Source organism: Camelus bactrianus, chromosome 5 (assembly GCF_048773025.1).
Source record: "Camelus bactrianus isolate YW-2024 breed Bactrian camel chromosome 5, ASM4877302v1, whole genome shotgun sequence".
In the NCBI taxonomy this organism is placed as follows: Eukaryota; Metazoa; Chordata; class Mammalia; order Artiodactyla; family Camelidae; genus Camelus; species Camelus bactrianus.
Window position 1 is genome coordinate 96,194,812 of NC_133543.1, and position 60,948 is coordinate 96,255,759.

At 37.9% G+C, this 60,948-nt stretch overlaps 1 long non-coding RNA gene across 1 annotated transcript; it reads right to left on the minus strand.

The window, feature by feature from the left end:
- Positions 1 to 13,624: 13,624 nt before the first annotated feature.
- Positions 13,625 to 49,334, minus strand: LOC141577664 (uncharacterized). The gene is made up of 3 exons (XR_012506895.1): positions 49,087 to 49,334; positions 48,500 to 48,622; positions 13,625 to 15,953 (listed from the first exon to the last, which is right to left on the minus strand). It is a non-coding gene; the product is annotated as an uncharacterized LOC141577664 (long non-coding RNA).
- Positions 49,335 to 60,948: the final 11,614 nt, after the last annotated feature.

The window sequence follows — 60,948 nt, forward strand, 5'->3', positions numbered from 1 at the left end:
TTCAGGTAATAACACTTTTGTGACCTTGAGCAAGTCTCATATGCTTATCAGTAAAACAAAAAACTTGGGTTAAGAGAACTCTGATATTTATTCTTGCTTTTGTTTTGTTTTGTCCTGTAATTAGTAAGGATAATAGTAAGTAACACTTGTTTGAACATTCTATGAGCATGGCCTTCTTCTATCAGTGCCCTGGGACACAAAGATGCTGAAACCATTGCCCCATGCAGCTTTCCTAGGCTCCAAGGAAAAGACTAGCATTATTCATCACTCTCCTCAATACGTGTTCCATTGAAGAGAGTAGAATGCTACTATTGCTCTGATTCTGACTGTCAACTGTAACTCCAAAAGATCTGTCTACATGTGTAAGAGTCTCTGCAGAACTAAAGAGACTTTATTTACATAACATTATTTATTCCTTTCAACAACTGTGCAATGTTCCTAATTGTGTACCCTCAAAGAACACCAAAAGATAAGACTCTGAATAGTGTCATGTCATTGCTTGAAATTTCTCATCTGTACACACATACCTACTCCCTCATAGTGTATAAACATGTCTTTGTGTGATATATTTTTGAAAAAAACAGTCTACACCCATTCATAATAATGCTACCTAATATTTTATGTACTAGAAACTTTGTTAAGCAATTTACATGTATTATCAGTTCTTCGAATCCTCCTAAACTATGAGGTAGGAATATTAACTTCTTTTTAAGCAAGAGAAACCAATGCTTAAATGGAACAATTCAGAATTCAGCTAGCAAAAGGCAGAATAAGGACCTGAACTGGAAGAATTTACTTCCAAAAGATACATGTTTAATACATTATGCAATTCTGCTTCTCCAGAAGACTTCTAATTTCTGGGCTGCACTGTTTTCAGTTAATATGTAGAAACAAACATTCAACAACAATAAAACTCAATAAATTCCATTCCAAACATCTCTTCTTCCAAAAGAATATTTAAGCAAAAGATTTTCCCAGCTTTGACAATTATCATTTAAGGATCTAAAATAAGTTCACAGACAGTTCTTTCCATATCCTCTACATACAAAGCCAAGTTCTCCCTGCTCTGATTCGCAACAAAACCTCAAGCTGACAGTTGCATTTAGCGCTTAATCTCCATCTAAATCATGTAGATCCTGCTGGAACTGCCAGTTCAACCAGGTCCAGAATTTGCCATGGAAAGCAGAAATCACCCTTCTCTACTCTGTAACTGTGAATAGCCAGTCAAAATTATGCTCCAGGTAAAACTGACATGACCTTTTACCCCCGAGAGCTGTCTGCTCTGGGCATGGCTTCACCGAAAGAAACTAATGCCCTTTAAATGCAATGTGTCCGAAGGTCATAATGTGGCCCACTCGAGGATACTATGTCTCCTCCAGGTCTGAGAATGACAAGCTTGAGCAAATATAGCAGTGCAACCAACCAGAATGCTCCATTTCTTTCCAAAGAGCCATAAAATTATTTTATGGATGTTTTCACCTGCACAATAAAAACTTCTAACTCGCCTGAAAAAGGATACTCCCTTAACACTGTTGTCCTGGATTTCTTTTTAAATTAGAATATTTACACATTTAAAAAAACATTTTTTAAACTAAATGGTATTACTAGGCTTATAAGATGAATAGTATCTTGTCATCGGATGCCAGTCTACTCTCATTTTGCACTCCATTAAGGAAATCATACACAGCCTCTAGCTCTCTGGTTCAAATAACATATTCATATTCCTAATATTCCTTTTATTTTTTAGTTTTAGACATTACACGGCATTTTCTGTTGTCCACTCACACTACCATTGTCTTCTAAGGTCAAGAACTATGTTCTCCAAAGTCACCTATCCTGTGTGGTCCAGGTTTGAGCTTGAGATTTGGAAATCAGAAATGTACCAGAATCGATTCTTCTGGGAAGGTGGGATAGACTGTGTGTGTGAGGACATGAGCTTTACAGTGGCTTCCTGACATGTTTATGAAAGGTGTCAGGTGTCACTCTACTGCTCCAGATAGAGCCTAACTGCCACATTCCCCAGCCTTCTGCAACTGCTCCCTGAATTTTAGTGGCCGTTTTACTAAGGATTGCTCTCTCCCACCCCATCCATCTCTTCCCTCAGTACCACAACCTGATTCTATGGAAACATTTAATGTCCAGATTTCAAAAATAGGATTCTGTTTCCTTGACCAAACCCTGACTGATACGGTTGTTGCTAATAGAGTTGACTCCAGAGAAACAGAGCCTTAAGGATGAGAATCTGAGTGTGGTTTTCTGATACGATTAGATTCAATAATAAAAGTATCAGTGACCTACGTCCTGTAGCAAATGGGAAATCCTATGACCCACAGAGGCAAAATGACTGTTAAACCATCACCTCTAGTCACCAAAATGAAAATCCTATTAGAAGATACATCTTTGAAAGATAAAATAACTAACTTAATAGAATACTCTAGTAGTAATTAGATGTGAGGTTGATTGATGGAATCCGAGTGAGCCGGTGAATGGAGAGTAAGAGAAAGGATGAGCTCGGGACTGAAAATTTCCAGGCTGTGGTTTAGGGAAAGAACCAGAGTTCTTCTATAAGTTTCCTGAACATGTTATCTTCTGTATCCATAGGGCCACGATTCCAAAAAAAAAAAAAAAAATGTGATTCTACTGGTGGGCAAATTAAATTCAGAATCTCCTGGAGCGTTTCATGTTGAGATTAGGGCTTTGGTTAGAAAGGAATGAGATTCTGAAAATTAAAGTGAGCTATACAAAAAGTAAGATGAGATAGATGAAGCTATGCCTTGAATGCCCAAATGCACCACGCCTTCCTTGATGGGAGGAGCAGCCCTTCCTTTCTTATCTGAGACCATTAGCTCCCCCTTCCCCCTCTGCCCCTCTAACTGTCTTAAAAACTTGTATTAAACTGTCCTGATGTAGCTGACATGGAAGGAGAACAACAAACCTCCTCAAGACTCGCCCTCACCACCACTCGTTGCTTCAAGGCGTAAACCAGGCTCAAACCCCAGCAAGCTCCAACAAGACAGGAATCATGTATGAGCTCCCTGGGGGTCTCATAAATATGAAAACAATGTAAAAATTTTTATAATTTATTTTGGATGAAAGCTGAATAATGCATATGAGAATGGATCCTAAAGCTCATACACTGTGTTGGAAAAAAATGAAAATATTGGATTGGACTGAATTTGTTGATATGGTACACAATCCAGACAGTCTAGATTCAGTAAGATAGTTCGAGTGGCAGGAAGTGGCTCTAACAGTTTTCTTGGAGATAGTCATTACCTATGCTAAATGAAGTTGCAATGCCAGAAATTCCTTGGTATATTCAGTTTAGAAGAAAGCATCTAAGGCTTTGGGAAGCTATCTGAAAGCTCAGGGAAATGAGAATGTTGGAGTAATAATATTATTATTGCCTACTTATTTAAACTTTAACTGTGGACCCAGGATATTCCAGAAGTTACCCCCTTCGCCAGAGTTTTGAGAAATATCTTTGTGAGGAGAGCAGCAGAATCCATAAAAAGTTTTTTAGCTAAAAATAAGAGTGTGAGATTTTGCTATAAAAATGAAGTTTCGGAATCTCATGGGATTCCAGAATGGCAGGAGCCAGGTGGCAGGGGAGGGGGGCTGAGGGGTTAACCTGTAGAGATGGGCATGGTTCCACTAATGGGTAGCAGGACTTAAGCAGTAATCAGAATGGTCTGACCTGCAAATTATTAGTGGTGTCCCTCAGACAGAATTACATGGGCAATCTACTAAAGTCTTATTTGACAGCTACAAATGATGAACTCTAAGTCTTGTGAACAGAAATCTGACTTGAATCACCACAAAAGAATCAGGATGCCTTGGCCAATTTCTAGATGTGATCCAGTTCACTGACTCAGAGTCTGCTGAATGGAAGCCTGGCCTCCCTTAAAGAAATCTCCTGATATAAGGCCAAAGCTTTGCAACGTATATTTTCTTCTTAGCCTTCTCCAGTGGGACCCGGAATAACTTACTAGGACAGTAAATTGAATAAAGGAAAATACCCAGAAATGGGGGGGATTACTAGACACTGACTTAACTGACTAGACTACACTTAATTACTAGGTTTAACTGATGCTAATTCCTAGGGACTCAGATAAGATTAAAGTCCAATAAGATCATGGTCCATTAGGGTCCAGAGGAAGGGCTTATGAAATCCAGGTGACTAATGAAGTTTACCTTTGATCCAGCTCACAATGGGTCTCTTGGGTTTCTAAACTCACTGTATGGTTATTTTTCTTTCAAGTCCTGGAATGCATTGTTGGAAGAGACATACTCAGCAACTGGCAGAATCCCCATATTGCTTTCCTGACGTACAAAGTGAGGGTTATTGTCATAGGAAAAGCCAAGTGGAGGCCTCTAGAACTGCCTCTGCCTGTCAAAATAGTAAATCAAAATCCATACTGCCTTTCTGGAAGAGTGCAGTGAACCCAACCACATCCCCGTTCAATCATCCCGGTTAGCCTACGTGTAAGGGAGATGGCTCTTGAGGAATGAAATGGATTATTGCAAATTCAACCAGATGGCAACTTAAACTGAATATGATGCTCTGGATGTCGTTTCTTCTCTGGATCAAATCAACCCTGTCTCTGTTACCAAGCATGCAGCTAGTAGTCTAATGAGTGCTTTTCTCCTTTACTCTATATAAATACACACTACTAGAAGTGGTGTGCCTTCACCTGACAAAGACAGTAATACCCCTTCACTGTACTGCTCCGGGGATACATCAAATCTATAATCTTATGTTATAATCCAGTCCAGAGACAACCTTATCATCTTGCATTGCACAAGAGATTATGCTAATTCCTCATATTGATGATAGCATGCTGATTGAATGTGCCAAAGAAGAAGTAAAAATATCTTGGCATATTTGCAGCAATATGGATGGACCAAGAGATTATCAAACTAAGTGAAGTAGGTCAGAGAAAGACAAATATATAAGATCACTTATACGTGGAATCTAAAGAAAGGATACAAATGAATTTATTTACAAAACAGAAAGAGACTCACAGACATAGAAAACAAACTCATGGTGACCAAAGGGGAAAATGGGGCGGGGATACATTGGGAGTTTGGGATTAGCAGATACTAACCACTGTATATAAAATAGATAAACAACAAGGTCCTACTGTATAGCACATGGGACTATATTCAATACCTTGTAATAACCTACAATGAAAAAGAATATGAAAAAGAATATATATGTATAACTGAATCACTATGCTGTACACCAGAAACTAATTGTAAATCAACTATACTTTAATTTAAAAAGAAAAAAAATGTCCTGGCAAAACATATGCATACCAGAGAGTAGATAACAAATCCAACAGAATTTAAGCAGCCTGCCACCTCAGTGAAATTTCTCAGGCTTGACAGGTCTGAGGCAAGTTGAGATCTATCCTAAAGTTAGATACCAGATGCCAAGTTTTTGCATCTAGCATCTTCTTCCACTAAGAATGAGGTACAGTGTCTGCAGGACTGTTTGAATTCTGGAAGCAACATACACTCTTATATACTGAGTATGAAGCAAATCACTTACCAAGGACTCCATGAGGCTAGAATGTTTGAGTGGGGCCCAGAGGAAGCTAAGGCGGATGACAGGTCCACAGTTTTGTGCAAGCTGCCGGCCACTGGCACCGTATGACCCAGCAGATGTAATAGAACTTGCAAAGCAAATGGCAGATCTGGATATTGCCCCAGTCTTTTCAACCAATGGGGTTAATACCTTTGGTTCTTTTTTTCTCATTGTAGTGGACTTTTCAGGGGGAAAGAGGGGTATGTATTCAATCTGTCCAATATAAGTATAACTCCCTATCGTAGCATTTTACAAGATAATTGATCTTATGGGAATTCAGGATTGAGTTAAGTAACAAAATACCCTTATTTATATTTGTTTCTATAATTCTTACAACCCTTTAAAATACAATAACAAAGTCAGTCAATGGATTGACTGCTGCTATTTCTTCTACCCGCACTGTGCTTGCAGCAAGTACATGACTTATAGCTTTCTTAAATGGAACCTGACTGGCTCAACTCCAGTGTTGCTAACACGATAACTGGGGAGCTAGCCTCAGCTTTGGTGTATAAGGTCGGCTATTTCCTTTTTATAGGACCCTGGACAAATCACTTGACCTCTCTGTGGACCTCAAGATTCCCTTATTGAAAGATTAAATGAAGTTCTTGTCTCTATAATGCTGGTGTGAAAATTAATATAAGATAATGCACACTAGCTCCTCAAGTTGGTAGAATTTATGGGGTCTTTGGAATAAATAGGAAAAGACCAACATGGTCATTGAGATGGCATCAAAGAGAACAAAAGCTCCTTTGTTAGTCAACTACACCTCCTGGAAAATACCTGGTAAAGAACCAGAGTGTGGAAAGCACTCTGTCATTACTATTAGTCCTTTGAATAAGAACATCAGGGGCAACAAGAGATCCACCAGTAATCCCCGGATGACGCACGATGTGAATCCAAACAAAGGGGCCCAACCGTTCTTGGCTTACAAATGACTTTACAGCTAACAGTGCTGAATGCTGAAAGGGGAGACACATTAGAAGCCAAAAGGTCAGTACGCTGCCAGCAAATGGAAATTTTACTTTTTTTAAATAAAAAATTAACTATTGACCAAAAATTCTCTTAGCTCTGATACTGTACTTAAGGAGACTAAAATAAGATCACTGCCAAATTTGATATTACAGAATAAGTGGTGGGAAAAGCTCATGAATATTTTTTTGGCAAACAAAAAATTTGAAAAATAAAAGTTGACTGATCCATTAAAATCTATTGTTAGGGGAAAAAAAAAACAGCTGCTGACAATTTGATAAATTATTCATCCAAGAGTTTCAATAATCTAAAGCAGCTTCTCCCACATATGTTGACAGGGGAAGAGCTATCTAGCAAAAATGATGAAACACAATAACGTCAGGGTATTTCTAAAGTGATTAGAAAATCTGTTCGTCTTTTAAGCTTTGTTTGTTCTTAATGTTAAACTAAAATTATAGAACACCTCTGACAAGGACTTGATGCAGCTTTAAAAAAAAATTTGTTGTACACCAAAATACTATTTTAGCAGCATAGCAGAATTTAACATATATTACAGTGATCCTTTGTAACAGAAATAGAAAATCTGGAAGACTTAGCAAAATGTGATTATGACATTGCCTTAACTAAGGTTTTGGTAAAAAGAAATCACAGAAACTCAATGAACACAGAGTTGCACAGCTCAGGTGCCCTGCAAGGAAGGACATCCTGCTCAGGCCACACCCTTCACATGCTGGCCCAGGTCCAGTGACTGACTAACGAAAAGGGATGAAAAAGGCTGGACCATTTCTGCCTAATGTGGGACAACTCTGACTGGCCATTTTAGCTTCAGAGCTCCCTGCAGGATCGACTGAGGTTACTGTAGGGTATTCACCACAGCTCAGCTCTCCCTGGGCCCAAACTGACTTCCTCCTCCTCCCTTTCAAGGATACTCCCTAATAAACATCCTGTGCACTAAATCCTATCTCCGAATCTGCTTCCCAAGGAAACAATCTGCAACAGGGATCAAACAGCAGAAGTGAAAAGTCAACTTTCCTATCATTAATTCAACAAGCACCAATAGAATGCCAATGACATAACAAATTAAATTGTGATCGTTTGCCAGGAATGAAATAGAGTCCTTGCCCCAACGACTTCACAGTCCAAAGAGGAAGACTGAATTGCCATGGAAACTGTGAAGCATAATAAAATAAGTTTTATGAGGTCTATACAGAAAGACCTTTAAAGAATCTCAAGTATACATGAAAAGACCTCTGAAGACCTCTAGAGAATGAATGAACCTCGAAAACATTATGCTAAGTGAAAGAAACCTGGCACAAAAGACTGCATAGTGTATGATTTAGTTGTACAGAATATCTATAAAAGGCAAATCCATAGAGAAAGAGTTAGATTAGTTATAGGTTAGTGATTGCCTGGGGTCGGGGGTAGGGGTGGGGATTGACTACAAATGGGATTTGGGGTCTTTCTGGGATGACAGATCTGTTTGCAAGTTGATTGTAGTAATGGTTGCACAACTCTATAAAGTCAATAAAATTTATTGACTTCTACACTTAAAAGGGGTGAATTTTATGGTATACAAATTATACTCCAATTAAAGTGTTAGAAAATAAAAGATATTTGACATCGTTTTTCTTCAATACAATGCAATGTCAGATGACTTACAAATAATTTCTCAGTTTCTTCATCCAATCCTCAAAACCACCAGAAGAAAAATTTACTTATTCCAAAGAATAAATCTGACATAGTCATGGTCTGGGACATCTAAGAAGAAAAATAGTAAGAATTAAAAATTAAATGTGGAAAGTCCCTTTGCCTCAAAATTGAACATGTAATTTACAGACAGCTAATTCTCAATTAGCAGAAAAGATGACTTTAACATGGTCCAGACATAAAAACAGTCATGTTGTCCTCTCAGATTAGTTCTTGAAAAAAGACTATTATTTATTCATTAATCTCAGCTGCCATCTCTTCCAGCATATCATTTAAGACCAAGCTGTACAAAGAACCTGTCTTTTCTATGAGGAAGTTGTAAATGAAAAAAATTAAACCTGAAATATTAATTCATCTCACTAGTAATTACTCAGGATTGCCTGTGTGCCCGTGATTTAAACTGAATTTAAATCCAACAATGGCTCAAAGAACAAAGAACATTCCTATATATTTAGTTGTCAGCTGTTTTGTTACTAGACTTAGAAATAACTTCAGGGACATGAGGATATATTCCATCAGATCAGAAAATACGTGTTAATACTACCTATAATGTGGCTTTATCTGATAAATTGTCTCTCTTATTCCTTCTCTGCTTCTCTTCCACCCACCCCCTCTCTCATAAGTAGTATGTTCCAGACCAGCATTGCTATATTAATTTACTCCAAAATAGTTACTGCACTCTTACTATATGTAAGATGCTGTCATTTCATACTGAAAACTTAACAAGATATCTCCGACTTCAAGGACTTTTCAATGTAATGATTTAGATTTTTAACCCAAACATTGCTAGAAAACATTCCTAGCGAATGCATGTATAATAGATCCATTTTAAAATGCATGTTCCTTGGAAAGTGATAAATGATGTTGTATGTCATTGTATTATTAAGAAAAATCCAAGCTATACATATTTGTGGCTATTTTTTACCACGAAAGTATTTTGATTTTGTTTTGTATGGGTTTAATTATTAATAATATTTGACATCTATATTATATGTTTCATTTTGCAAGAGAATTTAATAACACTTATTTTGCACCAGGCATTATTATTTAACTGAATTTTTCAGATGAAGAAACTGAGGCTCTAGGAATTAAAGCCTAAAGCCCTGCCCTCCTCCAAGGACTCTGTCATTCTCTTCATTGTTAGATATGTTCTCTGCCATCTTCACTCTAGGTTGATGACATGAAAAATTTAAGCAATCATATAGGCAATTATAAAGGAATCTCAACAGATTCCACCACCACATCTGCAGGATTTTCAGCATCTGTCCTCATGAACTCACCATCCCTTTTGTTATTAGAGATGAACCACCAATGCTCCTCCTTGATTCCATCCCAAGAGTGTTGTTTCAAGGATTAGCTCCTTCCTCTTCTGTGATATCTAGGTTTACCTCTCCACTGGATCATTCCATTAGTATACAAACATGCTACCGATTCTTTCATTGCCAAAAAGGAAATCCTTCTACTAGACTTCTCTTTCTAAATATTGCCCCTTTTCTCTGCTTCTTTTTGCAGCCACCCCAATACGTTGTCTATACTTAAATATCTAACTTTGCTACTCCAATTCCTTCTTCTTTGTCCTTATAACTTCACTAAAACACCTTTGGTCAGGGGCACCAATAACTTTATATTGTTAAATCAACAAATTCTTAGTTCACAGCTACTCGACCTTTTACATTGTACACAGTTGATAAGCAGCTCTCCTTTGAAGCACTTTTTGTGCTGGGATATCGAGGATGTGCATATGTTTAGTTTCCCTCCTCCCTCCCTGGTTGTTCCTTCTGTGTTTCCTTTGCCTCCATGCCCCCAACCTCTCACATGGAGTGTCCCAGGGCATGGGTGCTCTCTACGCTTACTCTTTCGTGACCGTGCTGATTACTTAGTGCCTGGGTCTCACCTTCAAGCTATTCTTTCATACCAGGCTTTGTGATACTGAGCTTGGGTTTCTGGAAACCACAGTTCCCCTTTGCCAGTTGATCCCATTTAGGTTCTACCAATGGAAAACGCAAGAGGTGAGCTGGAAGATGAGAAAAGGGAGAAGAAATTTGAATGTCAGTGGCTTATCACCCTTAAAGAGACAAATGATTCCAGCGGCAGTGATTTTTCCCAGTTTGTAGGGTTTCCCCTCATATTACCAGGATCAGTCCTCTCTGAAACACCAGGCAAATGATGCCCCCTCCTCAGAGGTCTGCGCTCCATGGGCCCCTCTTCAAAGCCTTTATGTTCTATAAGTCCAGCCTCTCCCCTCTGTCTCCCCAGCCAAGGAACGGTAACTCCTCCTGGAGTCGTGTCTTCTTGCTGCCTTTTCAATTTTCTAATACCTGACTAACATCTCTTTATATTTCATCCTCCAGTTAAAATAATTGATGTGGTTTCTGGTTCCTGACTGAACCGTGACCAATACAATGATCTAATCTAGCCACATAGCTTGAAATACTGTCTTTATGCTGATGATTTCCAGACCTTGCTTCTAAACTCCAGACTTGTTTCAGGTCGAATGATACAAAATTGCCATTTTTACAAGAATGCAAGGTTGAATGTCAACAATTACATACGGTTCAAACTAATATAAAACTAAATAGGCATACAATTTTAACAACTTCATAACAGAATTCCTCCCCTATCAACTTTTTCTGACTCCCCCACCTCAGTTTGGTGGTGCATTCACACCTTTGGTTACTCGGGCCAAGACCCTTGAAGTACCCTTGCCTCTTCTCTTTGCCTATACCCTGACTTCAATTTGTAAGCAAATACCATTGGTCTTGCTCTCAAAATATATGCAAAATCTTGTCATTTGTCTCTACCTCCATCACTAGTCCAGGCTGAGTTATGATCAACTCCCAGCCAGTCTTCCTGTGTCAACCTTTACAGCTATTCTCATCAAAGCAGCCAGAATGATCCTTTGAAATCAGTCTCATTCCTTTGCTCATCACCCTACAATGGCTTTGATTTTACTTAAAATAAAAAACAGAAGCACCAGTGGTCTCCTGGGCATGACTTGAACACGCCAGGCACACTCCTGCTTTGGAGCCATTATGCTGGAATTAGTGGAATGATCTTTCTTGAGATAGCTACCTGAGTAATTCCCTTACCTTTTTTAAAACTGAAAGATTACCTTCTCCAACCTACTCCAACCACTCTAATTAAAACCTGCAACCACCCTGCACCTTGGCATCCGATGTCCATTTAGCTTGCTCTGTTTTTCAGTTGGTTGGCTTTTTTTTTTTTTTCTCTCTTTGTAGCTAATACTTTCAAACATGCTATATACTTATTTTACTCAGGACATGCTGGACTGCTGTACAAATAAAGCCAAAAGTATCTAAGAGCCAAACACAATAAATTTTATGTGTCATGCAAGAAATAGACCAAAGCAGTATTCCTGATCAGAGGGCAGTTCTTTTTTAAAAATGTAATTCCGTGATTGGTTCATTCCACCCTGTGTCTCCATCATCCCCCCGGGACCTGTGATTTTTATGTAGCCAGTCAATAGAAAACAAGATATAGAAGGATTTGGAGGGTCATATCAGCCTTGGCCAGGAAATGGCATATATCACTTCCTATCACATGGGCGAGAACTTAGCCACGTGAGCACACTTAATTGCAAGGGCATTTGGGGAATATAGTCTAGCTGTGTGCACAGGAAAGATGGAAAATAGAATTCTGGGAATCAGCTAGCAGTCTCTACCACAATAGCTAGCTAATTTCTTAGGTTTCTTGTTCAATATTTGTTCTGCTTACTAAAATACAATCTCCATGAAGACAGGAGATGTTGTAGATTTTGTTGATTGATTTATCCTATGAACCTGGACCAGTGCCTGACGCAGAGTAGTCACTCAAAAATATTTGTGTAAGAAATGAATGAATATCAGATGTTCTGTCAGATAGAAAAGGAGAAAGGGTTAGCCATAAAATTGGAGAATCTGTTTTGTTTTGGGGAGGACAAAACATTCCTATAAATATACAAATAAAAGATGAAAAACATAAGTTGACAAGTGGCAATGGGGCACACTGTGTAGATAAGTGTTGAGAAAATTCATAGTCAAGGGAAAGGTCTAGTTTGGTTTAGGTCATAAAAGAGGTGTTGGATTTGGTTTAGGTTAGCTGAAAAATATAAATGCCATCCTGTGGTTTTCAAATTGCTCCAAGGAATTCCAGGGCTCTTAGAAACTATTTTATAAGTTCTTAAAATACACAACATTTCTATAAAATGTATTTGAAAGCTTCTGAGTAATTATTTTGCAAGGAACAGTGTTAATTGATTCTTACACATTACCTCATTTAATTCTTAAAACAATCCTATAAAATTAGTGTATTTATTTCCTTTTTGCCTAAGAAGTTGAGAAAATAGAAATTTTAATTTCAATGATAAATTTCTATAATTTCCTCCATGAAGACTTGTAAGGATTAATTGCTAGATAACTCACTGCTTTTGTTGCTATTGTAAATTAGATCTCTTTGTCTGTTAGTTACATTTTTAATTTAGCAATGCAACTAAAGGGTACATAGGTGTCCTACATATATGTAATGCTATTGTATCCAGAAACCCTTTAAGCCAATTTACGTATTATACTAATTTGGCAATATATTCTCTAACTTTTTCATGCAGGTGATCATGTATCGCCAAAAAAATTAACATTTTTGTCTCTTCCTAGCCAATCCTTCCATTTCATTTCAGGTACTGGCTGAGAATACCCATTAAAATATTTAATACAAGTGAGAAGAGCTGGCTGGCATCCTTGATTAGCTCCTAGATGTGAAGAAATACATTTTAAGATATTTAGCGTTTTGGTGAATTGACTTTATCATGTTAATTTCCTTTCCCTTTTTCACTTTTTAAAGTGTTTTTCATTCTTGTTCCTTTTACTTAGAACTTAATGTTGAATTTCATTCACTGTTTTTGCTATAACTGCTAAACTGATTTCATATTCTCCTCTTTATCTATCAATGCTGCAGGCTGCACCGAAGCCATTATTCTGGGTCTACCTTCCTAAGAGAAAATTGATTTTGTTCAAGTATCGGGAGGTTATGTAGTTCATGGGCTGGATGGCTCCCCAACTCCTATGGTGAATTTTGATTAGTCTACAGAAAGTATCATAATTCTATTATCTCTCTCAGTGCCCGTTTAAACGTGAACGAGTGACATGACCGCAGCCAATGACACATAAAGAATATTCTGCTTGGGAGACTGGCAAAAAGGCTTGGCAAGGACCCATCCTTTTGGAATATTTTCAGTATGTCCACTACCATCTTGCAGCCCTGCAGGAATCATTCACACACTGAACACTGCAGAGAGAAAACGTGACTGGAAACTGGTTTCTTGAACATGATGTTGCTCCAGAATTAACCCTGAAACCGCCCCACAAGCTCTGGGCTTCTTGTTTTATGAAATAATACATGCTACTTTTTTGTTGGCTTCTTCCTTACTTGAAGTCAAAGGCATCTTGATATGTGTTGATTTACTTTTGTAAGTTTCCTAATGTTAAGTCAATTTTGCATCTCAGAACACACCCTACCTGATCATGACGTGTTTTATTTATCTCACGTCACCCAAAATTCAGGGTGGTCAAGATTTATGTAGGTGTTTGAATCTACATTCTGCAGTCAGATTGCCCTATAATTTCTCTTTTTATACTGTCAATGTTCAAAGACAAAATAGCATTATAAAAAGAGATGGAAAAATTTCCCACTCTTTTTATTTTTTGAAAAGTTTGTATCAAACTTGAATTGCTTATTCCTTGAACATCTACTGTAACTTGGCTTACGGTCTGGAACTGGTGTTTCTTTTGTTTGTTATGTTAGTTAACGTGTGTATTTTTGTGTCCTCAATTTGCCAGAGGAGGGAGGGGTGCTACTTTGAATATTAACTTGATTTTTTTAAAGAATTATGAGACAATTAGATTTTCTGTGTTCTCCTGAGTCACTTGTGGTAATATATGTTTTAATATTTTTTAAGAAAATTATTGACTTCTTCTAAATTCCAAGTGAACTGGCATAGAATGTTTTAGTATACACTCATGATATTAAAACATTTCGATAATACCTCTTGTAACATCCAATATATTCCTCACATTCTTATTTTCCTTTTTGCAGCTCAACTTTATCATTCAGTTGTGTATTTTATCCATATTTTAATGCACTCGCTTTGGGTTTTGTTGATTCTCTCTATTGTTTCTTTGTTTCAATTTCAGTAATTTTTGTTCTTATTTTTATCAGTTTTTTTTCCTTTTCCCAGAGTTTTGCTGTTATTTTTTTTTTGACTTGGATTCTTAAATCATTACTTTTTTTTAATTAATTTATTTATTTTTATTGCAGTACAATTACAATGTGTCAACTTCTGAAATCATTACCTTTTAATCATAGTTTATATTATGTAGATTAAAGACTGTAAATTCAGCTGGCTTAGCACTTGGGTTGAATCCAGCTCAATTTGATATGTGGTGTGTACATTTGCATTCATTTCTGAGTATAGTGTGTTCCAACATCCATCATGGTGTCTACTTTGACCAATAAATCTTTGAGAAGTTTGATTTGTGGTTGCTGTTATATTGAAGTGAGCCAGCCAATGGAAATCCAGGATTTGGGCAAATTTTCTGGCCCAAAATCTGCGTCCCTACCCATCAGGCATACCTCCTCTCTGTCATCCTGACTTTGCTTTCTCTCTTAATCTGTGGAATATTGGGCTGGCCACTTCTTTCCCTGAGGTGAGATTTGCATGTATGTTTTGTTAACACCTGCCTAGCATTTCTGTACGTGTGTAGCGGGAGATAAGCTCCTGCTAACTCATTCACTCTGTGACAGAAACCAGAACTTTCTCCGCACTTATATTTTACATACTAATTGCTCTATGGCCAGTAGAAATTATTACAGTTCTAGACCATCAAATACTTTAATCCTCTATGGTGCTTTTGTCTTGAGAAAAATTAGATGGACTCAGTGGAAACCTAGAGGAAAGCGTGAAGATACTGATTCTCCTGTTCCCTTCTTACTTGGTTTCCCTGGCATCTAGGTGAGTCTGTAAGCCAACGTTCTCGTCTGCTCCGCCGAGTGTGGCTGAGAGTCAGGAAAGAAGGAGGGCCCAGGTGAGTGTGCACAGGCCCAAGGCCAACTTTGCAGGTCAAATAGGATGTACTCGATCCACGAGCTTTTAAGACGCGTTCATAAAATCGATTTCAGATGAACATTCTTTTCTTCCAGGAAATTAAAAACACATCCACAGACCGTCTCATTTCCCTCCAGAATTCCTCTGTAAGCAGGCACGGTAAGGGCTTTACTTTTCCCACTTGATTTCTCTGGAGTCTGAAGCTTAGTATCTGAGGCCCATTCCCTAATGAAGAATCTAGGGTGTTATTTAAAATACAGCTTCACGTACAGGAAGTATCACTCCAATATTGGTTTTTTTTCTTATGAAACAAGACATTCTTCAGAAATATATATGTAAAGAGGCAGCATATTTGGGAGCAAAGTTTGAGCCTCCTTTGTGTTTTGTTCCTTCTTCAAATAAGATACAGATTTACAACAAGGCTAGGAAAATGTCCTCACATCTTTTCATCCCAGTCTGTACCATATCTTTACCTAAGCAGTTTCAAATGACATTGTTGGTAGCCACACAGTCAGCATTTAGAATCATGGGTATATTTTTTTCTCTTAAATTTTTTCTCTTCCATTTTCACTGTGTGGACCGTATCTTCTTCAGCTGCAATGAGAAACAATCACATAGTCTTAGAGAGAGTAGAATAATGGCTTAAAGTCATTTTCAATCGAGTAAAACCTCATTTATTTGGTCTATAAATAATTAGAGAGTTTGATGAACAGACAGTGTTTAGCCTGGTGTTTCTTTTTCCCTAGAGATCAGGAATAATTTTAATAAGTAACTTTAAGATGCAAGCCTTATGTGGAAATAACATTTAAAATCTGTAAGAAAGCACATTGCTTTCAAATGCTTAATATATAAATAATTGATACTTTAATGGTTAATAAGTCCATCTACTCAAAATATACTCCTTTAGAACTATGGTAGTCTGGATTTGATTTAGTGGCTAGACCTAGAAGCAAATAATTGGGAATGCATATATCATCCTTCAGATGTCTTTTGAATTTCAACTGACGGTAAGTTTGTAAGCCTGTATCGTATTGTTTGATATTTTCCTTTAAGAAGTGGCTATTCACTAATTTTTCATTGTAACTCATGAACTCATTGTGGGGAGGCTGAAGAAAGCCTGGGCTCTCACGCGTGATCTTCCTTCAGCTTCTCCCATTGTCTGCTGGCTACACAGAGTTCAGAATCAATACCTAATTAGATCTAGTCAAGTCAGCAAAACAGCAAACACATCATTTCTGCCTTCCTGAATCAAAGATTCTGAGCACTCTGCAAGAAAATAAACCATCATCTTCTCCATTACTTTAAGGATCTGTTCCCCCAAAAAATCAATATATATTACTAAGGACTTTATACTCATTTATCTTTTAATTTTTTCTAGAATGTGTAAATACTCTTAGAACAAGATTGAAATGCTCTGCCCATTATGTATGTGTCTGCTACATCTCATACTACTTCTTTTTGGCAAGGATCTTCGGATTTTCAATAGAATCTCACGTAAAGAACAATTTTAAAATATGAACCATTCGCAGCCTTTGCAAAGAACATTATAAACCACAGCTCTGCCGGGATTTGGGAGTGCTATTTCATGACATAAGAATATAGCAGCTTTTCATGCGAGTATAGTATTTGGACACATGGCTTACGCCAGGTGGTGCCAAATAAATAAAACAAGACTGTTGACAAGAGAAAGATTATTGTAAGTAAAATTTTGCACTAGTGGGGCTGCTGTACCTCAGCACAGTGAGTGTCATCTATTCTTTAATATTAGTAAAGTCCATATTTCAGTCAAAATGAGTAACATTTTTGTATCTTCCATCACTTTTCCAGGGATCACAGAAGGAACAGTCAGTGGATATGTTTACTGATCTGCTTCGCTGACTCACTAGGGGACCATTTATAAGGCAATTGCAAGAAGAAAACCTCAGTGCCAGACATAAAAGACTATCAAGAAGCCACTTTGTGTTCTAATCATCTGCATGACGATTTTATCAGTTTTAAAATTTTAAAATGAAGTGAGTATACTCTTAATAAATCTCCCCCCTTTTAAAATATCCTCTGTTCCCCTTTATCTACTGGATTTATATTCTTATAACTAAGGAAGAAGCTCAAGATACGCGTGCACATTCAGGCAGTGGTATTGCAAAAACAGAAATCCCCAGTTTGACTTACTTACCCTGTCCAAGTGAAGGCTGTAATTTTTCTGGAAAATGTATGTGTTCCAGCGTGTGGATTGGGTTGATTTCATCTGACATTTTTAGCAGGACAATAGTCATGGATAGATTAAGTTATATAATTGTGAGAAGGGAAGAAACAAAAGGAAAAAACTGTCTTCTGTTCCATGTATCATAACACAAAAAATTCACACATTTTATATGGATCCATGGGAGAGACACGAGCATCTGGACTATCACATGAACTCGCGTTACCACCGCATGAGATCCTGGGGGGCAGAACCATTTGCTTTAGTGAACAAATCACTCTTGCACTGAGGGAAAAAAGAGAAAAAAAAATCCACAACAGTACATCTGTGCATAACTTCCAACTCCAGAAATGAATTGATGAGGAAAGCCTGTTTAAAATCATAGAAATGCTAACACAACATTGTAAATATACTTCAATTAAAAATAAAACTTAAATTTAAACAGACAACTGGACAAGTGAAAAAATAAAAATTTTAAAAATGAAAAAATCATTAAAATGAAGGCTATAGAGAAGAAAGCATATAAAACAACATAAAGGAAGAGATTAAGAAGTATTTAAATAAAGTAGATGCATCTGTTAAATGCGGTGAAGAATTCAGGGGGGGAAAGAAAGGACTACTGGTCCTGCTGCCTGGAGAGGCCTAAATGTCAAAGAACTGCCGCCTCTTGAGGAGCAAAGCAGCACGGGGTTAGCATCACAGACCCCAGACGTGCGCAGCTCTGCCATCTTGACTTGGACAGCCTCTGTCATGATCCGTCAGTTTCCTCGACTGTAGAGTGGGGGTGGCACGGGTACCAGGGACCCCCTCTACTGTCACTTACCCACTCCTGAAGGTGCTACCACGCCATCTCAGGGCTGTTGTGTTTTTATTCCCTACAGCATAGAATGTGCATCACCCAGAGCTTTAGTTTTTACCCCCATATTTTTCTTCAATCCACACCCAAATCTCACCTAGCCTGCCTACAATAGCACCTCTCTGTTTCCTGAATTCTGAATTAGTTTTCCCTATAACTTTAGATACTTATTTCGGTTTCCTGTTTTCTCCACTAGAACATAAGGTCCAAAGGGACACGGACTTGATGTATTCCTTGCTGGAGCACCACCTGTGTGCTCAGTATATATGTGCAGAATGAATGAATGAATGAATGAATGGGATGATTAAGGAATGGATGAGCATTCCTGTTGTGGAAGAGGAGAGAGCAACTTCACGGAAGCCTGCAGAAGTCAAACCACACAGGATGTGAGACTGGATAAAGGAAAAAGGAGGGATGCAATTTCCAAGGGTTGTTTGAAGATGCAGTGATGGAGGGAAAGTGATTCAGCCTGGAATCAAGAACATCTTTACTCAATTCATGTCGATTATCAATGTATTATTCATGAATATCCCAATCAATCTGTTGCACAATGGGATCACCATTCAACTGTTTATGGGAGATGTCATTTTCTCTTCCAGAACCTCAGAGTTTTCATGAGAAATTAGAGTATGAAATCCTCAGGTCAATTGCCATTCAAAACTGTTCCTCAGACTGAGCTTCCTGGACCAGCTCACTGGAATGACTGTTCTATAAAATCTGACCTCCATGGTGCCTGAAATCCCATATGCTCTGGTCAGTTACAGGCAGGATTCTGCCAACGTGGACAGGCTGTTGCTTTATTCTCTTTCTTGATAAAACAGAGTCTGGCAGGTTGAATATCCAGATAAGCTTCCATGCTTGGCTCTTTCATTGAGCATCAGGCACTGTGTTAAGCATCTATAGACTGATGAACACAACCCTTATAAAAGCTCATTAAGATAAATACTATTTTTATCCACATGTTATAGATGAAGAAACTGAGGGCCAGGTAGTCTCAATGAAATAATTTGCCACGGTTAGCTACAGGGAGTGGCAGAGCCAGGCTTTGAGGGCTGTGGGTTCTAGAGCCAGCGCGCACGAGTCCTCTATCGTTCCACTCTCTAATCCAAGTAAAGTGCGGATTAGAGAAGTCAGGGAAGTCATTGAAGTCACACAGCTGTGAAGAGGTGGAGACGACCAAGTATGCAACACTGAAGCCCGTGCCGACAAATTGCCTTCTGACTAGTATTTTGTTGTTGTTGTTGTTCTTCATTAATCTTTAGTGATTTGGATGCACTGGCAGTCCCTCACCACTTCAGTGTACGTCAGGTTGTATCACGGTTCCGAAGCTGTACAAAGTGCGAATCAGTCTATGGATGGATTGGTGGTGTCAGAAGAATTATGGGTAAATTTTGATGTGTATAATCTAGCAAGATTTCAAGTTTTCATTCCCTCTTGTGTGATAGAATGCTTATACATGCAATTTCTTTCTTTTTAAAAAAAAAAAAACTTTTGGGGAAGGTAATTCAGTTTACTTATTTATTTTTAGAGGAAGTACTGGGGATTGAACCCAGGACCTTGTGCATGCTGAGCATGCGCTCTACCACTTAAGCTATACCCACCACACTGTACATGCATTTTTAATGCAACTTATAAAACACTCATTACTAGTTCTTCTTAAAGTGACATTTCTGCCTTGAATATGATAATTGCCACTAATCCTTAGCACTTTTGTCTTAAACAGCACCAACAGAGCACAAAAGGAAAAGAAAATGCCAATGTTGAGTGACAGAAACTATTTACTCAGTAGTTCTTTTACTCCTGGAATGAGAAACTTTGAACCTTAGAGAGACTTACTTAAATGAGATATATGATAACAGCATTTAAGGATCTGGGACGGGATGTTCATTTGGAAATTATCTAGTAAAAGGAAAGAAATGGCAAGAATCAAGTTTCTTCAAGAAATTTCTTAATGCAAGAATTGGCTCAGAAACATGATAGTTGTGGTTCTTTCTTTTTCAAGCCAACAGAAATGGCTTATAATCTTAGTATCAGCTTCTCAAACACATGTGTTTTCAGCTTGCTTTACCAGCTCCATCTGGTCCTTATTGCTATAAGGTGTATCCAGTGGCTACTGCTAAGCACCCTAGAGTTATGAAAAGTAAAAAATCATTAACCCAAGAAGAAAGAATTATAGTCCTTTAAAAAATAATGATGCATTGCCTCTCTTTTGATATAACTTTCTAGAGGCCCATCATGGGTTATTAAGCCATTATCCAACCAAGGCAATGCCTCAGAACATCTCCCAGACATACGCTAACAATTAAGAATGGGTCCTCTCATTGCAAACAACTGCCATTACCTCATCCTTGTCCTGAAGAGGCTGCTGCCTCTTCCTTTGATGAGAATAGTGCCAAGTATCTTAGTCCAGCAGATAACAGAATCTTCTCATTCTATCAATTGAGATAATTCTCTATTAAAAACAGCTTGATTCAGATTCACAAAACTTTGATAAATGCAGCCACCACTGAACCACAAAGCTAAGGTGCCACTTTCTACACTGAACTAGAGAGAGACCCTCCCCATTACACTCTGAACACTGTGGGAGGTTCAGATGGTAGCAGAAATGAGGAGAATATGGAGGCATGCTCCATACACTTAAAGGCATTCTTTACTTTCTTGCAGAAAAATCTTTCCACACTTAAAAAGAAGAATGCAGACGAGGGAGCTGAGCTCTGATTTTTCTTTTTGGAAAAATCTGGAATTTGGTATTGCTTTTAAGGAATGGGCATTCCATCAAGCCTAGTTACTGTTGGAAATGATTCTATTGGAACCACTTGGTAATTCAATACAGAATTTCTCTCCAGACCACCAGTCAGAATTGGCTCCAATGAGAAAGAATTCTTAGTTATTATCTGATGGCATCTGCCAGAATGAGATAGATTAGGGGAACTGATCAGTCTCCGTGTAGGAGTGCAGGGCCGTGTGAGTCAAATGCCGTTAGTATCAACTCTTCATCACTCATCCCCTCCCCTCCACCTCCCACTGCTCTCAGCGGCACCAAAGCCAAGAAATGGGTTCATAAAGACTAAATCATTATTTTTGTTCCATGTGTGGTCCTATCTTTCACAGATATTTTTCAGTACAAGAGAACTAGTTTTAACGGTTATCATTGGTATGTAAGTCTCAAGAATTTACTTCTGCCATGCCAGTGTTGGTACCTGAAAGGTCAGATGTTTCTATCTCTGGATCTTTAGAGAGTCTAAGGACCAAAACATTTTGCAGTGCCACCCACACACATACCAACCAAAATGAAAACAGACAAAACCATGAAACAAATATAGGAAGTTTACCCAAACACAAAACTGAAAACTTGAAAATAGCTATTTGCAAATTTTTTTCTAATTTATGGGAGATTCCTGCTCTGCTAATGCCCCAAACACGTGCACTAGGGCTGCATGTTGGATATTACAACAAAAGGTGTGAGACTCAGCACGCTCGAAAAGTTCTGAATATGGAATTCAAAGGCTTGTATTCAAGGTTTGACTCTATGTGTCAAAAGCTAGGGACCTCGGGCAAGTTAGTGAACTTCATGGCAACTCTATTTTCCCATCCCTAAACCAGTGACAATATTTACTTCTTAGTATGTTGGGAATATGATGTGACATGCCTTGCGACACATTATTTGTAAATGATGTAGTACCATACAAATGTTAAGTCTTAATATTTTAGTTAGAATTTAGGTCCTTCTTTGTATCTTATTTTGCAAAGATTTAAAGAAGATTCTTTCTGGGTTTTTTTCCCCAATATAAATATAAAATTACAAACAATGCAAATAATACTCAGCCGTTTTGTCAATAAACTCTTACTAGATTCATTTTAATATACACTCAGTAATATGAATATTATTAATTAATGAATGTTAATTTAATATACATTCTGACTAAGGATAGATACTGAGAGCTGGCCATGTGCCAGTTCATTACTTAGGATAACTTAGATGATTTTCATAACAACCTTACAAGGTAGATATTATACCCATTTTTAAAAAATATGGAAAAATCATTCAAGGGTGAATCTGACATTATATAGTAAGTGGCAGAGCCCGGTTTCAACACAGCTACTTGTTTCAGAATATGTATTAATTACTCAATGATATTGACTTCCTATAAAACGTGAATTTTTTTTTTTAAATCAGGTGGGGAAGACAATGCTATTTCATGTTTTCATTTTAACGTTTTCATCCATTTACTCAGTTTTGTATTGTGCTGGACACCAAGGATACATGTCACGTTGTTCTCTCTAGTCGGGAAGACAGACAAGAAATAAGAAAACAAATGAGCAAGAAAATAAAGAAGAGATGTGTTAGTAGGAAAATGAACCTGGATTATACAGTAGACAGTGAGTGGTTAGTTGAGAAGGACTTCTGTAAGATAACAATATTTGATCCAATATTGAACATCAAGAATAAGTCCACCTCATGAAAATCTGGGTTTTCCAGGCAGAGAGAACTACAAGGGCAAAGACCTTGAGTTGAGAATGAGCGTGGGAGATCGTGTAGATAGAAGTGGTTAGGTGCTATAGAGTGAGTGTTTGTGTCCCCCCACCCCCAGCCCAGTTCATGAGTTGAAAGCTTAATCCCCAGTGTGATGGCACTTTGAGGTGAAGTCTTTGGGGGGTACATAGGTCATGAATGGGACTGTGTCCTTATAAAAGAGGTCCCAGAGAGCTCCTTCACCTCCTCCCTCATGTGAAGTTACAGTGAAAAGAAACTGTCAGTGATGAATCTGGGCCTCACCAGACACTGAATCTGCCAGCACCTTGATCTTGGCTTTCCCAGCTTCCAGAACTCTGAGAAATAAATTTCCATAGTTTGTAAGCTACCTAGTTTATGGCATTTTGTTATAGCAGCCTGAACAGACTAAGACAACAGGGAAAAAAAGGAAAGTGGAGGGAGGAAAGGAAGAGTTGTGACTTTTTTAAGGAACAGGGAGATAGGCAGTGTGACTGGAGAGTAAGGATGAGAGGAGGCTGCAAGGGCAGGTGGAGGCAGACAATGCAGGACCTAGAAGACCACGCTCAGCACTGAAGAGCAATGAACAGTCAAAGTAGCGTTTGCAGTAGTCAGGTAATATAATCAGATATTTTTGACATGTTTTGAAAACTTACTCTGATTGCTCAGCAGACAAACAAATGGGAATCACAAGAATGAGGGAAGAGAGGGTAGTCAGGGGACTATTGCAAATAACATAGACAAGAGATGGCTTTATGGTTTCATTAACTAGGGTGGTGATGATGGAGATAGTGAATTATGGGTGGATTTGAAATATATTTTGGATGCAAAATTGACAAGACTTGGCAGAAGTGAGAAGGAAATATTAAGGACAACTTCTAAATTGCTAGTTTTTATTACAGACTGAATGTATTATTTTCTGAGTGCACTAAATTGGATTGAAAAATCATGATTTTCACTGTGGACCTTTGAGGTCAAGAAATGTATACTAGTGGAGAATGAAAACTAAAAAATCAAATGAGTTCAATACATATTCATTGAAATAATTTTCTCTCCATTTTTTTCTGACCATGGATCACCACCAGTCACATGCATGCACATACAATATTTTGACACTGGAAATATTATGGACTGAATGCTTGCATTCCCCTTCCCCAGTCTAATAATTAATATGTTGGAGATTTAAGCCCCCATGTGATGGTATGTGGGGAAGGGGCCTTGTGAAGATAATAAGGGTTATATGAGGTCATGAGGCCGAGGCCCTAATGATGGGATGAATATCCTTAAATGAAGAGACACCAGAGAGCTTGTTCTCTCTCTTTCTGCCCAAACAGAAAGAATAGATCATGTGAGCACAGAAACATGATGATGGCTGCCTACAGGCTAAGGGCAGAGGCCTCAGGGTGAAATCTATCTTTCTGGCCCCTTGATCTTGGACTTCTAGCTTCCCAAACCATAATAATAAATGTTTGTTGTTTAATCTACCCATCCTAGGGTATTCTGTTACAGCAGCCCAAGCTGACTAAGACATGAAGTTAGCTGGTAAAGTGGAATTTAATGAATTCACAAATTCCACATGCCATTTCAGTTCTGCCTCATCCCCAGACGATTTTATTGATGATATCTTCTGAAACCCCACCGAAGTGTCTCTACGTCCTCTCTCTGCACGTGGCAATATTCAGAAAATTCCTACTCCCAATCCATTGGTCCCTTTCTGGAAATGTCTCAGAACAGACTTGTGATCTGAGATGGGAGAGGGAGAAAGAACAAATGTTCACCTTGAGAAATTAACCTGTTTATCCAGACGAACCTAAAGAGAGAGCAGCTGTAGAAGACATAAAATATGTCCATTACCTCTCCTGAATCAGCCGCTTAAACCAATCAACTGCCTCTTTCTAATCGTATTTACTGGTTACAGATTACTCAATTGATCAAGAAAAACCTTCTAATAGAAGAACACGGCAAACTTTTCTTGTAAAGGGCCAGACAGTAAATATGTTTAGCTTTTCAGGCCAGATGATCTCTATCACAAGCACCTAACCTGTTGTAGAGTGAAAGCAGCCACAGACAGCGAAGTAACAGGTGTGGCTGTCTTCCAACACAACTTTACTTACTAAAACGGGCAGGGAGCCAGACTTGGCCCATGAGCTATAGTTTGCCAGTCCCTACAATAGAACATTGCTTTGCTCACATATTATGTTTTCAGATAATTCCACAATTACTTCATACATTATCGCACAATAGGGCAAAAGCTGAAATTGTAAGTGCCTTTGTAACCATTATAGGGCATAGCGTATTTGTATAAATATGTGGCTGGCTGTTAATATCATTCCCAGGTGTCATTTACTATTCAGCTGGTAAAAATCCAGTCTGCCTTTGGGAAACTGTGGCTCTGATAGTTTGCCTTCCAATAATCCACAAGCAGCCTACACAGGCCGATTAAAGCATTCCATTCTACAAGTCAGTAAAAGAAAAATTAGCTCAATGATAAGATCAAGTTTCAAAACTTTGATTATGTACTCATACTGGGAGAGATAACTTTGTTCTTCGTCTAAAATATGAGGCCATAAAGATGATGTAACATGGGACTCTTTAGAATCATCTTCCAAAGCTACATGAATGAAGTCATTTATACTATCAGCAAATGAGATCAATGAAATAAAAGAGCAGAACTATCCAGCATTGCAATGATAGAACCCGAGGCCCAGGACCAAGCTGTCAGTTACAAAAGCAACAATAAACTCCTCTTTTTAATATCTACTTGAAAGTGGATTTCCAATGCTTATAAATAAAAGGGTTTGGAAAATAAAGTTTCACTGTAGATATGGCAAAATCCCAACGAAATGAGGCAATTTGAAAAAGCAAGACATGCCAGTATCATAACTGTACCAATGGTTGACTTGATTAAAGAAAATAAGGAATAATTCGTGGCCATAGACTTCTCAGAAAATTTACAGAATGCCGGGTTACTAGGGAAAGTTTTAGTGTGTTATGACATTGCATCTGAATTAATATTTATAAAGGACAGAGAACTTCATAGGCACAATGGATCATAGATACAGGGATCATTTCCTAGAATAGTATAATTCTATGGACAGGAAGAGAATGAAAGTTTTCGAGTATTATTCAAGTACACAAAATTTAAAAAAAAAAAAATACAAGTGCAAATGCGTTTTAACAATACAAGATGGTCTCCAGATATGAAAGACTTCAATGGAACCTGATCGATTTTATTCCTACATCTAAAAGAAGAGTGTTTTAGTCAGTAGGGGAATATGATGAGCCAGGCAGAGTAAAGGAAAATAGCAGGGGGCAACACCCTCGGCTTCCACTCAAGCACAGCACAGAGAGAAGGAAGCCCTAACCTTGTAGTTTCCACTTTTGAGTCCTTTTGGCAGGCATTGCCAATGCCGAGATGATATTCAGATGATGACCAGGAGCTACAGCCCAGTGGACAGTGTAAAACCACCCCTGTTATGAGATTATAAAATGCGATGAAGCCTGAAGTCGCTGTCTATTCAGCCCACTAATTAATTCCATCCAACTGAGACAGGAAGCGGGCAGGGCACAGCCATTCAAGGAACAATACAACAATTAACATCAGGACGCCTGAGGATCCAGCCCCCAGGAGGCCTTGAGGCTCAAGGTGGTGGGAGATTTGACTTCCTTGAGCTTCATTATACGCCCGTTGTAATAAATTAACATGGTAAATAACATGCCCACAGGCACCATGGCAGTCCCAAGGCTAGCCACAAAAGGTCAAAGAGTGGGAATCGGCCAACTTCCTGGGAATCCCAGCCCTTTTCCCAGGGTAGTTAGACTGGTCCTTCCACTTATTAACATATGAAGCCACTGAGCCCATAAAAACGGGCAATAGGGAGTGTCGCAGCCACCCTCTATCTCCCTCTTCTGAGATGGCTCGCACTCTGTCTATGGAGTGTGTAACTACTTTTACTCTAACCTGAGCACCCAACCCCCACACCTCATGGCCTTTCTCTTGCCTTTCGATGTATCTCTCTAAATAAATCTACCTTTATTCAAGTGTGGCTCACTCTTAAATTCCTTCCTGTGTGAAGCCAAGGACCCACACTTGGTGGAGCGCGTCTCAGGGGCTCAACCAAAACCTGGGACACGGCCGTCTTCATGCCCCACACCCATTTTTCCTGCATCACAATCACACATGTATTTTTTCCTGATTTAACCTCACTAAGGAGACTTCAAATCATGCTTTATATTACTGTGAGAAAGATTTTGCCGATAGAGAGAGAACTGTCTGATCATAGAGTCTTTGAGCATCTGATTCCCATTGACAGTGATTTCTCATTATAAACTAATAAATCAGAATTGTGGTTTTATGAATTAATAGAACAGATTCAGCTAACGTTATGTCTGCCTCTGGAAGACGGAACTATTCTCTGCAAACCCTCAGAGTTCAATTTATGAACCTTTGAAAAAGCGTGAGATCCAGACCTTGAAACGGTGAATCCTCTAAGCCAGTAAACATGTCCCTTCCTCAGTCCTTGGTCCTTCAAAGCCACTTAAGAGGGCACCTACCCAGACTGTCAGGTGGAAACTTGCCCAATAAAAGCATACATTGTTCTGCCTCTATTCCTGTGTCTCTTGGCTCTGCCCTCTGGGATCTTGGGTCCAGGCTCTGGGTCATCCTGCCTTTGCCTTGAAAAATAGCCTGTATTTGAGAGAGTAGTTTTTGTTTTGTTTTGTTTTGTTTTGTTTTGTTTTGTTTTGTTTTGTTTATTTGTTTAATCCAATTTCCTGCTTGTGAAAGTAAAGATATCAAATACTTCTCATTTTGTACAGTCTCTATCCCTTTTAGCCCGTGTTAATGGCGTTTCTTGCCAATGTAATTCCTTTAAAACTTCATGGGATTTCTAAGAATTACCTTTGTTGTTCCAAACATTCAAAAAATTAACATCCAAGAATCTCTTTCTGAGATAAACTTTCTTTATTCAGGGCCCCTTGTGAAGCTGCAGTGGAACAATTCCCTTAGATTCTTAAAAACCCTATAGTTTAACAGACAGTGTGAGATACATCATTTAGATGCTTAGGAGGAGACGCCATCTGAAAAGCTCCCTGAGGCATCATCTTAAGTCCTTTCTACAGTTTACAAAAGGTTTCACAGTCACACCATGGGCTTCATTTTTACCCCCAAGACTCTTATTTTCTTGACAGTGCCCTGAATTTGACCTTTGCCATGAGGTCTTTTCTTACTTTGAAATTCTTTTGCCATCTTGAGAGACTGGTAATGAAGTCAAGTAAGTTTTCCAAAATGTATGGGTTTTTGAAAATATTTCCACTAAAATCTAAAGGCATTTTTTTTGTATTTCTACTAAATTTTGCTTGAAAACTAAATATTTCCCTTTTTACCCCATCTCTCTTTTCTACACCTTTGATGCATGACTAAGAGAAGCCAGTTGGTACTTTGTATATTCTGTTTGGAAATTTCATTAGAAAATCCACCAATTCCTTAGGCTTATTTTCTATTTTCTGTATCTCCACATGATAATCTGAACACTCAACTGTGTCATCAACTTTTCTCCAGTCTGCATAGCACAATGATTATTTTACCGATGTTCCAACTTTCATTAATAGCCTCTTTGATGTTCTTCCAAATTTTCTTAACAGAAGCCTCAAAACCCTTTCATTTTCCATTTGCAACCTAATCCCAAAGACAATGACATGTTTTAAGTTTTTTTTTATGGGAACACCCTGCTCTTGGTACCAGATTCTGCTGCAATTATCTATTGCTGTGTTAAAACCACTCATAAAATATTGTGACAGAAAGCAACAACCATTTGATATGCTCACAAATCCTGTGGTCATGAATTCAGGAAGGGCACAGAAGGGGTGACTCTTCACTGCTCATGATATGTGGCCCACAGCTGAGAATATTCTGTTCACTAGGAGTGACTCAAATGGCCAAGCACAGGAATCATTTGAAGGCTACTTCAGTGAGATGTCTGACAGCTATATAGGGACCAGAAGGCTGGCCTCAGTTAGGGTTGTTTACTGGAACACCTATACGTGACCTCTCCATGTAGTTGGGCCTTCTTGAAACAGAAAAGCTGGGTTTCAGGAAGAAACATTAGGAGACGAAACATTTCAAGAGACTCAAATAGAAGAGCTAAGACTTTTCTGACCTAGTCTTGAGAGTCATGCAGTCTTACTTCCACCGTATCCTATTGCCTATTGTAATCTTTGATCTTAGATATTTTGACAATGTTTTTTCAATAAATAGAATTCAGAGGGAGTATCTGAGTCTAGCCCAGTTTTGAAGGGAAAGGATTTAGCTTCTACCCATGAATGTGAAAGCAAGAAGGTCACATCACCAAAGAGATCATCAGATGGAGACGTTAGACCCCCTTTGGAAATATGTCATAGACCATTGAAATAAACTACTGAACAAGAAGGAAAACATGAGAAAAGTAACTTTAAATGCCATAAGCTTATGAAGAGAAGAAAAGCTACAATAGAAACTAAAATGAAGCTTAGTATTTTGGGAGATTCACATTCCCTATACCTTGCCACAATATCCCATCCTTAGAAACAAGGTAAAGTAACATACCAGGGCCACCACAGGATAACATCTGATACTTTATTTCCCAAAGGACTAGACATATTTTGCCTTCAGCGAGAGATAAGGAAATATAAATTGAACTGGACTGAGTTAACTCCCTGTTTTCTCTCCAGCACTTGGTACGATGAGAGGAGGCTGGTTTAACCTCTATTCAAAAGGCACGTCACACTGCAATAACCAAGTAAGATCAGAATGAAGTCCCTGCAAGAAAGGAAAATAATATTGGTTGACCAGGCATAGGTCTGGTCAAGATGCTGTGGAATAAAGATAAAACTATTCGGTGGTAGGGACTCGGGAAATGTTGGCAGTCGTCATCAGTCATGGCAACACTCAAATCATAAAGTATGTGAATACACAGATATTAAGATAAACATTGCTAACAATGTGTTCCTACTTGGTGTTCTTGAAGGTTTTAAGGATGCTAACCAGATAGCAAATGTGTGCCACGGAGTAGCAAAAAGTTCCCAAGATTGGAGAATTTTGCCTAACTGTGACTTTTGTAACTGTAGTGCTTACTTAATTTCTCAATTGTTTATTCAAAGTTTCCCAACTTGGTGTTGCCACTGAACACAAAGTATAAAAGTTGGATTACACCCCTGAGGTCAGATGGCTCCTCTAAATCCAGACCCACATTGCATCTGGGGAAGGGAGATCGACTAGGCTTTCATCCTTGAGTCTTGCGCTTCGTAACTCTAGATAACAATGTCTGACTTCAGACTTACAGGATTCACTTATAAGCCCACTTGGTCAGGACTTCCCATCAGTAACTATTTCTCCACCGGTTATCCTGCACTATAGCTCTCACTCTATTCTTTACACTGAAAAGTTGATGTTGATGATCAGAGAAAAACCACAGGTGAATGAGGATTTGGCCATTGAAATCTGAAATTGTATTTTTTTTTTGTTGGATATTTATTTTGGTAGCAAGAATTCCAAATACCTTGCTTGTCATAGTACTCTGTTTCTTTTTCCCATAGAGCATTACATCTCTGAGATTAAAATTAATTTTTTTGTTTTATTCTAATGCCAAAACTAAAATGCTAACAAAAGAGCCTGGCAAAGTATGCTGGATAGATAAGTCAGCTGAGTTCACAAGTTCAAGCAGCACATAAGTATGACTATTGCCAAAGAAGATGTTTAAAAAATACACAGTACCCCTCCAAAAAGCTATTATCCTCATAAATGTGTACGGAAGATGAAAGACATTCTCATGAATAAACTGATTATAAATAATCTGTTCTCTGTTATGAGGGAAAGAAATGTCTTCTTCCTAACAGCATCAAACAGTCATCAAGAATTTTACTACGAAGATGGTTATTACTTCCACAAGGTACTCATCACTATTTTTAGGATGCACGTGTTTCCATATAAACACCAGTGTTCACTGCAGTAGGTTCATATGGAAAAATAATGTGCGTTAGAAGAATGTACTGAAATGTATAGCTGCTTAAGGGCCACACCATCTGAGCCCATGCAATACTATGTCATCTGCAAGTCCATACAGACGGAGACACTGGCCAGTGAACAGCATTTTATTCTAAGTTCTGGTATTCATAGCCATTTTATAAGTGCTATGTTTCCCAACTCCGTCTCCATTTTTGCCCTTACTGAAAAATAGTTTCTAATGAATGTTTTAATTATATAAATACAATGCCTCACCTCTAAGGTAAAAATGGCAGTTCAAGGTTGTCAGTCTTGGTATGGTTTCAATGGAAATGAAAAATCCTTGTCAGTCTACTAGTCATCTTGTTACCAAGTCACAGGTACGAAGAGTCAAAGATACAAAAGAGAAACTTCCAGAGACTCTTTTTAAAATTATTCTTAAGATGTTTATGTGTTCTAGATGTGTTCTTAAACACCTTTGATAAGGGAGTCCAGAAACATCAGTTTTAAAAATGGACAAGCCCAAAGAGTTTACCCATGAAAAGGAGGCAAAAGCAATGGTTATTCCATTCAGTCTCCATAATTATTGCTTTGTCTCTCCTGGGCCTGATTTTCTCTCCATTCACTCATTATTCTATAATATTTATTGAGAGACTTTTCTAGGCACTTAGAATATAATCAATGACCAAAGCAAAGATCCCTGCTTTTGCTGATTATTCACAATTGGATCAGAGTGAAGTGAAGAAGTCACACATGAATATGAATACAATAGATAAATCGTGTGGTATTTAAGGTGATGACAAATTCTATATAAAAAGATGGTTGAAAATATAAAATTAGGGGCTATTAGAAGTTTTTAATAGTGTTCATGACAGACCTCCCTGAGAAGGTGAAATTAGACCAAAAATTCCAAAGAGTCAGCAAGTGCACATGAAAAGATTTTCATCATTATTAGTCACCAGGAAAACATAAATCAAAATGAAGTAATATTCCTTCACATCTACTAGGATGGCTGTAATCAAAAGACAGATAATAATAAGTGTTGACAAAGATGGGAAGAAACTGGAACCCCCATTTACTGCTGGTGGAAATGTAAAATAGTGCAGCTGCTTTGGAGTATACATTTATTTTCAGAGAAAGATGTAAACCAATTTAAAAAATTAGCAAGAGAAACGTTTATGCTACTGGAGAATCATAAATTAAAGGAAACTGGAAGCCAAATGTTGCAAACACACTTTGTTCTATTACTTATGGTAGAACACCCCAAAGCAACTTAAACCCAGGGAACCAACAATGAAGAAGGAAATAAGAAAATAAAAGAAAATGTGGTTCTTAGCTTTGAAAAAGACTATACAGAAGTAGGAAAAAGAAAGGTGTTAAATCAAGAAAGCATAAAAAAAGACAAAATTGGAGCGATAATTTGGGTATAAAAATGACTGCTTCCCAAAGCATATGTGGGAGTTTAAAATATTACTTTAAATAATGATTTAGAAATTTGCTTTTAAAAAGCTCTTGGTGCATTTCCAGTGATTCTCTTAGAAAGTACTCCAAGCATATCCAGCAACTGCAAAAGACTGCCCGCACACCAAGCCACTGCACACGTCTTTGCTGGGCACTCGGACTCCGAGTATCTTCCAAAGAAGATTCATCTGACATTTTGTTGTATGGTCTTAACAATCATTTTTTGCTAAGTAAAATGCAAACGAATCATCTCTTGAGCACAGCAGGCCTCCTAGGATAAATTTGGCCTATTATATGCTTAATTGGTTCAATTTGCCTTTGAATATTTGGCTGGCATTTTCACAGAAAACAAGTCTAGTGCACAGATGACCCAGCTCTAAAAAAACTTCTTGCCACTTAATATAGAGCAGGCCAATAGAAGCGATGTTTACAAAGTGCCCAAATTGTGGTAAAGTGGTAACAAATCTAGAAAGGTGGTTATTGGTGGGTTAAGATTATTATTTGATGATGATGATTTTGCTAATGTCTGTTGTGCTGAACCAACCTCTTCCATCTAGTCCAATAATATGGTGTGCAACTACTCTTTTCTATTTTCCAATGGATGAAGTTAATCTCAGTTATCTACCGGTATCACCATGAAAGATGAGCTAAGTACAGCAGTCAGTTAATTTTTTAGCAATTGTGCTGTAAAAAACAGAAATCAGCCTGGCTAACTTAAGCACAAACATAAGTTGTTGGAATGGTCTTGGGTTACTCATTTAGTCAAACAAAAAATTGTACAACTAGTTCTTGGAAAAGCAGGCTCCACCCAGGGTGGCCCAGAAGGTCTTAGTTTCAAAGTCTGTAGGAAGAGGATATAAATAGCCAAAACTGGGTCATATGCTCAAGCGTGGAGGAAGGGCAGGAAAAAGAGCAGACCATGGTATCAACTCCTTTACTCTGGCACTTGCCTTTATCAGTGACAAGTTCTGTTCCGCCTCAGGGTCTTTACAACGTGTTGGTCTCCCTGCCTGGAATGCAGGTGTCAGCTTGTCAGCTTGATTGGTTCCATCACATCATTTAGGATTCAGCTAAATGTCTCCTGTACAGAGAATTCTTCCCTCATTATACAATCACAAGTATCCTCTTTATTCATTGCATTTGTCAACACCTGACTTAGTATATACTGCACTGGGCTACAAACTCCACAAGAGCAGGCATAGTCCTAAAATTACAGGGTGAGTGAATGAATGAATGAATGAATGAATGAACACGTAAGGAAGTGAACTATCAGGGTCATTGGAATATGGCTGATTGCAGCTTTGCTGACTTCTCCACTCCCTTTATGCCCCACCCCCCATCCTAATGGACATAAAGAGAAGATCTGAAGCCCATAATATTTCTTCCTGCTCTGGAGACTATTCAATGTAGGGGGGGGCTTGTCCCTGGGGCTTCTATTGCAGGAGTCTATTTCAGGGGACACTGGGCTGCAGCTGAGCAGTGGTGCTGCGCTGGGGGACCTGAGCTCCTGCTCTGCCTCGTGGTGTGTCCTAGGGAGTGACAGTGCCCCTCACCTCCACAGTACAGGCGTCTCATCTCTAAAAGGAGGTATTGGGACTGCGCAGTGGCTCTCATTTGGGAAGAGAGTATTTTATAAAGCTGTATTAGTTTTTTTTTCTTTTTATCTTCAAATATACTCATTCCCAGACAGTTATATGTTGAAATATATAATACTGTGAGTAAATTTCCAATTACATCTACTTCAAAGTACAGTTAGGGCATTGTATTAAGGTTTGAAATTATGGTTGTGTGTAGGTAGGTTACACAATCTATCATTTTAACTCAAGAGAGTAAAGGGATGTTATCAAAACATGTTTTTAAAGTTGTAGGGAGCTTTGGGACTAGTGGAGCAGAACCAGGTGACTTCGGCGATGAACACGCAGTGCACGTGACTCCTACCTCCTCCTCTGCAAAGTCACTTCAGTGCAGCATCATGGCCTCATCTATTGCAAATTCTCAGACCAGACACGCTTTTGTGCAAAAACAAATATAAGCACATCTTCCAAACACAGGCACCAAGGGAACGGACCCTGGGTGGTGCCCCAGTCTTTCTGCTGCTTCTGACTCAGATCTGCCAAGACCCAAGGGCCATGGTCACAGGAGAAGGAAAGGGAGATTATGAGACCCTGCATGGCATCATGACAGCCCATCTCCAGTCTAGAGCTCCACACACACTCCTCTCAGCGCTCCCGGCCCACCGCTGAAATTCGTAGTTCGCTCTGAAATTGCTCTGCTGTCAGGCTGCTTTCCACCACTTTAAATTTTCTATGTTCAGACCCCTGGAATGTACTCTCAAGAAAGTAAAAGTTCTTGCTTTCCTTCCATCTATTCCTCATTCTCAACTGAAAAATCTCATTTTATCACTTTTCCCCAAACTTTTTAAACACTGCCCATAGCTGGGATGAAGTCCGGTTGCCTTAGACAGCCCCTTCAGGCCCCGACTACCTCTCCAGACTCGACACCCCGAGGCAAGGCCTGAGGCCAAGCAGCGTTTGAAATCTGTACTTACTTGTAGTCGGAAGTATGCTCAACATGGTTTTCTGTAGGAAAGGAGGTTGTGCTCATCTACCTAGCTGTAATTCCTCTGATGGTGACAAATCCTATGAACGTCTCTAATCCAGCCTGAGGTTCACACTCCTCTCTCTAATCAGTCAGTGCTAATCATGCAAACTAATCGGAGATTTGTTTTCCTTTTTGGTTCCTAGAGAGGGCTGATCAATAGAGAAATCACCCTAATGAGGGACACTAAAAAAGAAAATAAAAGCAAAACATTTTAAGGCTCTGCTCCACACAGATTACCTGCCATATGCTGTTTACAGAGACGACCCGTCTTCTGGGACAGCTCTGAAGTGGTGTTATTGAATGTGACTCAGAACTGTGTGCTTGCTGGGGCCTGGGCTTTGCTTGCCAGGAGAGATTTCCATGATCATGACATTGACTGTGCTATGATTCAATTTGTGCTGTGTGTGAACAGGATTCTCACATTATGGGAATTGCTTGATAAAGGCTTGTTGGCGATTGACTGATACGAAACAAATAAAAGTGTCTCACGCAGGAAGAGGTTCTTGCCCCAGAAATCCCCCTAAATGGGTGATCTATCTGAAACATCGTAATTTATACCATTTATCACATTTTCAACACGAAACTTTATTATGGAAAACGAAGACTAGATAGTATAAGGCTCTTATCCTTCATGAAGCCAAATACATCAATCAGGTGTATCAGTTAGTCTTCGTATGCCTGAAATCTTTTCCTTTGGGGCTTTCCTTCTTCCCACTCCCATGGTGAAGCTGTCAAATCCTGTGGTCAGTCTCTCAGCACAGGGGTAGGTCCATGACCCAGGCAGGTCTTTCTTATGACTTTTGTTAGATCGACTGGGAAAGATCTGCTCATTTTAATCTGGGACCATGTGTCAAAAGTCTGCCTGAGAACAAAGTCAACCAAGAGAAAACCAAAAGAAAGTAGGAGAAGGAGAAAGAGGAATTGGTGGCACTGTGTGACCTCTGGATTCTGGCTTTACCTGAAGCCCATGGCCTTTTAAAATTTTTACTTAAGCTAGTTTGAGTTGAACCTCTATCACTTGCAATTGGAAGCAAATATTAACTAATAAATATGGATTAAATACTAATAATTACAGAGGAATAACATCTACCCTAAATCACTATCATTTGCACTCTTTATTCTGTTGTGATACGAAAAGTTCTTACCATAAGAACAGGCATGGATCTAAGCATTTAATATATGAATTAATCTTTAAAATATGAAGTAAATACTTTAATTATCTCCTTTATTACCTGACACAAAGTGCACAATCTCAGAAAACTAGTGATTCCTTCTTGTCTAAATTATATAAATTTGCCTCCCTGAACATCATCTAAACTTGGACTTCTTTCCAGAAATTCTCAGTCAGCGCCCAGTGGTGAGAATTTTCTATACCCTTGTTCCACAAATTAATTCCTATAGTATGCACAGAAATGTAGAGAAATAGCTTGAAATGTGCTCTCTAGAGTTCATACGATCTGGGCTGAAATGCTGACTTTGCCCTTTATTAATTGCATTGCTTGAACTCATGTCTCATTTCCCTTTTCAGAAGAAAATGCCCGAAGACCACTACTGTAACTGAACCAAATGAACTAAAGAGCAGGAAAGACACTCCCCTGACACTGCGTTGTGGCAAAGCAAAGTGCAGCATTTTTTGCAGGGCACCAAGCAAGGAGTCCAGGCAGCTAGTGCTTAAAAGACCCGAACTGCCCAAAGACGCTCAGGGAAAAGTTTTTAAAGATAAGGTGAGGGAGGGGTTTGTGGGGTACGTGATCAGTTCGTGGACATTCTTCTGATTGGTTGGTGGTGAGATAATCAGGAGTCAACATCATCAACCTTCTGGTTCCAACTGGCCTGGGGTCTACACGTGCTTGTGGGCAGCACATAGCTAACTTCTTCCACCTGGTGGGGGTTTCAGTCTCTGCAAAACAGGCTCAGGACATGGCTCAGAATATTATCTCTAGCCCTTGGGGAGGAGCTAAAGGTCCTTGACTTTGTTTAATGGCTAAGCTATTATTTTGTCTTGCTTGACTGTTTTTCTTTCTTTCTGCATTTTCTCACTTCTCTGATTAAGTGCACTCTTTGGAACTGGGGGAAGCCTGGGAGAGTAAAGTTTTTCTACAGACAAGAGTCAGGCGGAGGACATGGTGGGGATGGGAGTAGGGTCTGTCCCAGGAAGTCCCCACAGGGTCCTGCTTGGTTACACTACCAGTCTCAAAGAGTGGTTATATCTAAATGAGCCAATGTGCACGAGCCACAGTGACCGGCACACAGCAAGCACACAACAAATGCCACTATCGGGACCAAGACCGTTTGTTACGCCAGCACAGCCCATCTCTTCGGTGCAGTCCTTCACATCTGCTCATGTTTCTGATACTGTTCATAATTACTCTGGACCAGCATAAAGTCACTCCTCCCTGACGCCTCCTGATCCTTTTTTCTCATCTCTTAGCCATCACAAAAAGCTTCAGTCATTGTATTTGCTAGAAGGATGCCCCACAAGCCTTCTCACCACATCCCCATCCACGAATCCTCAGAGCTGCTGAAACAAGGAGTCCGCCCCTGGAGAGCCCATGTGATTCCTCCCCTCAGCCTTTGTTATCTGAGATTCTGTTTCCCTTTTGCCAAGTCCCACTTAACCACCATCTGACTATGAAACATGCCAGGAGAGGTCACAGAAACCAAGCTCTTGTAGGGAGCAGGGTCTTCATAGCATTTCCCAGCCCTCACCGATTGCTAGCACCGCTGTAAGGTAAGGCAGATCCAACCTGATCAGTCCATTCAGGTATGAATCATTAAACTCGACCAGACACGTTTCCTGAGGCCGCATAATGCACTCGTCTACGCTTTAAGTGCAGGACACTAAAGAAAGAATTGAACTACAGAATAATTTAGATCAAAATGAAACAGCCTCAGCTGGATCTGTAAGGGCCTGGTACACACAAGGAAGGACCCTCAGGTGCCAGCCTTCACTTCCAGGGCTCTGCGTGATCCCTGCCAATGCCCACAGGCCCCTCTCCCACTCCTCCTGCGTGAGTTATTTACAGTTCACAGTCTTTGCTCACATAATTATTCTGTTCAGTGCATCTTTGCAAAGGCACTAAGTGCGTGCTTCTGAGAGCTTAGGGCGTACCTGCTTTCAGAGAGAGAGCACCTCCAATGCTACACTGGGCAAACCTTGCCCCATCCACCCCCAGCGTCTTCTGGGATGGATGGCCCACCTCCCATGGCTTCTGTTGTCTTCAATTACTGGGCCCACGCTGTGTGCGGAGGTTCAACAGGCCTCATCTCCTTGTTAGAGTTATTTATACTTTTTTCCCGTTCATGATAATGCCTCTAGAATTACAAGAACCTAATTTGCATCAAATCTGTAAAGAACTAGGATAAAATTAAAGGGTCTGTGTTTCAAAAATACTATATATCAATTTTATGACATTAAAATATGGTATTATGTTATTCAATAGAATATATAATTATATATTTATATAACAATACTATATATGAAGATAATAAAATGCAAAATAATTATTTTATTATATAAAATATAATATTTTCAGAAATTTTCCCAAAGCATATATTGATTGATATTTCTGAAAATGCCTTAAAATCTTCCATTCTCTCCTTTCTATTAATTTGTATAATTAATACCAATATCAGTGACATATTTAAAACTTAGTTTATTTTCTCTGTACCTCCAAATGTTTTTAGTGCAGTCCAGCTATGGACTCGGATGCTATTGACATTGATAATGAATTATGTTAGTATTCACTATGCTGACAAAGTATTTATGTACAGAATAGATACTAAAAAACTTATGGGTGTGAGTTAATGAGTAAACCAGTGAACTAATGGTCAGCTGAATGGATAAACAAATGAATACACGAATGAAGATGGCCCCCTCTCAGCAGCAGCCATGACATTAGTGACTTATATGGGTATTATCTCCATCACTCTTCACATCAACCCTAGGAGGTAGGAAAATTTCATTGTGTCTCAATTTACGAATAAAAGAACTGAACCCAGTTCATTTAGGTTCCTTACAAAATGTCACAGCTAGAAAATGGACTTTGTCTACAAGACTCAGCCTACTTGAGAGTCTTCATTTTTTTTTTAACACTTTAGTGCTTTTCCCAGTGCTAAACCATGACATATATCCACCCCCGCCCACACACACACACACACACACTCAACTTCCACATCAACAGAGTTGACTGTGTCTCTCTGAAGACACTAGGAGAATCACATTAAGAAACCAGCTTCGGGTTCAATTTCCTTTAAAACCTTTGTAGAACTATCTATGATGGTCCAGCCATCCTATGACTGGTGGGTATAGTTGTCTAATTCTATGTTTCAGTTTGACAAAGCTCATTTGCCCCCAGACACATGCCACACTCTCCAAAATCAGCATTATTGTAAATTAAGATAATACTTTGGTTGGCCGCCTGCCTTATTTCCCATTTGGTTCAGAACTCGGATGGGGAGGAGGAGTCCTGTTCACTGTGCCCCTCTCAAGCTCTAGGTTTTTTCTGTTTTGGGGGGGAGTGGTTTTGTTTGTTTGTTTGTTTTGTTTTTTGTTTTGTTTTGTTTTGTTTTTGGAGGGCCAGAAACTCTGAGAAAGAAGGAATGGAATCTGTGGATCAAAATAACACATAGAGAGATGTAAATGAGCTCAAGACACATGGCTCTGGTCCTTGAACTTCAACATGTAATGTCTGAGTGGGACGTTCTGACTTTGCAGTGTGGGAGACTTATATTGGACCATTAAGTTGGATGCAACCTGAGTTTACAATTGGTCTTTTACTCTTGAGACATAATGGATGGGTTGCAATTTAGCTGTGTGCCAATTGAAATTCTCACCTTGGCAGATCACAGGCTAGATGGTGACTCTTCACAGGCGAGTGGCTGTCTTGATAGAGTCAGGGCTATGCACATTAAGCCTTAAGCGAGTAACTTTCAGACCTTACCTGTTTTGAGCAAATTCAAAGACTTCAGCAGAAGCTTGGGCCCCAGGGACCAGGGCAGATGTGGACTAGGAAGGTGACCTTTGCAAGAAATAGAGCTCTAGCCTGACTTATAAAAATAATCAAACCTCTTCTTAAGCTTTTCTTAAGACCATACAGCTTAAGCAAAGATCCATTGTAAGGAAGAATACTTTTCTGTATATAAGCCTTTCAGACATTAGTGAGCTGACAAATATATGCCATTTTCAAAAGGCAAGGCCGCCAAATTCTCTATGATCCATGAAGTATTAGTGAGAATCAAGTTCAAATTTTTAACTCTGAGCCTAGGAATCCAGTGTTAGATCAATTGTCCCAAGTTCCATTCTGCTTTTAGAGACAAGGAAAGAATTATGGAGAGACCAATCTAGGATTCCTATATCTTCTCCACAAGTTCAAGTTTTGGGACACACTCCAAATCAAAAGAAGCATATAAGGGGAAAAATGGTATTCATTCCAGCAAACACCATCTATGTTGGAGAAGAGAGAAGGCTCCCTAACCAGTAGGTTAAAATGTCACCATTTCATCTGGATCATTCTGAAGAAGTCGGGAATGAGTGGCAGGACATCAAATCTGAAAGGCACTTCCCTTTCATGACATGTGGAGACAGAACAGCAGCAAGGTTTGGGCAGCACGTGCCCAAGTGGCTCTATATTTCAGAAATATTAAGAATAATTTGAATTCAGGAATCAGAAAACAGCTATTCCTCAGCTGAAACACATGTGAGGGTGAGGGGAACCTTCCCCTGGAGGGAGGTTTCACAGGCCTATCCTATGTCATAGAAAAAGAAGCCTAGGACCTAAGATGCTCATGAATGGGCTGAACTGTGTTCCCCCAAATTATATATGTTGAAGATCTAACCCTCAGCACCTCATCATGTGACCTTATCTAGAGTTAGGTTCTTTACATAGGTAACCAAGTGGAATTAAGGTCATTAGGAAGGGCGCTAATCCAACATGACTGGTGGCCCCATGAAAAGGGGAAATTTAGAGAAAGACAAGCATAAAGGAAGAATGCCATGTGAACATGAAGACGGCCATCTAGAAGCCAAGAAGAAAGGCCTGGAGCAGACTTTTCCTTCATAGCCCTCATGAGGAACCAACCTGGCCAACACTTTGATTTTGGACTTCTAGCCTCCAGAACTGTGAGACAATAAATTTCTGTTGTTTAAGTACCTAGTTTGTGGTACTTTGTTAAAGCAGAATAATACATCCTCACAAGGATTATGGACATTAGGCCACTGGATCAAGACCTCACTCCATCCAGTCTTTGAGAGATGAGAAATAAAAACTAACAGATTTTTGATAAAGAAAAAATAAGAAATTCAAGTTAAACCTTGTGAATGGCGATTCCACCATTGCAAACTTCTGAGCTTTGCAAGAAGGTGGCAACGTTTCTAATGCGCCCTGTGAGTACATTTGTGTAAAGAGATTTCCTGCCAGATAAGGTAAATGCAAAGTATCTAGGTTTACCTCCTGCTGATCAAGTTCTCCCAATTCAGCTTAAGGTCACAGATCATGGAGCCTGACTGGTCACTGGCTTAGACTAATAACTAAAACCCAAGATTTTGTCCTTTTACCCTCAATTCAGACATCAATTATTATTAATTTTTTACTCTACCTACAAGGTGATTTAAGGCTTCCATAGGAAATTACCAGGAGAAGAGGACTTTTATTTAAGTCTGAGGCATCTAACATTGCCATTTTAAAATTAGGATATACTTATGACGCAAGCTCTTTGACCATCTCAGAGAGGCTGACCTGCAGATGCCTAGACATACTTTGGGATCAGAAATAAAAGGGATGAAATTTTAGCCTTGGGAAACAAAAGGCCATAGGATATATTCTGCACAATACATGGTTCTGACCCATCTCAATACCATCAGAGGTTGAGGGGATCTACATCACCCCCAGAGGACTGAGGAGAGTAACCATAGGCAGGAACTGGTCTCACTTTTCAGACCGCAAAGCACTAGGAAGGAGTAAGCCAACCTTGCTAGATTATTCAGAAGGCACTATTTAAAAAACCAGGAACGAATTCCATTAGCAGCCTGTCTTAAAGTGACTCTATTACTAGGAGACAATTAGATTAGACATGCTTCTCTAACCCTCTGCACGAAACAAGGGTCACACTCTTCCCAGGAAGCCAAATTGCCTCTGTCACCTTCCTGCATGCGCAGCAGCTGTTTAAATTCACAGCCAGTTTTTAAAGAAGAGTAAAAAGATGCTCAGAATTGCCTGAGATCGATAAAGGGGGAGATGAGCCACGTCTCTGGAATTGCTGGGCCCAAATTGAAGCATACCTCAAGGAACTGATGAAACACCATTTCATGCAAAGTCAAGTGTCCCCACTACTCATGGAACCCATTTTCTTCTGGTTACAAGTGTTCATCTTAAGGAGGCCCACTGAGGTCAGCTGGAGCTCTCTGCCTGCTGAATACAAAACGTTCTGTTCGCACTGGCTGACTCAGGGGAGGGTGACAATCCACCTGAAGACATAGAACTGTCTCTGGATCCAAATTTGGCCAATACTGATCAGCTGAGCCACCAGGGACGCACACGACATGCTCATGAAAAGCTATCCGTCCCTGCACTGGCCCACCCTCCATGGAAATGGCCAAAGCTGAACAGATGGTGCATTTCTACTAACAGTGCTCCCAATGCAGATCATAACAGAACTTGCATCTCAAAAGCATCCAAAGTGTGGATGCTTTGTGTCTGAATAGTTGATGGGGTTGAACGTAGATATAAGGAGAAATGGAAGACACAAAGAGGCCCTCAGCTTTCAGTGTGGCCAATTCAAACCCTTTCCTTAGCAGAGCAAAACAAACATACTTTGGAATAAAAGTGGTGAAAAAAAAATGCGTTTCAAAAATGAGTCAGCAAAAAGCTGCAAGTATGAGTAATTCAATTATAACAATAGAACAAAAATAAATGGGGCAAGTAAATACATATTTGCCATAAATCGTGATAGTCATGCCAGGCTGATTCTGCAGCTGCTGTTTCAATGCCAGTCTAATCATCCAGAAAGAAATAAAATAATGATTTCACTAACCCTGAATCCTGATCTGAATTTTCTTCCAATCATTTTCATCACCGCACCAAGAGAAATAATTAAAAAATAACAGGTCTAACAAATTGTCCTGTTTCAAGTTTAATGAGAAAGACTGGGAAGCATTCAATCTGAACATCTTATTTTAAAAAAGAAATGCCTGCGGCTTTTTAATTCAAGAAAGATAAATTTAGAAAATAAAAAAGAGTGAGTAAAAGTAATGAGTATCATTATCTATCAATATTCAACAGTTAACATTGGCATAAACTTCCTCTCTTCATATGCATAGAAGAGCTAGCGTATATAATGTTAGTCGTGTAATATACATTATTGTTTGTGGTTTTGCTTTTTGCTTAACATTATATCACTAGTAGCTTTAATGTTGTCTTTCTAGTCATTATTTTTAATAGCTGCATAGCATCCCTTTAATAGATATGCCTAATTTCCCTCATATCATATTGAATAGTTATTTTTTTCTTTCCTTATTGTTTTCCCGTTAATATTAGTTCTACTGCTAAATTTAGTAAGAACAAACACATATACAGTTAACGCTTGAACAACACAGGTTTGAACTGCATGGGTCCACTTACATGTGGACTTTTTTCACTAAACGCATACTCCAGTACTACACAATCCACTGTTGGTTGAGTCCGCAGAGGCCCGATTGTGAACTTGTGTGTGAATTTTCAACTGCATGACAAGTCAAACCCCATGTTGTTCAAGGGTCAGCTAAATACTGATTAGTAAGGGAGATGCAGTGTTCTAAGCACTTTACATATTTAAATAATTTAATCCAAAGTAGGGAATCTTGTGAAGTGGATGTTTTTATGCCCATTTTACAGATGAATAAACTGAGACACAGAGCATTTGCCCAGCTACTGTAACAACAAGGTTTCTAATGCAGGCAATCTGGCCCCTGAGTCCATGCTTTCCATCATTACCCTATAATGACTATACGTAGACATAATTTTTTTTCTCCTCTAACTTAGGATTGTTTTTCTTAAGATCGATTTTCTGAGAAGTAGAATAAATAAACCAGAATGAAAGAACATTTCAAAATCCCTAAATTGCTTCCCCAGCTGTTACAAATATCGTACCATCATTTTCTCCTAAATCTGCACATTGTAAAACCATGTATTCACGTGGTAGTTTCAAGATTATTCTATCTTTACTATGTTTTACTTTGATCGATAGAAAAAGACTCCCCAATTTTTCTATTAAATAGTGTTCTAATAATTAACTGCACTATGTCTAACTTTAATGCTATTTATGAAAGCTAAATATGAAAATGTGTCTGTTGTTTTCATCATTTTACCTAGATATTGAACCCAAGGGGAAAAAAAAAGAGGGAAGATGGTATAGAGAGAGACAAAAAGAGGGAAGTGTAGAAAATGGAAAGCAGATTGGGAAGGAGCAATCATCATATAACCATCACAGGAATAAACTATTTTGCAAAGTTATTCAACCCAAAAACTAATGTCCTTGCTCATAAAAGTGACCTGTTTCAGCTTCGGGAATCAACATGGTACCATTTACTCACAAGGAATAAATTCATTAAAAAAATGTTGAACTTCCAATATTTTGGACAGTGACTTCAGTTTCAAATACGTCAAATTTCAAATACTCTACCAGAGTCTGAAAGCTTATTTAGTTTCTATTTGATAGTATATGGACACTATACACACACACACATATACACAATCCTTTTAAGGAAGAATGTGGGAGGAGAACACTTGCCTTTAAAACTTAGCTTTATAATTTAGAGAGCTTGGCTAAGGTAAGAGATAATAGAATATCCAATAAAAAAATCACCAAAGATCACATGAAATCTTTTAACTGTCCTTTCTTCAGAATGTTCACAAATGAAATTGGTTATAAAACCTGTCCTTAATCAAACTTACACATTCAGTAAAGTTAAATGATGAGAACATGTGAGAATTTCAGATAACAAGTTCTAGAAAATTAAAATTCTAAGGTCTTCATATTACTATATGCCTGTCTTTTAAAAGAAAACACAGTGCACTTTTCCTGAAAGTGACAACCTCTTAGATATTCTTGCAAAAAACTTAAGGACCCAACTGAAAACCTTTAGCAATGGACAATCTAACTACTCTTGAAGGGCGTTTTTACTTTATTTATCATTCAAAGAATGGTAACTCTATTCATGCTCTGTGCCCTGTTTTCTTAATAACCCAATTCTATGCCGTATCAGGCACACATTCTTCTTAAACCAGTTTGCTCATCCACAAAATCGTAACATCACAATAAAAAAAATTTATGAATGGAGAGACCAAACTCTCCTGAATAAGGGATTATTTAAAACAAGATGTATTCTTTGCCCCTCCCTCTTTGAGTCCGTTTGCTCACACACACAGGGACATACACATATCATGCCTATTTCTAACAGGATTTGAAGTGGTTTGAATTCAAAAAGTGCAAGAAAAATTAAAGCAAAAACTGCTAATACAAGAAGCATAAAAAGAATAGACAAAATTAATGAAAGTGTGGAAATGAAGGTGAGATAGGAGTTCATTAGTCAGAACAAAGAAAATTACTGCAAATGAGCGGAGAGATTCACATTAATCTTTCCTCACATCTAATCAAAGAGAGATGCTTAGATGTTCAAATGGGTGTGTGTGTGTGTGTGTGTGTGTGTGTGTGTGTGTGAAATTTCTGAAAGTATAATACTGGACCAGATAAGTCATAAAAAATCTTCATAAGACTTTTCCTAGGGGCACATGTATGTTGTCCAAGCCTAAGCTGTATTCACCAAGGGTTTGATGGTCCTTTCTTTCAAAACCCTTCCACTTGAGAGTGAAAGAAACACAGAGTGGAGAGGAACAGAAGTGGGAGCTGTGAAACTCATAATTCCATTTTAAAATGGGCTCAATGAAGCACAAGGCTTAGTCCAGAGTTGCAGTCAGGATGCCCCAACTGGCAAGCTGCACTCTCCTATCAAAGGTGGAATAGGACCAGTAAAAGCCCATCTTTGGAATTAAACGTAAAAATTACTTAACCATAACAAATTATCACTATGATGGAATATACAGTGATTTTTCTTTTGCCCTTCTCATAATTTCTTAAATAATCTGATGATCGTGATATTCTGTCTATAGTCAGTCAACCATCAGAGCAAGTCTATATGTGTACTCACACAGACCCTCACTGACACCACACCCATATAAAATTTCTAATTCTCCAGGCTCCCTAGAAGGTCTTCAGTGGTTCTGCTGGAGGATGAGTTGCTACAGCAGTGAAGAAGGGAGGTGGTTTGAAAAAGGGAGGTAGTTTGACAAGAGACCAGGTTAAATTTATAGGTGAGGATGTCAAATCAAAATGAAAAGCTTTTCAAAGGTGACTGTTTAATTACTACCCTCTAATTTTTTCATTGCTATGCTATGCTAGTACTCTCCCAGGTCTCACATTTTTAATAATCTGAGCAAATTTTTAAGATGTCAGCAGTGACTGGTTGACTTTCTATGACTTATCTAGTCCAGTATTATACTTTCAGAAATTTCACACACACACACACACACACACCCCCATTTGAACATCTAAGCATCTCTCTTTGATTAGATGTTAGGAAAGATTAGTGTGAATCTCTCCGCTCATTTGCAGTAATTTTCTTTGTTCTGACTAATGAACTCCTATCCCACCTCCATTTACACGCTTTCATTAATTTTACCTATTCTTTTTACTCTTCTCATGTTAGTCGTTTTTGCTTTAATTTTTCTTGCACTTTTTGAATTCAAGCCACTTCAAATCCTTTTAGAAATAGGCATAATATGTGTACGTTCCTGAGTGCCTGAGCAAACTGACTCAAAGAGGGAGGGACAAAGAATACATCTTATTTTAAATGATCCTTTATACAGATGAATTTGGTCTCTCCATTCATGAATTATTCTAATATTTAGTAACTTTCCATGACCTGAAAGTTCTTTTTTACACAGTCATAGTGTGAAAAAATTAAATTTTTGTAGACAGAATGATCTTTTAAGTGTACTGAGGACAAACTCATCAAAGTTAAAGGAGGAGCTAGAGAACATTTAAATATTGACCATATCTCCCTTCGAAAACAGATTCCTAGTTTCAAATATTTGCATAGGTAGTTAACTTAAAGTTAACACAACTTTCATAATGTGACTGGGGTTTTCAGTTGCAAACAATAGCAACTAATTCCATCCAAATGTGGCCCAGCATAAAGACTGTCCCCTAGGATCCATTTTTCCCTTCTTACTTTACCAATAGAAGCTTTCCCTCTTCCCAATTATATTAAGGCACAGAACATCCCCGCTAAAAACTCTGTTCCCTAACCTCTATTTTAGCCAAGAGTAGTCATGTGACTAAATTGTCAAAGATCAAATGCAAGAAAAAATTATCTCTGTAATTTCTGTATCATTTCTTGAAACAAAAAAAATTACCTGCCCTCCACTACTCTCTTCCCCTTTCCTAAGAGCGGCATGTGGATATGGTGCTGATGATTCCACTTCTAGCACTAGGACTAGAACAACACCCTAGAGATGTGAACATCAAGATAGACTCTAATTCCCTGCAAGAGGCTGGGGAAACGAGTTGCCTGACCGTTCTGAGCTCCATTCATCTCAACAGTTACGCAGCAGCCCAATAGTCTATTTATGAGGTTCTTTGCCACAATAGCTTAGTTTGCATTACATAAAATATTTTAATTTAAACAGACACTGGATTTATTGGAATTACATTGGGTAGTTCACAAAATGATTAAAAATGTTCAAAACCAAGCTTGGAAAATAGTCAGTGACCAAGGGATACTGGACACAGCCAAAGTCCTACCACAGGCTGCTGACATCACTCCTCTCCTCGGAGTGCTTGTCTGCGGCAGCTGACCACAAACACTCCCTGAATATCCTGAGCTTTTAAATCTTCTGTGATTCAAAGTTTAGATGCTGGGCCGAGAAAAATGACAATGTTCTCCACAATCTACCTTTGCACATGGAATAACCCTACAAATCCTTTTCCTCATTCTTTTTTTTTTCCCTCTCTTAATTTTTTTTTTAAAATAACACCTTTATCGTGATATGATTCCTGTACAGTAAACTACACTTATTTCAGATGCACAATTTGATAAATTTTGATAGATGTATACACCAATGAACCACCACCACAATCAAGATAGCTAACATTTCCATCACTCCCCAGGAGGTGCAAATTTCCCAATTTATCCCTTCCCACCCCTTTTACCCCCTAATAACCATAAGTTTGTTCTCTGTCTGTGAGTCTATTGCTGTTTTGTAGATTGAGGGGAAAAAATTCCTCATTCTTATGCTTAAAAAAAAGAAAGTCTCGTGGGGAGGGTATAGCTCAGTGGTAGAGTGTGTGCCTAGCATGCACAAGGTCCTGGGTTCAATTCTCAGGACTTCCATTAAAAAAATAAATAAATAAACCTAATTACCTCCCTCCTCCAAAAAAATTAAATTAATTTTTTTTTTAATTAAAAAGGGAGTATCCCACTGAAATTTAGCCAGTACTCATACTGCTGAAAACATACCTTAGTCCCAAGGACAGGATGATAAAGCTTTATGAGCCCCTGCATCTGCTCAAAGTCCAGCATCCTCTTCAACTTCTCAGGTGATGTTCTGTTTATAAGGCACTTCCATGACGATACCATGCACTATGAACAAAACAGGAGCATTATTCAAAAGTAACTCCAGTATTAACAGTCAGGGAGAAGGAGTCAAAATAAAAGGGAAATTAGTTAAGTGTATAAATATTTGACTCACTAAGGAAGGAACTATGAGTTGATGTTTCAGTCCTTATATCAGTAATTATCATAAGGCCACAGTCATTATCAAAATTTCCATCCTCCAATATTCCACATTCCCATTGCCTTGAAGCACATTTCTGGTGGTCGAGATGTTTACCTGGGACAAAGCTGAATGATTTATATAATCCCAAGAAAAGGCAGCCGTTCACACTGCTATCTCTGGAAGCTGCTCTTTTATCAGCACAGGGAAAAAACAAAAGCCAAATCAATAGCTATATGACAGATCCCCAGGGCTCTATTGATTTGTTCTAATAAGAAGATCACATATGGAGCAGCAGCTTTAATTGGTGTCATCCTCTGATTAAACTTACAGTTACTAACGGGCTCTGCAAGACAAATCCATCTTCCCCTCTGGTCAAGTTGGAAAGTTGAATGGTTGCAATTACCACCCATGCAGCTTTCAAGTCTTACATTATGGAGCTTCCTCAGTTACTATCTCATAAGACTTTTTCCCACTGAAAATGTTTATTTTTCTTCTATCTTTGACCTAATTTTAAACTTGCATAAAAGTTGCAAGAATAGCACAAAAATCTTCTGGGGCTCTTCACTCAGAGTCATTTGATCCTTTCTCCTCCTTCCTTTCTGCCTCTATCTCCTCCTTTCTTCCTCTTTCTTCTTCTCATTATTTTTATTATTGTCTTTCATTCTTATTTTTTCTTCACTATTTAAGGGCAAATTGTACACACAATGCCCATTTACCCCTAAATACGATGGCATACATTTTCTTAAAGCATAGAATTCTCTTAATTTTCAAAATAAAGAAATCAAATCAAGAAGTTAACATGGATGGTAATTATCTAATTGCACAGACAATTCTACAATAATGTCTTTCACAGTAAAATCAACAGCAACAAAACAGTGGAACAAATCGGTTAGTTCATAGACTGTCCCTGTCTGTGGTGGTTTGGTAGTTCTTTGTGATTAAATTCAAGTTATGCCTGACTGGCAGGAATGCAGTAGAAATGAGGCTGTCTTCTTAGTGCCTAATATTGGGAAGCACATGTTGTTGATTAATCCAATTACTGGTAATGTTAATTTTGACCCTTTGGTCATAACATGTGATCCATCCTAGAGAATGTCCCATGTGTGCTTGGAAAGAATTATGTTCTGCTGCTGTTGGATGGAATGTTCTGTAAATGTCTCCTAAGTTCACCTGGTCTGACGTTTAGTTTAAGTGATATCTATTGGTTTGGTTAAGGTTGGTTTCTACTGTAAAGAAGAGCCTCCTCTTCTCCATCATTTATTTATTTATTACTTTTTTTTTGTATTTAAGACTCTTCATGATTTGTACTCACAGTGACCTTTATATTTATATCTTGTTAATGCCCTGATCTGTATCTCCTTTTTTAATCTTCACTCTTTTCTTTGTCATTTTAATGGTATCCTAAACTCTCACCTATGGCTTACAAAACAATTGATGACTTCACTCAAATTTTCTCTTTCCCTTAGCCTTGTCATCCCCAATTTTAGTTGGCTGAATTATATTTTGTTTTCTATTTTGTATTTCAGAACATGTTTGTAACATATAGCATATATTACATAATGTAGTGTTATTCTCCCCTTGTTTTCATCTTATTCTAGTCTTATTTCAACAATTGTTGACTTAAGGTCTACAACTTTTCTGAAGTTTTCAAAATCAGCACCTTTTTTTTTTTAATTTGTGTGGTATCAGTTGCAATGTCTCTTCTTTTATTTCTAATTTCATTTATTTGAATCCTCTTTTTTTCTTTGTAAATCTAGCTGAAAGTTTTTCTATTTCATTTATCTTTTTACACACACAAAAAATAGCTCTTGTGTCATTGATCTTTTCTATTACTTTTTTAGTCTCTGTTTCACTTATTTCTGCTCTAATCTTTGTTGTGTTCTTTTCTCTATTAACTTTGGCCTTTATTTGTTCTTTTTCTAGTTCCTTGAGGTGTAAAATTAGGTTCTTTTTTTTTGAGCTCTTTCTTTTGTCTTAATGTAGGCATTGACTGCTAATGAAATCTCCATTGTTTTTACTGCATCCTATAAGCTTTCATATGTTGTCTTTCCATTTTTATTTGGCTCAAGATTACTTTTTACTTCTTTTTTTAATTTCTTTTTTGATCCATTCATTATTCAGTAGTTTGTTGTTTAATGTCCATATATTTCTTAACTTTCTAGTTTTAACCTTGTAATTGATACCTAGTTTCATACCATTGTGATTAAAAAAGATGCTTGATATGATTTTGATCTTAAATTTACTTAAACTTGTTTTGTAGCCTGACATATAATCTGTCCTGGAGAATGTTCCACATGCACTTGGAAAGAATGTATATTTTGTTGCTTTTAGATAGAATGTTCTGTAAATTTCTGTTAAATTCACCTAATCTAATGTGTAGTTTAAGTCCAATGTTTCCTTATTGATTTTCTGTCTGGATTATTTATCCATTGTTGAAAGTAGATATTGAAGTCCCCTACTATTAATGTATCGTTGTCTATTTCTCCCTTCAGGTCTGTTAATATTTGCTTTATACATTTAGGTGCTCTTATGTTGGGTTCAAAAATATTTACATGTTATATCTCCTTATTGGATTAACCCCTTTAACATTTTATGATCACCTTCTTTGTCTTTTATTACAGTAACGTAAGTCTAACTACTCCTTCTTTCTTTTGGCTTCCATTTGCATGAGATATCTTTTTCTATCCCTTCATTTTCAGTCTGTGTGGTTTTTTTTCTTTCATTTCTTATTTCAAGTGTATTAAAGTGTATTTATTTATTTAAATACTTATCTGCTAATTCTAAAATCTGGATCATCTCAAATTTGGTCTCTATTGATTGTTTGTCCTCTTGAAAATGGATTCTATTTTCCTAGTTCTTCATATGTCAGGTAATTATAAATTGTATCCTGGATATACTGCTCTAACCATCCGTGGTTCATAAATCATGCAGAGATAGGAACAGACATAAATCAAGTATTTCCTCTCTGGCTCTCTCTCATTTGGAAATATCTCTCCCTCAGATTGTCCCAGTCTACATCTTCTGGATTCTCTAGCCAAAAAGACTAGTTTTTCCACCAATGCCCCCAGCAGCTGCACCTGCCTGACTGAAAGAGAACATAGACAGCTTACACCATAAAACTCTTGCTTTCAAGCTTGGATTCCATAGAATCTGTCTGCTTCTGTTCCCTCTCCAGTAACTAACTTTTGTATTTCTTCAGTTTCTAGTTATCATCTGCAGAGGAAACTGTCTGATTGGAACTTCCTTAATCATTACTGAAAATGAAAATAACAAATTGTACATTTTTGCTTTTGCTTTTGTTTTTTATTTTTTTCTTTATTGAAGTATAGTCAGTTTATAATGTTTTGCCAATTTCTGGTGTACAGCATGATGTTTTAGTCATATATATACACACATATATTTATTTTCATGTTCTTTTCCATTATAGGCTACTTCAAGATATTGAATATAGGTCCCTGTTCTAGATAGAAGAAACTTGTTTACTATTTTGTATATAGCAGTTAGTATCAGGAAATCTCAGACTCCCAATTTATCCCTTCCCATCCCCTTTCCCCACTGGTAACCACAGCTTATTTTCTATGTCTGTGAGTCTGTTTCTGTTTTGTAGATAAGTTCATTTGTGTCCTTTTTTTTTTTTTTACATTCTATATATGAGTGATATCACATGGTAATTTTCTTTCTCTTTCTGGCTTACTTCACTTTAGTATGATAATCTCCAGGTCTATCCATGTTGCTGCAAATGACATTATTTTATTTTTTATGGCTGAATAGTATTCCACCGTATAAATATACCACCAATTCTTTACGCAGTCATCTGTTGATGGATATTTAGGACGTTTAGGATGGCTATTGTAAATAGTGCTGCTATGAATATTGGAGTTCATATATCTTTTCAAATTAGAGTTCCCTCTGGATATATGCCCAGGAGTGAGATTGCTGGGTCATATGGTAAGTCTATTTTTAGTTTTTTGAGGAATATCCATACTGTATTTCATAATGGCTGCACCAGACTACATTCCCACTAACAGTATAAGAGGGTTCTTTTTCTCCATACCCTCTCTAGCATTTATTGTTCATTGACTTTTGAATGATGGAATTCTGACTGGTGTAAGGTGATATACCTCACTGTAGTTTTGATTTTCATTTCTCTGATAATTAGCAATATTGAGAATTTTTCCATGTGCCTATTGGCCATTTGTATGTCTGCACTGGAGAATTGTTTGTTTAAGTCTTCTGCCCATTTTTGGATTGGATTTGGTTGTTTGTTTTTTGTTTTTTGTTTTTAAGTTGTACGAGCTGTTTATATATTCTGGAAATAAAGCCCTTGTCAGTCTCCTCATTTGCAAATATTTTCTTCCATTCTGTAGGTTGTCTTTTTATTTTGTTTATGGTTTCCTTTGCTATGTAAAATCTTATAAGTTTAATTAGGTCCTGTTTGTGTATTTTTGCTTTCATTTCTGTTGCCTGGGTAGACTACCTTAGGAGAACATTGCTAAGATTTATGTCAAAAAATCTTTTGCCTATGTTTTCTTCTAGGAGGTTTATGGTGTCTTATTTTATGTTTAAGTCTTTAAGCTATTTTGAGTTTATTTTTGTGTATGGTGTCAGAGAGTGTTCTAACTTCACTGATTTACATGCTGCTATATAGTTTTCCTAACATCTCTTGCCGAAGAGACTGTCTTTTCTCCATTGTATATTCTTGCCTCCTTTGTCAAAGATTGACAATAGGTCTGTGGGTTTATTTCTGGGCTCTCTATTCTGTTTCATTGATCCATATGTCTGTTTTTGTGCCAATACCATGCCGTTTTGACTACTGTAGCTCTGTAGTATCATCTGAAGTCTGAGAAGGTTATTCCTCCAGCTTCATTCTTTTTTTTCAGTATTGCTTTGGCAGTTTTGGTTCTTTTGTGATCCCGTATAAATTTTGGGATTATTTGTTCTCGTTCTGTGAAAAATCTCCTAGGTAGTTTGATAGGGATTGCATTAAATCTGTAGATTGCTTTGCATAGTATGGCCATTTTAACAACATTGATTCTTCCAACCCAAGAGCATGGGATATCTTTCCATTTCTTTAAATCATCTTTAATTTCCTTACTCAATGTTTTGTAGTTCTCCATCTATAAGACTTTCACCCCCTTGTCCGGATTTCTTTTTAAGTATTTTACTTTTTGGATGTGATTTTAAAAAGGATTGTATTTTTACTTTCCTTTTCTGATATTTCAGTGTTAGTGTAAATAAATGTAATTGATTTCCATATGTTAATCTTGTATCCTGCTACTTTTCCAAATTCTTTTATCAGTTCTAGTAGCTTTCATGTAGAGCCATTAAGGTTTTCTATATATACTATCAGGTCATCCATGTATAGTGACAGTTTTACCTCTTCTCATCCAATTTGGATCCCTTTTATTTCTTTTTCTTGTCTGATTGCTATGGCTAGGAAGTCCAATACTATGTGGAATAGAAGTGGTGAGAATAGGCATCATTGTCTTGTTCTAGATTTTAGTGGGAAGCCTTTCAATTTTTCACCACTCAGTATTATGCTGGCTGTGGGTTTGCCATAAATAACTTTTCTAATGTTGAGATATGTTCCCTCTATACCCACTTTGGTGAGAGTTTTTATCATAAATGGCTGTTGAATTTTATCAAATGATTTTTCTGCTTCTATTGAGATAATCATGTGATTTTTTTCCTTTCTTTTATTGATGTGGTGTATATACTTTTAAATGCTACTTCTGTTCCATTATTGTTGCTGTTTCAAAATCTTCTTCAAAAGTCCAATTTTATATATATATCTTACTTTTTGCTTGCCTTTCATTTCAACCACTTTATTTCTGACATTTTTGACCATTTTCTTCATCCAATTTTTATTATCTTCTCTGTTTTTCTTGTATTAAATGTCCCTTATACCATTTTAAATTTCATTTATTCTTCCTTAGGAAACTTGAAATTTAGTTTTTATTTCAGGTATATTTTGTCTTTATTAAATTTCTTTTTAAAGTTCAATAAACTCTGTTCATTAGCTGAAATATGTGGATTTTAATTTTCTAGATTTTTTTTAAAGTACTTATAGATAAGTAGATAGATAGACTGTGTCTTTCTATATTCTGTGGACAGGGCTGGTGGTTGGGTTCTTTATGAGAGTCCAGGTTCAAAAGCATATTTTCAGTCCCTGTAGCAAAGAATAGTTTCTTTACTGATTTGGGGGAGAAGGGTATAGATGAGAGTGAAGTTATGAGGAGTTTTGCGCATTTTTCTGATTTTACTTTTTAATCTTGAAATATACTGAATTTTCTCATGTTGCTTTTTTCCCCTTTTCTTCTCAGTTTCAAAAAGGCACCCCTCCATTCCCTCTAAACCTCTTTTTCCCTTGAAACATAACTTTCCCAAGACTGACTCTAAATCCAAATGCACTTTCAACTTATTCCCTATGGACTGTGCTCTGAAACAGCATGCGATTTCAATATTTTTGTATCTGTGTGAACTTTGTTTTTGGTATTGTTTTTCAATCAATTTCAGGCTTTTCACAAATTCCCCTACACTTTCTTTAATGCAGTTTTTCCAGAACTGTTTTTGTGTTACACAATCAGTGTGGTAGGAAAAGTAGGAGACAGCTTGATAGAATTTGATGTTTACTTTTCTAACTGTAAGTTATTTGAAGTTTAGATGTTCTCTGTTTTCTAGTTATGTTGTGGGTTTGGGTTTTATTCAGTTGTTTGTTTGTTTCTTTCAGAAGCTAGGAGTGGTGGTTCTATGTGTCCACCACTGCTCTCACTACTCAGAATTTTATACCTACCATGTTGGTAAGGACTGAGAGTCTTTGTTACAAATGTATAATACTTACTCTATGGATCGGCAAATGTGTGAGAATTCTCATTGTTGCTGAATATTTGTTTATCTATTTGTATATTTAACAATTAGAAAAATAACTTTAGGATGAGCTCAAAGGTGGACCTAATGTGAGACAGACTTAGGTCAGATTTCCATTTACCACTCAACCCTTCAAATTCTGAATAAGACTGAAGTTTCTTTCTGGATCTCTCTGAGGCAGTTGTAAAGAACCCCAAACCACTAAGTGCAATCTTGTTAAATGACTGCAATTCCCTTTAAAGATGACCAAGTAAAGATCCACACTACACACATGTGACACTATTGTGAGGTCTTTCTTTATGGGTCCCTAGGCATCCACTTTACTAGGGCTTTGGATCTGGAAACTGACTCATATGTAGGACTTTGATAAGGAGTTGTGATTTTGAAGGAAATTTCAAATTCTTTCTTCATAATATGTTCAGGTTATCCAAATCAAATAGCTGCCTGGTGAGCAAGCTTTAATTTCAGTCCCTGGGATTCCGTGACCAGACAGTCATAATCAAAGTTCACGTTCTGAGTCAGAACATTTAGTTCACCCTCTGATCATAATGTATGAGTGCTTTTTCCACCGTGCTTCAAGTCATCAGGTGCTATTTATTGGTGTCACACATTCTACATACCTTCATAGCACTGAAATCACAGAGCACACTTGAACTGCATTGTCTTTCAACTTTATCATCAGCTTACAGAGAATACCATTAAACTATTTTTCAGAACTGCTTCCAAATGACTTACACTTTCTTTACAAATGACTTTTTTAAGGATTTAGGAAGTTTTCTTTACCTTCCCTTGGGCTATAGATAGAATGTAAGTGGTGAATGGATTACACACAATAAATCCACCCCAGTATGTCTCCCTCTTCGTTAAACAGAAGATATATGACATCTCAAACTACATTTAAAACCACTTCCACTGCTCTAGCATATTGAATCCAGAATCTTTTCTGTTCTCCAGATTTTTAAAGTAAATTAGTCTGAAATGCATTTACATTCTTCCCTATTTGTTCTAGTATTCCTGAAATCCATTCCCACACATACTGCTCAGATTATTTTGCTGATACAAATTAACAAAGAACAATACAATTTTTTTGTATGTGTTAGAATTCCTCAGACCCTTTAGGCATGCTGCAGTCTGACTCTACTTAAAGGTTTGGACACAACCAGAGGTGAGAGGGAAGAGAATGGGGAAAATTGAAGTCCTCTACCAAACAGGCAAGGGAGACATTTTTAAGCCAACCTGGAACAGTCACTTTAGACAATGAAAATGATTTTATTTTTGGTGACAGGGCAGCCTTGTGAGGCTTGGGGAACTCCAATTCTTCCAAATGCTGCCATTCCAATTCCCAGAAGCCCATTCTTTCTCAATCCATGCCTTAAGAGATCTAGAAACATTGTATATTGAACCAATGTTGTAATTTGACAAAACGCAAAATCCTCTCTGCATTTGCTTTTAGCTTAAGACCTCAGGACTGGAGGTATAAAATATATAAAACAGTCATAGAAAGCTCTGGGTTTTGAGTTTGTGCCCTAAAACAAGAACAGAATCATTTGAGTTATGGTTCTTTTTAACAGAATCCAGTGCTGTTAATGTGAACGCCCCACCCTGCATTCTCTGGATAAGGCATGTCTTTTATAATACTCTATAGCAGTGGTCACTTAGCGCCTTCAATGGGTACTCAATTCCAGTTCACAACAGGCAATAATTTAATAAATCATGTTGTGACTGTGTACCATAGTCTGCCAGATGCTAATCCTTTAATATATTGGAAGATAATAGATTGCCACAGCTTTCAGCTCTGTGCAGGCCAGATAATAATCTGAGATTCCCCCAAAGTCTATAAATAATCCCTTTACTTTGCTTATATTTGTATATGTATATATATACATATATGCGTGTGTGTGTATACATATTCTTTGCTACAAAAAATAGAAAAAAGCACTAATAACAGCAAAAAAGACTTGTTGAAAGAATACTGAGGAACTCCTATGTGCTCAATTGCTTTAATGCCCTCAATTCTTTACCCTTCCGCACATACTCAGCCTTAGCTTCTGCAATAGCCACTCTCTGTCTTGGTAGTTTCTTCCACAGTGAGGCAATGTATATTCTCCCACCCTACAGATGTTGCGCTTAACCATGTGACTTGCTTTGGATATACTCACAGTGAGCTTGCTCAGTTGGGCCTGCTCATCTGCGTTCTTGCCTCTCACAATCAGAAGGACATGCAACCAGTAGCTGCTGGTCAAGGGGAGATGAGGAAAATGTCCAGCAGACCTGCACTTAACCACAGCTTGGAGTCAAGCCCCATTAAGTCCAGCCTAGAAGGGCCAACCTCCTATCAACCTCCATCTATGGGAGTTTGAGACAAATATTTATGTTAAATGCCACTGAGCTTTTGGGGCTGCAGAATTGTCATGAAGAATTATTATGGATATAGCTGATGGATATATCATAAACGAGTCAAAATGATTAGAGAACCAAGCTTGGGAATATAGACAGGAGCCAAAGGAAGCTAGGAATGGCCATGACTCCACCACAAAAATAGTCTCTTTAGGATGCTACGGTAGGTGCCAATACCCCTGGAGACTGTCTACTGCCTCACTCTGTTCCACATTCCCAGGCACACACGGGGAATCCACTATACCTTCATTCACACCACACCTCCAGAGAGCAATCTCCGGTGACCTCTGTTCTCATCACCACTCTTCCATACTCAAAACCCAATCTGGAGCATTTCATCAGCCAGCCAAGGTCACATGTCTCTACTCTAACACCAAGGTGTTGGGATAAGGAACATCTGCCTCCACATAGCTTGTACCAATCTTACAATTTCTGCCAAATATGAGGTATTTAAATTCTAGGTAGCCAAAAAAAAAAAAAGACAAGTGTTCATTACATGCCTTTTTGCCTGAGTGAGAATGGAAACACAATGGAACACACAGTCCTTTTCTCAAGCCAGATCATATTTAAATACAACAGCACCAATAATAGCTAAGATGTACTAACTTGGTGCCAAACACTGTGCTAAAAGCATCATCCACACTTTTGTTATGGATAATATATTCCGTCTACAGAAATGAGGAAAATGAGGTTTAAGAAATTTAATAACTTGCTCAAATTCACACAGCTCATAAATACGGTAAAGCCAAGAGGTCAGATTACAGAACCCCGACTCTTAAACTCTGTGGTGTACAATTTCTCAAGTATTAAATAATGATTTCCAGGAAATAATGCTCTCTCTATTTAGAGTCTGTAAGCATCACCACTATCCTACCCTAGGTCTTAATTCCACAACTAATTATTAGTTTTTAATTGTATCCATGCAATATTTTAAGCCAAGTTTCTTTTTTTTTTTTTTCTGCTTGCAGTGGAAATGGGAAGTAACTGGTCTTTCCCAAGTATCTGAAAATCTATTATTAAGTTTTCTAACTGCTTCTCTTATCCAGATTCTCACAACTTAGCCCTGTCTTTAAGTGGAGTATGCTATTTTTGTCTTTATTTTATTTGCTGTAATTAATTTTGAGGGGTTAGGTCCACAAGGTTTTCCTAGAGGGAGAAATAACTTTCCATTTTCCCTAACCTCTGACTATCCAAGGAAGTTTCTTAAGGTTGGTACTGTGAGTGTGTGTGTGTGTGTGTGTGTGTGTCTGTAGCATGCCTTATTGTTACTATTGCTTTTGTTGTCAGCAGAATTTCTGAGAGGCCTGACCATTAGTTAAAATGTTTTTTCTACTGATGCATGAACAAACTACCAAAAAAAAAAAAAGGTACAGCCTAGCAGACCAGATCCTTGTGGTTGAAATGTTTGGCCATTAAATAACCTGTGTCATTGGCAATGCACTCAGATTATCTGATCATTTATTTCATTGTTTCCATAATAGGATGAAAAGAAGTAATACTGCTTACAGCTCAGAGCCTAACACGAGGGGGATACTCAATGGTAGCAACTCTCACCAGAATTGCTGTTGTTTTGATACTACTGTTGTTTTTATCATAATGGTGACAGTGGTGGAAAAAGCTGTGGATCTTTCAGACATACTCATTGGAGTCCATAACTTAGAATTTCTTTTCCTGGACAACCAGCAATAATAACATTGATGATAAAAAAAAATAATAATAATGACTTTTTTCAAGAAATTAAGATCCTATTGAAAAATAACAGTAACATTGATTCCTGAATTTTTAAATTCATTGTCTTATGATATTCTCAAGGACACTTTAGAAATTAGATAGATGTTAATGTGGGCGTTGTATGGTTATCCATCCATAGTTCTTCTGTTACCACCAAATACCTAAGTTGGTTATAACCACTAGTAACCCGACTGGGATCTCCTGATGGGAAGGTCCAGGATGAAAACATTTCTTAGCATGCTCTCTCTACTTGCTTCACCTTGCTTGTATTTTCTGCTCTTACATTGGGCTCTCTATTTTGAAGAACTCCGTGTAATATTACCACTAAAATATGGCCCCAAAGAGGTGGAAATGGGCTAGAACATTTGAGGGGAAACCAGCAAGGAAACACCTCCATGTGTTGACCAGAACCATTATCGTGTGTAGTATTTTCATTTTATTCAGCATAAAAACGTTTTCAGGACCTGAAGTCAATGTGTTTCCAACAACTTCATAAATTATCTTTCTAACAACCCATCATATTAAATAATGGAATTATTGAGTAAATAAGGGTCCAGATGACTCAAAGTGTTTTATAGTTGGGAGGATACCATGTCATATTGTGGCAGGACAGAAAGTCAACTTTATGTAAGTTTGGGATTTTTTCCTCTTTAAGATATTACCTTACACTTTGACTGCCAAGTCACAAAAAGCCAGGGAATTAGTGATGTCAGTTTGAAGAACTGGGAAATGATTTTCTCTTGAATTTCATGACCGCCTCATCAGCTGCATAAGCAGGAAGTGAGGTAATTTATATTCATGGAGACTGACAGAATTCCATGTCATAGGCAAGGAGAAAAATTACCATGGCCTGGTTATACTAATAAAGGTTACTAGCTACCTTGAGCCCTTTTAGAAGTAAGTAGGATATAGATCTTTAATATTTTAAGAAGGCAAAATGTTTTAAGTACCACAGCTAAGTAATAAATTACTAAATTATATTAAGGTCTGGATGTGATTGGGAGGGGGACAAAAATATAATTTTATCATTGAATCATAAATAAGCTAATTAGCTGAAGAACTCCTAAAAGCTTCTAGGTGGTTCATGCTTAGGATAAAAAATAACCCAAAAGAGAGAATTATAAATAAAAAAGACTTTTTCCTGGATAGCATCTTTACTTTGACTATGTGTTATTGTATAACTTCTATTTTTATT